The following is a 72,089-nucleotide window of genomic DNA, read 5'->3' as shown; positions in this document are numbered from 1 at the left end:
TAGACGTGGTGTATCTAGATAAAGGAAGGCCCGTAGACGTGGTGTATCTGGATAAACGAAGGCCCGTAGACGTAGTGTATCTGGATAAAGGAAGGTCCGTAGACGTGGTGTATCTGGATAAAGGAAGGTCCCTAGACGTGGTGTATCTGGATAAAGGAAGGTCCCTAGACGTGGTGTATCTGGATAAAGGAAGGTCCCTAGACGTGGTGTATCTGGATAAAGGAAGGTCCGTAGATGTGGTGTATCTGGATAAAGGAAGGTCCGTAGACGTGGTGTATCTGGATAAAGGAAGGTCTGTAGACATGGTGTATCTGGATAAAGGAAGGTCTGTAGATATGGTGTATCTGGATAAAGGAAGGCCCCTAGACGTGGTGTATCTGGATAAAGGAAGGCCCCTAGTCGTGTATCTGTATTTTGCAAAAGCATTTGACACAGTTCCCCATAAACATTTACTGTACTCAATTGTTCTCAATCATCAGTTTATGTTACTTCTTTGTTTATTAAACCTTTGGATTACAAACATTGCAGTATAATAGCTAGCAGAAGAAAGAAGACAAAAGATTATATCCTTTACTGCAAGGCCTTGCAGTGTTGTCGCTCCACACCGGTAACTGCATTTTTTTTCCACAGGGGGAGTTTTGAGTAATTGCACTGTATTATATTGTATGGTTAACATTGTGTGGGACAAGACATCAGTCCCGATCATGGCCAGCTTACCAGTGCCCACCTGCCCCCCAAAGGAATAAATAAGTGCCCCCCGTAAGTGCCACCCAGCAGTGCCCACAGTGCCACACATCAGTGCCCACAGTGCCACCCATCAGTGCCCACAGTGCCACCCACAATCTGCCTCAACAACGGTGCTGCACCCCAGTGCCACATATCCGTGCCCATCAGTGTCATCTACCAGTGCCCATCAGTGCCGCCCATCAGTACCCAGCAGTGCCACCTATCAGAGCCACCTATCAGTGCCATCTATCAGTGCCCCTTAGTGCCACCCATCAGTGCCACCCATCCGTGCCGTCTTATCTGTGCCCATCTTTGCCCATCAGTGCCGCCTTATCTGTGCCCATCAGTACTGCCTTATCTGTGCCTATCGGTGCCACCTTATCTGTGCCTATTAGTGCCGCCTTAACTATGCCTATCAGTGCCCACCAGTGCAGCTTATCAGTGCCCACCAGTGCAGCCTATCAGTGCGCCTCATCCGCGCACTTCAATGAAGGAGAAAAATGACATGTTTGCAAAATTTTATAACAAACTATTAAAACATGATTTTTTATTTTTTTTGCATCTTTTTTTGTTTGTTTAGCAAAAAATAAAACTCAGAGCTGTAATTAAATACCACCAAAAGAAAGCTCTATTTGTGGGAAAAAAATGATAACAATTTCATTTGTGTACAGTGTTGTATGACCGCGCAATTGTCATTCAAAGTGCATCAGCGCTGAAAGCTGAAATTGGTCTGGGCAGGAGGGGGGTTTAAGTGCCCAGTAAGCAAGTGGTTAAGAGTTTTTTTTTTTTTCATAGATATGGAGTACAGCTCCTTAACCGGTTCCCGACCAGCGTACGCTGATGTACGTCGTCAGAATGGCACGGGCAGGCATATTGGCGTACCGGTACGTCCAATCTTCAATGCCGCCCTGCCGGTTGGGACCCCCGTGAGTCCGGTCGCGGACTCGATCACCGCAGGCATACCCGCGATCGTCTCACGGGAAGGCTGAATGGAGGAAATGCAGTGTAAACAACATTTCTCCATTCTGCCTAGCAACTAGTGACGCTGATCTCTGCTCCATGTGATTGGAGCAGAGATCAGTGTTCACTAAATGAAAGCCCAACCCCCCCACAGTTAGTAACACACCCCTAGGAACACTTAACCCCTACACTGCCACCCACTGGTTAACCCCTTCACTGCCAGTGTCATTTACACAGGAATCAGTGCATTTATATAGCAGTGATTGCTGTATAAATGACAATGGTCCCAAAAATGTGCCAAAAATGTCTGATGTGTCCCCCACAATGTCGCAGTCACAATAAAAATCACTGATCGCCGCCATTACTAGTAAAAAAATAAATAATAAAAAATTATAAATAAAAATGCCATAAAACTATCCCCTATTTTGTAAACACTATAACTTTTGCGCAAACCAATCAATAATCGCTTATTGCGATTTTTTTTAACCAAAAATATGTAGAAGAATACGTATCGGCCTAAACTGAGGGAAAAAATGTTTTTTTTATACATTTTTGGGGGATATTTATTATAACAAAAAGTAAAAAATAATGCGTTTTTTTTCAAAATTGTCGCTCTATTTTTGTTTATAGCGCAAAAAATAAAAACCGCAGGGGGTGATCAAATACCACCAAAAGAAATCTCTATTTGTGGGGAAAAAAAGGACGTCAATTTTGTTTGGGAGCCACGTCGCCACGACCGCGCAATTGTTAGTTAAAGTGACGCAGCGCCGAATCGCAAAAAGTGGTCTGGTCTTTGACCAGCAAAATGGTCCGGGGCTGTAAGCGGTTAATTTATCTATGCAATGAAATTATTAAAGAGATCCCTATTAGAAAATATAACATTCAGTAGATGAAAGAAAAACAGGGAAAATAACAATGTGACGATTGTACAGGAGATCTCGGGGGACTTTCATCTAACCCGGGCGGGACTGGTATCCAAAATTCCTTGCGCAGTTAAAATGGAAATGAGTCGGAGTCTTCTTCACTCAGCACTGGAGAAAGAAAAAAAAATGATAAGGACAGAGTGAAGATGGTGACAATAAAAGGTGACAATCGGTGGCGGCTGGTGTTTTTTTTTTTTTGGGATGGGGGTGGCCAACCCCCCCCCCCCCCCGGGTGATTGGTCAGTCATCCAGCCCCTCACTTACCCAATGCAGGTGGTGAGCGGGCAGCGGTCCAATAGTTGACGGCTTCCATCGCATCTCCTCCTCCTAAACAAAAATCCTCAATTTGTAGCGCTCTTGGGGATGTCAGTCTATGCAGCCAAAACTACGCGGCGTTGAATAAGCTCGCTGTTACTTGTAGTCCCACAGGGTCAGACAGGTGACTCCGAAGGAATTGCAGTCATCAGAATGCGTGTAAACTTTTGAAGCTTATTAACCACTTCAGCCCCCGGGAAGTATTTACCCCCCCCCCTTCTTCCTGCCCAGGCCAGTTCTTGCGATTCGGCACTGCGTCGCTTTAACTGAAAATTTGCGCGTCGTCGTGCCACGTTGTACCCAAAACAAAATTGACGTCCTTTTTTTTTTTCCCCCCACAAAATAGAGCTTTCTATTGGTGGTATTTGATCACCGCTGCGTTTTTTTTATTTTTTGCGTTATAAACGAAAAGCGTCAATTTCGGAAAAAAAACACTATGTTTTACTTTTTGCTATAATAAATATCTAAATTAAAAAAAAAAAAAAAAACATTTCTTTCTCAGTTTGGGCTGATATATATTCTTCTACATTTTTTTGGTAAAAAAATTAATAAAAAAAAAAAATCGCAATATGGTTTGCGCAAAAGTTATAGTGTCTACAAACTATGGGAAAGATTTATGGCATTTTTATTATTTATTTTTTACTAGTAATGGTGGGGATCTGCGATTTTTATCGGGACTGTGATTTTGCGGCGGACAAATCGGACACTTTTGACACTTTTTTGGGACCATTGTCATTTATACAGCGATCAGTGCTAAAAATGCACTGATTAACCACTTAAGGACCGCCGCATGCCAATGTACGTCATCACAATGGCATGTACAGGCACAAGCACATACATGTACGTGCTCGCCTTCCAGCGGGTGGGGGGTCCGATCGGACCCCCTCCCGCTGGATGCGGCGGTCCGTTTCGCTTCAGGAGCGATCCGGGATGAGGGGATGGCTGTTGGTTTCTGGCCATCCCCTCTCGATCGCTCCTGGCGAATGAGAAGCTTCCTCCCACTGTGTATAGTAAACACAGGCAGGGAGGAAGTGATGTCATTCTCCTCGGGGTGGTCTTTTTGACCGGTCTACGAGGAGAAGACTAAAAGTAAGTGCACCAAACATGACACTGACATGTAGGCACACACAGGCACACAAACCCCCCCCCCCCGATCACCCCCACGATTACCCCCCGATCCCCCCCGCCCCCCCTCCCCCCCCAGTCACAGTGTCACTGATTGCAGTGATCATTTATTTACTGATCACTGCATTCAGTGTCAGTTGTAAAAGTAAAAACTGTCGGGGCAGTTAGTGTTAGGTCCAGGGTAGCCCCCTACCACCCCCCAATAAAGGTTTAACCCCCTGATTACCCTTAGAGTTAACCCTTTCACCCCCTTTTGCCAGTGTCACTAAGCGATCGTTTTTCTGATCGCTGCATTAGTGTCGTTAGTGTCGCTAGGTAGCTAGTTATTTTTTTAGGTTCACCACCAGGTTTTTATAGCGCTAGGTACCCCGATATACTACCCAATAATGGTTTTAACCCCCGGATTGCCCCTAGTTAACCCTTTCACCAGCGATCACAGTATAAGTGTCACTGGTGACGCTGGTTAGCCAGTTAGTTATTTAGGTTCCCCGTCAGGTTTTTATATAGCGCCAGGGACCCCCATATACTACCTAATAAAAATTTGAACCCCCTGATTGCCCCTAGTTAACCCTTTCACCAGTGATCACCGTATAAGTGTTACGGGTGACTCTGGTTAGTTATTTTTCTTTTTATAGCATCAGGGCACCCACCATTTATTACCCAATAAAGGTTTAACCCCCTGATCACCCGGCGGGTGATATCAATTAGGTTTTAGGGTCAGGGTCTGCGTCGCCCCAGGCAGCGCTAGGTTAGTGCCAGTACCGCTAACACCCATGCGCAAAGCATACACCTCCCGTAGTGGTATAGAATCTGAACAGATCAATATCTGATCTGATCAGATCTATACTAGTGTCCCCAGCAGTTTAGGGTTCCAAAAAAACGCATTGTTAGCAGGATCAGCCCAGATACCTGCTAGCACCTGCGTTTTGCCCCTCTGCCCAGCCCCCCCAAGTGCAGTATCGATCGATCACTGTCACTTACAAAATACTAAACACATAACTGCAGCATTCGCAGAGTCAGGCCTGATCCCTGCGATCGCTAACAGTTTTTTTTGGTAGTGTTTTATATTTAAATCCGGAAGGCAGTGCTTGGTTTTCGGGGTCCCGTACGCGGCTAGGCTCCCAAAAAGTCCCCCACATGTGGTATCCCCGTACTCAGGAGAAGCAGCAGAATTTATTTTGGGGTGTAATTTCACTTATGCCCATAGCATGTGTGAGCAATATATCATTTAGTGACAACTTTGTGCAAAAAAAAAAAATTGTAATATTCCTGCAACTTGTGGCAAAATATAAAATATTTCATGGACTCAACATGCCTCTCAGTAAATAGCTTGGGGTGTCTACTTTCCAAAATGGGGTCATTTTGGGGGGTTTGTGCTATTTTGGCATTTTATGGCCTTCGAAACTGTGATAGGTAGTGAGGAGTGAAATCAAAAATTTGCACTCTTATGCCCCGTACACACGAGAGGGATTAAGTCTGACAGACCTCCAAAGGAGTTCCGCCGGAGTTTCGACGGAGTTCCGACGGAGTTTTGGCGGACTTTTCGACCGAACGGACTTGACCACACACCATCACACCAAACTCCGACGGAGTCAAACGTGATGACGTACGACTGGATTCGACGTAGGAAGTTCATAGACAGTAGCCAATAGCTGCCCTAGCGTCGGTTTTAGTCCGTCGGAGTAGCACACACACGAGCGAATTTTTCGAAGGGGACCGGGTCCGGCGGAGTTCCGTCGGGAAAATTTGAAGCATGCTTCATTTCTAAAGTCCGTCAGACTTTAGCGAAGCTAAAGTCCGTTGCAGCCCACACACGATCGGATAGTCTGACGGACTCAGTCCGTCGGAGTTTGGATGTCGAAAAGTCCGCTCGTGTGTACGGGGCATTAGAAATCCTGAAGGCAGTAATTGGTTTTCAGGGTGCCGTACGCGGCTAGACTCCCAAAAAGTCCCACACATGTGGTATCCCCGTACTCAGGAGAAGCAGCAGAATATATTTTTTTTATGGCATGTGTGAGCAATATATCATTTAGTGACAACTTTTTGTAAACTTTTTTTTTGTGTCATTATTCAATCACTTGGGACAAAAAAAAAATATTCAATGGGCTCAACATGCCCCTCAGCAATTTTCTTGGGGTGTCTACTTTCCAAAATGGGGTCATTTGGGGGGGATTTGTACTGCCCTGCCATTTTAGCACCTCAAGAAATGAGATAGGCAGTCATAAATTAAAAGCTGTGTAAATTCCAGAAAATGTACTCTAGTTTGTAGACGCTATAACTTTTGCGCAAACCAATAAATATACGCTTATTGACATTTTTTTTACTAAAGACATGTGGCTGAATACATTTTGCCCTAAATGTATGACTAAAATTGAGTTTATTCGATTTTTCTTATAACAAAAAGTAGAAAATATATTTTTTTGTCCAAATTTTCGGTCTTTTTCCATTTATATCGCAAAAAATAAAAATCACAGAGGCAATCAAATACCATCAAAAGAAAGCTCTATTTGTGGGAAGAAAAGGACGCAAATTTCGTTTGCGGAGGCAATCCAGCCAGCTCCTGGCTACATCCTCCCCCCACCCAAAATCTTTGGTCCTCCAAAGAGATGAACTTCACACGGTCTTATTATATTACCTTTAAGTTAGATATTTGCAGAGAACAAGAAGATCAACACACAAATGTAGCAACATAAACCATACCTCAATGCCAGTAGTAATGTGCGCACATCAGGGTTCTGTTGGAACCAGTTATGTACATCTTCTATTAGTTCATAATCAGTCTGTTTTTAGGCCAGGGCTATGGCTGTGGCCCACCCAGTGGTGTCGGAGGGCAAGGCAAGATGACCCCTACCCAGTGAATAGCAGTGGGGTCTGGCACTTAATTCTGTCTTTGAACAGTGGTTATCAGTTCATCAGAACTTTTTCCTAGAATGTCATAAATTAGTCTCTTGGGAGGATTTTTGTTCCATCTCAGTTGAATAGCTGAAACGTCTTCAGATACAGAGTTCGGGTCTGGGTTCAGATTTCTAGTACTTCTAGGGCTGGTGGGATCCACCAGGGGAGCAGTAACATCTGCCTCAAGGACCAGAGGATCTGCCAGTTCAATATTAGTGGGTGTAAAAGGGTGGCCCCCATGAGGTTCCACATCTATCAATGGGATTTCAACTTCAGAAAAACAGTTTGATCATAACTGTAATGTCAGGAACAAGTGTGACCATAAATGTGTGGACTGCTACAGAGACTATCAGGCACAAGTACAATGTAAAATAATATATATTATTTTTAAATAAGGGAACAACATAAATGTAAACGCACCTCCAATATACCAAACTGTGTAAAAAAAAAAAAAAAAAAAAAGAGAACCGAACAAATAATGACACACAATGAACAACTGACCAAACCAAGTATATACAGAAAGCAGGGAATGCAGAGCGTAGTTGTATCAGAGTCAGGGTCGTACACGGGAGATCAAGCAGAGGGAGCTGGGAGCAAGACAGGACAGGGAAAGGGTAACAGGAGATGGAGAGAGCAGGTGGGAAATGATCAGGCTGCAGGGTTGGACTCAGGGTCCAGGAACAGGATACATGAAGCATGATGCAGGAACAGAGGAACGCAGGTCAATGGCACATGGAGACAGAACACCAAGGAAACAGGAGAAGCACAGACAAGACTTAAATACACTTTCTGCAATGACCATCAGGTGATGACTGATGATATGAGCTTCTGGCTGCTGAGAGACACCCGCTGGTTAAGATTCAAGAGTTACAGGGTGAGGTTAGGGATTAGGTTAAGATTAGAAATTAGGTTAAAGCCCAATTCTAGGCAAAAAAAATATGTTTCACCTTCCAGTGGGGCAGTGCCAGCACTCCAAAGTAGACATGTGCAAAAGGTTTAGTTTCGTTTTAATTCGTTAATTAATTAATTTCGTTTAGTTATATTAGTTAAATTCGTTTTCGGATTTCGTTTCGTTTTCTACTGAATTCGAAAAATCGGTCGAAAATATTTCAACCAAATTCGAAAATATTTCTACCGGATGCAAAATGATTTCAACATGATTCGAAATTATTTCAGCTGCATTGGAAACTATTTCAACCGGATTAGAAAATATTTTTCAACCCGACTTTAGGGCCATGTATCTCGGGGTCACTTGGTGCTAGAAACCCCAAATTTGGAGATGTTGTAGTGCTAGTTTTATTGTGTTTGCTATAAGTGACCCTGAGATACGTGGCCCCAAATTCGGGTCGCAAAATGTCATTCTCTGCTGCAGAAAAGTGCTTGACATTTTGCGACCCGATTTTGGGGCCCCGTAACTCGGGGTCACTTAGAGCTAGAAACCCCAAATTTGGTATGCAAACACAATAGTACTAGCACTACAACATATCCAAATTTGGGATTTCTAGCATCAAGTGACCCCGAGATACATGGCCCTAATTCGGGTCGCAAAATATTTTCGAATCCGGTTGAAACAGTTTCCAATGCAGTTGAAATAATTTCGAATCATGTTGAAATCATTTCGAATCCGGTAGAAATATTTTCGAATATGGTTGAAATATTTTCAAAATGATTTCAACATGATTCGAAATTATTTCAACTGCATTAGAAACTATTTCAACTGGATTCGAAAATATTTTGCGACCTGAATTTAGGGCCATGTATCTCGGGGTCATTTGGCGCTAGAAACCCCAAATGTTGTAGTGCTAGGTCTACTGTGTTTGCATACCTAATTTGGGGTTTCTAGCTATAAGTGGCCCCGAGATATGTGGCCCCAAAGTCAGGTCGCAAAATGTAATTCTCTGCTGCAGAAAAGTACTTGGCATATTGCCCATATTTGGGGTCACTTGGTGGCAGGTGAGGTGGCAAGTGGACAATCCACAACTTGGCCATGTGGCACTCGTGGCCGGTCACATGGCACTCGTGGCAGGTCACGTGGCACTCGTGGCAGGTCATGTGGCACTTGTGGCAGGTGTCGTGGCAAGTGGACAATACACAACTTGTGGCAGGTGATGTGGCAAGTGGACAATACAGAACTTGTGGCAGGTGACGTGGCAAGTGGACAAATACAATACATAACTTGTGGCAAGTGGACAATGACAAGTATGAAAAGTTGATGTGACAGATATATATAAGTAAGTAACTAACCATCTTCCAAAAATTTTAATTCAAATAGAAAAGATTAGAACAGAATAGAAAAAAATATAATTTAATAGACTAAAATAGAAAGAATATACAACCATCTTCTGAAATTTGCATTTGAATAGAATAAATTAGAATTTCGAATAGTATGAATTAAAATTTTTAAATTAATTAATTTTAAATTTGGATAGAAAAGATTATAATAAAATATAAAATAGACTAGAAAAACGATAGAACAGAACAGAATAGAATATATTATACTTTATTCTGTTCTGTTCTATTGTTTTTTCTAGTCTATTCTTTTATATTCTATTAAAATCTTTTCTATTAAAATCAAAATCATTATATACTAAATTCGAATTTCGGAAGATGGTTATATATATATATATATATATATATATATATATATATATATATATATATTTCTTTCCGACATTCGAATTTCGTATAGAATGAATTTGAATTTAAATAAGAAAGATTAGAATAGAAATAGAGAATAGATTTTTAACAATAGAACAGAATAGCATATAGATACTATCTATTTCATTTTACATTTTTTTGCAGATAACCATTTGTTTTAATAAGATCTCCTGCAGACTATTAGCATCTATTTCATTTTTTGCAGATCTCCTGTAGACTATTAGTATCTATTTCGTTTTTCCAACAGATCTCCTGCAGACCATTAGCATCTATTTCATTTTTTTTTCAGATCTGCAGACTATTAGTATCTATTTTGTTTTCTCACCAGATCTCCTGTAGACTATTAGCATCTATTTCTTTTTTTAGCAGATCTCCTGTAGACTATTAACAACCATTTCACTTCTTTTTTTTTGCAGATCTCCTGCAGACTGTTAGAATCAATTTAATTTTTCTTTTTTGCAGATTACTATTTATTTCCATCAGATGTCCTGCAGTATATTAACATCTATTTAATTTTTTGCAGATCTCCTGCAGACTATTAGCATCAATTTCATTTTTATTTTTTTGCATTAGAACAGCCATTTCCTTTAGTTCAGCAGATCTCCTGCAGACTATTAGCAACTATTTCATTTTTTTGCAGATTACTATTTATTTCCATCAGATCTCCTGCAAACTATTAGCATTTATATAATTTTTTTGCAGATCTCCTGCAGACTACTAGTATCTATTTAATTTTCTCATGAGATCTGCAGACTATAAGCATCTATTTATTTTTTGCTGGTCTCCTGCCGACTATTAGCAGCCATTTCCCTGTGTATAGAGATATAAGTGATGATGTCTTTCTTGTGTTCTCTTCCTCATACCGTTCCTCCATTCATAAATTAAATAGATGCTAATAGTCTACAGGAGATCTGCTGAAATAAAGGAAATGGCTGCTCTAATGCAAAATAAGAAAAGGAAAATGAAATAGATGTTAATAGTCTGCAGGAGATCTGCAAAAAAAAATGAAATAGATGTTAATATACTGCAGGAGATCTGATGGAAATAAATAGTAATCTGCAAAAAAAAAATGAAATTGATTCTAACAGTCTGCAGGAGATCTGCAAAAAAAAGTGAAATGGCTGTTAATAGTCTACAGGAAATCTGCTAAAAAAAGAAATAGATGCTAATAGTCTGCAGGAGATCTGGTGAGAAAACAAAATAGATACCAATAGTCTGCAGGAGATCTGCAAAAAATGAAATAGATGCTAATAGTCTAATAGTAACAAATAGTAATCTGCAAAAGAAATAGATAGTATCTATATTCTATTCTGTTCTATTGTTTTTTCTAGCCTATTCTCTATTTCTTTTCAAATCTTTTCTATTCAAATTCAAATTCATTCTATACGAAATTTGAATGTCGGAAAGAAATATATATATATATATATATATATATTATAAAACCACCACCTTCCGAAATTCGAATTTAGTATATAATGATTTCAATATTAATAGAAAAGTTTTTAATAGAAAATAAAAGAATAGACTAGAAAAACAATAGAACAGAACAGAATAAAATATAATATATTATATTCTGTTCTGTTCTATCGTTTTTCTAGTCTATTTTCTATTTTATTATAATCTTTTCAATCCAAATTTAAAATTAATTAATTAAAAAATTTGAATTCATACTATTCGAAATTCTAATTTATTCTATTTGAAATTTGAATTTCAGAAGATGGTTGTATATTCTTTCTATTTTATTCTATTAAATTATATTTTTGTTCTAATCTTTTCTATTTGAATTAGAAATTTTGGAAGATGGTTAGTGTTACTTATATATATCTGTCACATCAACTTCTCATACTTGCAGTGTACAGTGCAAAAAAACACACACATCTTATTCCATTTATATTTATCACATCAATGAAGTTGTCAGCATGCCTGATTGAAGAAGTCACGGATGTCAACCGCAAGGCAAGTACATATGCTGTATGTCATTGTCCACTTGCCACGTCACCTGCCACAAGTTGTGTATTGTCCACTTGCCACGTCACCTGCCACAAGTTGTGTATTGTCCACTTGCCACGTCACCTGCCACAAGTTGTGTATTGTCCACTTGCCATGACACCTGCCACGAGTGCCACTTGACCAAGTTGTGGATTGTCCACTTGCCACGTCACCTGCCACAAGTTGTGGGGTTCCTAGCACCAAGTGACCCCGAGATATGGACAATATGTCAAGTACTTTTCTGCAGAAGAGATTGAGCTTTTGCAACCCAACTTTGGGGCCACGTATCTCGGGGCCACTTGTAGCTAGGAACCCCAAATTTGGTATGCAAACAGAGTAGAACTAGCACTACAAAATCAACCACCAACTGGGGTTATTTCAACCAAATTCGAAAATATTTCTACCGGATTCGAAATTATTTCAACCGCATTTGAAACTATTTCAACCGCATTTGAAACTATTTCAACCGGATTCGAAAATATTTTGCGACCCGACTTTAGGGCCATGTATCTCGGGGTCACTTGGTGCTAGAAACCCCAAATTTGGAGATGTTGTAGTGCTAGTTCTACTGTGTTTTCATTTGGTGTTTCTAGCTATAAGTGACCCCGAGATACGTGGCCCCAAAATCGGGTCACAAAATGTCATTCTCTGCTGCAGAAAAATGCTTGACATTTTGTGACCCGACTTTGGGGCCCCGTAACTCGGGGTCACTTGGAGCTAGAAACCCCAAATTTGGAGAGGTGGAGAGGTTGGAGAGGTTGTAGTGATAGTTCTACTGTGTTTGCATACCAAACTAGGGGCCACTTGCTAGCTGCAAGTGGCCCCCGAGATACGTGGCCCCAAATTCGGGTCGCAAAATGTAATTTTTCGAATTTGATTCGAATTTCGTTTGAATTCGTTAGCATTGTAATTCAGTAATTCGGATGCATCCCAATGTCCGAATAATGAAAATTCGTCCGAATTTCGATTCGGAACTAAATGAAATGCACATGTCTACTCCAAAGCTTGTTTTGTCCAGGGGAGAGGACAGAGGAGAAAGCTTTATACTCACCGAGCCTCCGCTCCACTGGCATACGGCGCTCCCCCACAATCCAATGGTGGATCATTTTAGATGTCCTTGCATCCAGAGCAAGTCTATAGGCTTGATGAGTTCAGGAACAGTCCACCTCTCAGGACCACTAGATTTGCGCGGGGAGGATCGGAGGACTGAGTAAGTATTTCTCTGTTCTCCTCTTCCCTAGACAAAAATGAACACTCAACTCTTGCAACCCCACTGCAAGGGAAAACCTTTTTTTTTTTTGCAGTGATGGCCTTTCAAATAAGGGATTAAGGTTAGGGTCAGTGTTAAGGATTAAGCTGAAGTTGGGCTAGGTTTACATATGTGGCAGCCCTTCCTGTCACTTTAAAAAATGGACTGCATTAATTGGGCATGTGTACATCTCCATCTGACTGCCTTTGCAGCGCAAGGATAGTGGTAAAAACCCAGCTTAATTGCCTCGTTTGCTATCCCCAATCACGAATGTAAATGAGCCCTTAAGCTGAGGGTTAGGCTTAGGTTTAAGGGTTAAGTCAGTCATAGAGGACTTGGCATACTTAGTACAGAAATGAGGGAAAGCATACCTACATATTGGAATAATTTTGATGGTTCAGCCTCACACAACACCTAACAAAGATGGCACCTCATCCCTGAAAATTTGAAACATATATCAAAGGACAGGAAGGGAAATTAGGGATTTTCGCGGTGCTGATTAACAAAGTACAATTAATTAAAGTACAAAATTAGTAGTACAAAAATTTATTAAGTTTGAAGTTAAAATCAGTAGCAATATATGCTTAAAAGATTCAGAGTAATGCAATACAGTGGTTGTTCTCGTCAAGCACACATAGTGCCGACATGTTTCGCATTGGATTGCTTCTTCAGGGGATGTGTGAATGTTTGAACAAGATCTAGACCAAAAATACAAAAATAATAATAGAATATATCCCAAAATTCATAAGTGCAGAAAAAGGGAAAAAAATAAAATAAATAAGAAAACAACACAGACACACATCAAACCCACCTTCAACCACTACGTTGACGGTAAAGTAGGGGAATTGTCCACCTCGGGGGTTAACTGCAGCAGTGCTGAATCGCAGGGGGCTAAAAAGCCAACCCAAGGAAACTGATAACAAAAAGGTATGTAGTAAAAAACGAAATTTGAAATTTTGGGATAATTTAAAGTTCTTTAATACATGACTTAATTTTAAGGTTGCTAAAATAAAACAGCCTTTTAGGGGTGAAAAACCCTCTAAAGTATAGAAATTGAGAAAGGTAGTACACAGATGTATTTTAATTTCAAATGTATTACTTACATAGGTTGGATAGTTGTAAGAAATGGGGACGCTCGTATTTTGAAAAAAATCTTTTGGAGCACTCAGGGAGACACACCTGCACAGAAGTACCAGCTGGGTGGCCAATCAAAGAAAAAACAAAACGAAGATTAGAAAGGTTAGAATAGATAAGAAAGTATATCTCAGAAGGGTGGTGTGTACATCACAAACTGAGTGTTATAAAAACACAAACACTCAAGCATATAGACATACACTAAGAATTACACATTAGCATCCCAAAGCATAGAATTCCAAGCCAGGGAGTCAATGCAGACATACAAAAAGAAACATGGACAGTAGCCCAGGTCTAAAGGGTTGAAAAACAAGCAGAAAGAAAAGTGAACGTTTGCAAATGAAAAAAACGATCGATTAAAGTAAATATAAGAAGATATAACAGTAAGCTTACCAAGAAGTACAAAGTCTGGAGGATCAAGCGTCACCCTTGGCTGCGACCCGCAAAGGAATGACGGTATTACGAAGGCTTTTTATATGCCCCGCCATCAAGCCGGCGTCTGACGTAGTCGGCCTGATGCGGACAAAAGGAGCGCTATTGCGCATGCTCACCAATGGGACGAGACTGAGTAAGCCTACAAGTCCCATAATGCCTCAAGCATGTGGGCGGAAGAAAGAGGGGAACGATCGATGCCTTCGTAAAGGGCGACGGCATAGACGAACATGGCCACCAATCCGACCGCCCAGTCAGGCGTAGAGGCAAAAACGATGGAAAAAGAGGGTCGGCAAAGGATGGCAAAAAATGGCCAATCCTTCCGACAGATGTAAGGGGAGCGTCGCAGCGCTAAAGAGGGGCAGTGGCACACAAGGCGCCTATGCCCCCGGGCGTCCGTGCGAACAGCACTGATGGGGAAACCGAGGAGGTGGACCATTCGGGTGGGGAATCATAGAGTGGGAGGGCAAAGAATTATTTCTCTAAAAGCTGCACATAATAATATCATAAACATAATAATATCATAAACATATAAACATATACATGATGTATTCTTATACTCATTATTAACAAACAAATCAATACAGACAAATTTCAAATAAAACAATGGAAGAAAAAAAAAAAAAAGGGGGGGGGAAGAGGGAGGGGGAAATGGGAACCCAACCAGGTTCCCTCTCAGAGGGGCGGTCAGCAGGACTGAAGGGCCAGAAAAAAAAAATTTATATCACAAAAAGGGTTTAAAGCTTAAGTTTTCATTAAAGCCAGGTGAAGTTGTAGCCCTTAAATTAAAAATCCATTCAGCTTCATGTTGAAGTAAGATATTATCCACACTGCCCCCTCTCACATCAAGGGGGATGTGTTCAAGTGCGGAAAAGGTGATAAATTTGGGATTGAAAGCATGGAAGAGGCCAACGTGCCGACTGATGGCCGTCTCCATTTTCTTTTTAATAATGGGTTTGATGTGGTCCTTGATTCGAATACAAAATTGTCGCTTTGTTTTACCTACATAAAATCCGCCACAAAGGCAACGGGCAAGATATATAACGCCCTGTGTTTGGCATGTGACTCGATGTTTAACCACTTGCTTACTGGGCACTTAAACACCCTTCCTGCCCAGACCAATTTTCAGCTTTCGGTGCTCTCACACTTTGAATGACAATTACTCAGTCATGCAACACTGTACCCAAATGAATTTTGTGTCCTTTTTTTCCCACAAATAGAGCTTTCTTTTGGTGGTATTTGATCACCTCTGGGGTTTTTATTTTTTGCGCTATAAATGAAAAAAGACCGAAAATTTTGAAAAAAAACGCATATTTCTTTGTTTCTGTGACAGAATTATGCAAATTATTAATTTTTCTTCATAAATTTTGGCCACAATTTATACTGCTACATATCTTTGGTAAAAATAACCCAAATTAGTGGATATTATTTGGTCTTTGTGAAAGTTAGAGAATCTACAAGCTGTGGTGCGAATCGCACAAAATTGATCACATCTGATGTACTGGTGGACTATCTCGCTTCTTGTGACCCGAACAAGTCAGGAAAGTACAAATACCCCCCAAATGACCCCTTTTTGGAAAGTAGACATTCCAAGGTATTTAGTAAGAGGCATGGTGAGCTTTTTGATGTTGTCATTTTTTTCCCACAATTCTTTGCAAAATTAAGATTTTTCATTTTTTTTATTTTTCTCCACAAAATTGTCATTGTAATAGGTTATTTCTCTCACGTGGCATGTGTATACCACAAATGACACCCCCCAAAAAATTCTGCTACTCCTCCTGAGTATTACAATACCACATGTGTGGGACTTTTTCACAGCCTGGCCACATGGAGAGGCCCAACATGCAGGGAGCGCCATCACGTGTTCTAGAAGCATAAATTACACATCTAACTTGTTGACTATTTATTACACTTTTGAAATACCAGGACAATGACACGTGACACTGATGACAGATGGCACTGATACGTGGCAATGATGACACTTATACGTGGCACTGATGACACGTGGCACTGATGACAGATGGCACTAATATGTGGCACTGATGACAGGTGACACTAATATGTGGCACTGATGACACGTGGCACTGATGACACGTGGCACTAACACGTGGCACTGATGACACGTGGCACTAACACGTGGCACTGATGACACGTGGCACTAATACGTGGCACTAATACGTGCCACCGGTGACAGATGGCACTAATACGTGGCACCAATGACGCGTGACACTGATGACAGATGGCACTGATAAGTGGCATTGATGACACGTGACACTGACAACAGATGGCACGTGACACTGACAGGTGGCACTGATGACAAATGGCACTGATACGTGGCACTGATGACAGATGGCACTAATATGTGGCACTGATGACAGATGGCACTATGTGGCACTAATAACACGTGGCACTGATGACAGATGCCACTTATACGTGGCACTGATGACAGATGGCACTGGGGACAAATGGCACTGACAACAGGTGGCACTGGTGACAGATAGCACTGCGGGCAGGTGGCACTGGGGTGGGGTGGATTGCACTGGGGCGGATGGCACTGGGGCAGGATGGCACTGGGGCGGATGACACTGGGGCAGGATGGCACTGGGGCGGATGGCACTGGGGCAGGATGGCACTGGGGCGGATGGCACTGGGGCAGGATGGCACTGGGGGGGGCATGGCACTGGGGGGGCATGGCACTGGGGGGGGGGTGGCACTGGGGGAGGATGGCTCTGGGGGAGGATGGCACTTTTTTTTTAACTTTTTTTTAAACTTTTTTTTACACTTTTTTTTTTTTTTTCTTTTGTACACTGACGGCTGCTGCAGCCGTTCTTCTCTCCCCTCTCACACGCTGTCTGTGTGAGGAGGGAGAGCGGCGCTGAGAGATGATCTCATATGTTTACATATGAGATCATCTCCCATTGGACACGCCGATCACGCTGTAAACGGCCGCTGTGATTGGCCGTTTACAGCGATCTGTGTTTGCCTGTCCCCGGGGGACACGGCAAACACAGAACTTCCGCGATGCGCGCCCGCGGCGGCGCGCATTGCGGAAGTAAACACCAGGCCGTCCAGGGACGGCCAGGCGTAGGAAGCCGCCCGCCCTAAGGCCGTCATTCGGCTATAGGGCGGGCGGGAAGTGGTTAATGGAGTGCCATTTGCCATTTGGCAGTTTAAGTTTGGTATGTGAGTTAACATAACAACAAACGTCACAATGGCCACATGGAAAAGTGCCATTAATTACTTTTCTAGTATCCAACTTTGGTTGTTCAAAGTGACTATGATCTAGTTTATCTTTGAGAGAGGGAACTCTTTTAAAGGTAACTTCGGGAAATTTTTTTATATATTTCTTGGTAGTAGGGTCAGCTAGAAGGAGTGGCCAAAACTTGTGTAGAATTTCCTTAAACTTACGATGCTGATTGGAATAGCGAGTAATAATTCTAACTGAATCATTTGTACTGGAGCGTCGGGTAGAGAAAATAAGTGAAGTTCTGGTTTTAGGTTTTACACGGTTATAGGCTCGTTTCAAGCATTTATGGCTGTATCCTCTTTTTCTCAATCTTTGGTAAAGGTCATCAGCTGCTATATGAAAATCTGAGTTTTTGCTACAATTTCGCCTTTAAACGCAAATATTGGCTATAAGGAATACTATTAATCAAAGAAATTGGGTGAAAGCTAGTAGCGTGTAAAACCGTGTTACCAGCAGATGGTTTCCTAAATAAGAAAGAGTTGAGTCTACCTTCACTGTCCAAAGAAATGGTTATGTCTAAAAAGTTAACTATTGACTGACTATGTTGCATGGTAAATTTCAAATTAAAATTATTAATAGAAATCAATTGAAAAAAAGTTTTTAATTCTGTTTCCGTGCCTGACCAGAAAAAAAGAACATCGTCGATATAACGAAACCATGAAACAATTTTATCCAAAAACGGTGACAAATCTTCTCTAGAGAAAGTTTCCTTTTCCCACCCCCCCAGGTACAGCTTTGCATACGATGGGGCACATTTGGTCCCCATCGCAACCCCCTATACCTGGAGGTAGTGGGTGGAGTCAAAAACAAAGACATTATGCTTAAGAATATATTCAAGAAGGTCCACAACAAAAGAGCTGTATTGTAAGAAAGAGGATCCTCTTTCAGAAAGAAACCTACGTACAACTTCAACTCCCTTGTCATGGGGAATTGTGTTGTAGAGGCTTTTTTTCCCTTTTTCTGCACTTATGAATTTTGTGATATATTCTATTATTATTTTTGTATTTTTGGTCTAGATCTTGTTCAAACATTCACACATCCCCTGAAGAAGCAATCCAATGCGAAACATGTCGGGACTATGTGTGCTTGACGAGAACAACCACTGTATTGCATTACTCTGAATCTTTTAAGTAGTGATGGCCGAACGGTTCGCCCGGCGGTCGTTTCGCGGCGAATTTCCGACATTCGCGGTCCGCACGTTCGAACGCCTTTTTCCGTCGTTCGCCGCGGCGGACTTACGTGTTTAATGTATACAAGAACTTTAACCTTTGGTGACACGTTTATCATGTGATACAGGACAGCCAATTGAGACATGACAGCACATGGACACTTGTACATTCCCCCTAACCTATAAATACACCCGATCCGGTGGCCATTTTACATTCTTTCTTCTGTTAAGATAGGGACAGGTTCCTGTGTGGAGTAGGGAGAGATAAACCACTAGCTATTTGGTACACAAAAGTTCTTTTCAGGACTGGTATAGGTGTTAGGTGTTGATAGGTTTGCTGTGCTGCTGATTCTTGCAGCAGCCTGAGTGTCTTTTGTTAGTTTAGAGAAAGGGAAAGGACGGTGTATGCTACAGGGACAGCCAGATTAGTCTTTCATCATCATCATCATCATCATCATCATTAGCTGTTACTATCAAGGTCCACAAAAGAGCTGTTCCAGTAACCACTAATCGTTCTCTTTTTTTGCCAATTTGTATAGGGACAGGAAGGAAGCAGTGTTGTCAGGCAGTGAGGGTAATTTTAAAGACTTGCTGTTATTATTAGTTCCACAAAGGTTCTTTTCAGGACTGGTATCAGTGGTACAGTAATAGGCTTGTACATGTATAATATTCTTTCTTCCAAATATAGAAAGGATATTATACTTGACTGCTGCCCTTCTGCTGCAGTCTGCTAAACATTCACAACTCACTTGTTCCACAAAAGTTCTTATAAGGACTGGTAACTTGGTATAGGGTGCTACGGTACATAGGCTTGAGTGCGGTACAGTCTGCTGTTCTGTAAGGACCGCTATCGGTCCACAATAGATAGGGTTGACGTGCACCACTGCTGACCGCTGCCCTATACTGCAGCAGTCCTTCAGCGGTATAGGGACTGACGTACAGTCTGCTAATCACTAACACACAACCTGCTTGTTCCACAAAAGTTCTTATAAGGACTGGTAACTTGGTATAGGGTGCTACGGTACATAGGCTTGAGTGCGGTACAGTCTGCTGTTCTGTAAGGACCGCTATCGGTCCACAATAGATAGGGTTGACGTGCACCACTGCTGACCGCTGCCCTATACTGCAGCAGTCCTTCAGCGGTATAGGGACTGACGTACAGTCTGCTAAACACTAATACACAACCTGCTTGGTCCACAAAAGTTCTTATAAGGACTGGTAACTTGGTATAGGGTGCTACGGTACATAGGCTTGAGTGCGGTACAGTCTGCTGTTCTGTAAGGACCGCTATCGGTCCACAATAGATAGGGTTGACGTGCACCACTGCTGACCGCTGCCCTATACTGCAGCAGTCCTTCAGCGGTATAGGGACTGACGTACAGTCTGCTAAACACTAATACACAACCTGCTTGGTCCACAAAAGTTCTTATAAGGACTGGTAACTTGGTATAGGGTGCTACGGTACATAGGCTTGAGTGCGGTACAGTCTGCTGTTCTGTAAGGACCGCTATAGGTCCACAATAGATAGGGTTGACGTGCACCACTGCTGACCGCTCACCTATACTGCAGCAGTCCTTCAGCGGTATAGGGACTGACGTACAGTCTGCTAATCACTAACACACAACCTGCTTGTTCCACAAAAGTTCTTATAAGGACTGGTAACTTGGTATAGGGTGCTACGGTACATAGGCTTGAGTGCGGTACAGTCTGCTGTTCTGTAAGGACCGCTATCGGTCCACAATAGATAGGGTTGACGTGCACCACTGCTGACCGCTCACCTATACTGCAGCAGTCCTTCAGCGGTATAGGGACTGACGTACAGTCTGCTAAACACTAATACACAACCTGCTTGGTCCACAAAAGTTCTTATAAGGACTGGTAACTTGGTATAGGGTGCTACGGTACATAGGCTTGAGTGCGGTACAGTCTGCTGTTCTGTAAGGACCGCTATAGGTCCACAATAGATAGGGTTGACGTGCACCACTGCTGACCGCTCACCTATACTGCAGCAGTCCTTCAGCGGTATAGGGACTGACGTACAGTCTGCTAATCACTAACACACAACCTGCTTGTTCCACAAAAGTTCTTATAAGGACTGGTAACTTGGTATAGGGTGCTACGGTACATAGGCTTGAGTGCGGTACAGTCTGCTGTTCTGTAAGGACCGCTATCGGTCCACAATAGATAGGGTTGACGTGCACCACTGCTGACCGCTGCCCTATACTGCAGCAGTCCTTCAGCGGTATAGGGACTGACGTACAGTCTGCTAAACACTAATACACAACCTGCTTGGTCCACAAAAGTTCTTATAAGGACTGGTAACTTGGTATAGGGTGCTACGGTACATAGGCTTGAGTGCGATACAGTCTGCTGTTCTGTAAGGACCGCTATCGGTCCACAATAGATAGGGTTGACGTGCACCACTGCTGACCGCTCACCTATACTGCAGCAGTCCTTCAGCGGTATAGGGACTGACGTACAGTCTGCTAATCACTAACACACAACCTGCTTGTTCCACAAAAGTTCTTATAAGGACTGGTAACTTGGTATAGGGTGCTACGGTACATAGGCTTGAGTGCGGTACAGTCTGCTGTTCTGTAAGGACCGCTATCGGTCCACAATAGATAGGGTTGACGTGCACCACTGCTGACCGCTGCCCTATACTGCAGCAGTCCTTCAGCGGTATAGGGACTGACGTACAGTCTGCTAAACACTAATACACAACCTGCTTGGTCCACAAAAGTTCTTATAAGGACTGGTAACTTGGTATAGGGTGCTACGGTACATAGGCTTGAGTGCGATACAGTCTGCTGTTCTGTAAGGACCGCTATCGGTCCACAATAGATAGGGTTGACGTGCACCACTGCTGACCGCTCACCTATACTGCAGCAGTCCTTCAGCGGTATAGGGACTGACGTACAGTCTGCTAAACACTAATACACAACCTGCTTGGTCCACAAAAGTTCTTATAAGGACTGGTAACTTGGTATAGGGTGCTACGGTACATAGGCTTGAGTGCGGTACAGTCTGCTGTTCTGTAAGGACCGCTATAGGTCCACAATAGATAGGGTTGACGTGCACCACTGCTGACCGCTCACCTATACTGCAGCAGTCCTTCAGCGGTATAGGGACTAAGAGTTTTGTCACAGGGTCATTTAAAAAATGACATGCAGAGGAAGAGGCAGGCCCTTCCGCAGGGGTGGTAGGGGTAGGGCAGGAGCAACAGGCTTGAGCCAAAGTGGGAAGTTGCAGAAGGTGCGTTCAATTACTTTAAAGGATGCACCAGACTTGGTTGAGTGGCTCGCTCAGCCTTACTCTTCTGCACCCTCCTCATCCTCTCGATCTGCACCCTCTTCTTCACTCTCTGCTATGTGCACCCCCAAAGACACTACCACCAACAACACGACCACCACCACCACCACCACATACCTTCCGCTTGAGTCACTGGAATTATTTTCCGATCCATATCAAGAGGACATTTCTGATGCGCAGCCACTCTTGGTATTGGATCAGGAAGAGGAGGTAGCAACAAGCGCTACTCAGCAGTCTGACGCCAGTACCCAGATCAGCCCAAGGAGGAGGTTGGTCCCCGGTGTTGCTGCCTACTCCGAGATCTCTACTTATAGCGGTGGGGAAGGTGACGTTGATGATGACGTGTCTAGTGATGTCACGTGGGTGCCCACAAGAGAGGAAGAGGAGGGGAGTTCAGAGGGAGATATGGACCAGCAGATAGGGAGGAGAAGCAGCAATGACTTACATTGCACAGCAGGGACAAAGCAGACTGCAAATGTATCAGGAGCGAGTCATCGACCATGTACGGTCACATCTGGCGCTCCCAGGACACCGGCACATGGCTCCGCAGTGTGGGCTTTTTTTAACGTGTCCGCTGCTGACAATAGCGTTGCCATCTGCAATCTTTGCAGTCAACGCGTTAGTCGCGGTAAGCCCAATACTCACCTAGGGACGACCGCCTTAAGAAGGCACATGAGCAGCCATCACCGAGCCCAGTGGGAGCAACGGAACACACAAAGCCACACTGCAGGCTCTCACCGTCCAGCCTCGTCTTCTACTTCTCCTTCTCCTCTCTCCTCACAATTGTCCTCCACTCCACCTTCCATCACGCCAAGCTCACATTTTTCTGCAAAAAGGCAGGCTTCCGTGGGCCTAATGTTTGAGCGTAAAAAAATGATGATGCCGGATAACCCTCTTGCCCAACGGTTGGCGGCTGGCTTGTCAGAACTCATAGCCCGCCAACTACTGCCATATAAACTGGTGGACTCGGAGGCCTTTCGCAAATTTGTGGCCATTGGAACACCACAATGGAAGGTCCCAGGAAGGAAGTATTTCTCAGAGAAGGGCATCCCAGAGCTATATGGCCATGTTCAGCGGCAAGTGAATGTATCTCTGGCACACAGTGTCGGTGCCAAGATACATCTGACCACAGACACGTGGTCTAGCAAACACGGGCAGGGAAGGTATATCAGTTTTACTGCCCACTGGGTGAACCTTCTGACGGCCGTCAAGCATGTAACCCGTGGCACCCGTGTAGATTTGGTTTTACCGCCACGGATTGCATGCAGGCCTGACTCTTCTTCTCCTCCTCCTACTCCATCCTCCTCCCTCTCCTCCTCAGCTGCCTCCTCCTTTTCCGCTGCTAGCGTCTCTTCCACTGCACCGCCCAAGCTCCCCAGAACCTATTCCACATGCCAGGTGAGACGTTGCCATGCCGTGCTGCGTCTGTTGTGCCTGGAAGCAAAGAGCCACACTGGCCCGGCACTCCTTTCAGCTTTGCGTTCACAGGCAGATGAGTGGCTAACACCGCTCAATTTGACAGTTGGTAAAGTGGTGTGTGACAACGGTGCCAATCTGCTTAGCGCATTGAAACAGGGCAAAATCACGCACGTGCCGTGCATGGCACACGTCTTAAACTTGGTCGTGCAGCGATTCCTTGTCAAATACCCTGGGGTCCAGGACATCTTGCGGCAGGCAAGGAAAATCTCGGCCCATTTCAGAAGATCTTACACGGCCATGGCTCGCCTTGCTGACATTCAGCGGCGACACCATCTGCCGGTCAGACGTCTTATTTGCGATTGCCCGACGCGATGGAACTCAACCTTCTATATGCTTGATAGGCTGCTCCAGCAGAAACGTGCAGTTAACGTCTACCTGTATGAACTCTGCGAAAGAAACGGTTCTGGGGAGCTGGGTTTTTTTTCACCGCGCCAGTGGCTGCTCATGCGCGACACATGCAGACTTCTGCGGCCATTTGAGGAGATCACCAAACTGGTCAGTCGCAGCCATGGCGCCATCAGTGACATGGTACCTTATGCCTTCTTTCTGGAGCGTGCATTGCGTCGTGTCATTGATCAGGCTGTGGAGGAGCAGGAGCGGGAAGATGAGGAAGTCGCAATGCTGGATGAATTCCCAGGGGGGGCTACTCTATCTGAGACAAGTCAACAACAGGAGTCTGATGAGGAGTCAGAGGAGGATGGTGCCGGGGCGGATGAGCAGGAGCAAGAAGAGCATGCTTTAAACCTTTCTGGGATCCCTGTTGTGCGAGGATGGGGAGAGGAGAATGAAGAGGACGACATTATCCTGGATGATGAGCAGGAGCCAGGCCACCACACCGCTTCCACTTTAGTGCAAATGGGGGCCTTCATGCTCCAGTGTTTTAATAGGGACCCCCGTATAAAAAGCATGAGGGTCAAGGACCAGTACTGGGTGGCAACGTACTTAGACCCCCGGTACAAACACAAAATGGCGGAAATGTTACCGCCGTCGCAGAGGGCTGTCAGAATGCAGCACTTCCAGGCCTTGCTTCGAGAAATGCTGCATTCTGCTTTTGCGTGCGCTGGCAGAGGAGCAATTCCCACTCCCAGAGAAGGATTTGCGGGTACCAATCCAACAGCGCCTGCAAGAAGAGGCCGGTTTGAAGATGTGTTGGTGACTTCGGATATGAGGTCATTCTTTCAGCCGACCCATCGACAGGTGTCATCCGGATCCAGCATCAGGGAACGCCTAGACCGTCAGGTGTCCGACTACATTGGGTTAACGGCCGATGTGGACGCTCTGAGGAGTGATGAACCCCTAGACTACTGGGTGGGCAGGCTTGACCTCTGGCCAGAGCTTGCCCAATTTGCAATCGAACTGTTGGCTTGCCCCTCATCCAGTGTCCTGTCCGAAAGGACGTTCAGCGCAGCAGGGGGGATTGTGACCGATAAGCGTACTCGCCTAGCTCACCACAGTGTTAACTACCTCACATTTCTAAAAATGAATGAGGCATGGATCTCGGAGGAATTCAACACATGTGACCAGTAGACCATGTATATGTCTATAAACTATTTTTTTAATCAAGCACACAGACCTTCTTAATTCATTTGGCTCACTTCCTTGACCCAAAAAAGCACACCGTACTATATGCCCCTACCCTCCTCTTTGAAGAGGTTGAGCGGTGTCATATTTCTACTGGGGCTGCTTATGATATCCCTGTGCTGTGCTGACTTCCTCCTGGGGGTTCTTATTATGAAGGGATCACACTATCCCTGTGCTGTGCTGACTTCCTCCTGGGGGTTCTTATTATGAGGGGATCACACCATCCCTGTGCTGTGCTGACTTCCTCCTGGGGCTGCTTACGGTGCTGCTGTCAGCGCTGTATGTCACGGTGCTGCTGTCAGCGCTGTATGTCACGGTGCTGCTGTCAGCGCTGTATGTCACGGTGCTGCTGTCAGCGCTGTATGTCACGGTGCTGCTGTCAGCGCTGTATGTCACGGTGCTGCTGTCAGCGCTGTATGTCACGGTGCTGCTGTCAGCGCTGTATGTCACGGTGCTGCTGTCAGCGCTGTATGTCACGGTGCTGCTGTCAGTGCTCTGTATTACGGTGCTGCTGTCAGATGCCTCTATCACGGTGCATGTGTCATTCCGGTATGTCACGCTGCTGGTGATCATCTCCTGCACCCTCTTCTTTGCCTACCCTGGTCCCTGACCTTCCCTCTCCTCCATTGCCTTCATTAACTCCATAGTCCTGAATTGTTAGAACAATTTCCCAAATAAAATAAAAATGCTTGTAGTTATCGATCCCAAATTCACCTCATACATGTATTATGTCATTGTCCAGATGGTGGGACTACGTTTTACCCCCTAATAATTACCACGTGGCCGCAAATTCGACATGAAGGTTTGCAAAGTTCGCCTCCCATTGAAGTCAATGGGGCCCGCGGCGAACGGTCGGTTTCGCGAACGTTTGGGTCCGTTCGCATTTCGCGTTCGCGAAACGTCCCGTCGGAAGTTCGTCCATCACTACTTTTAAGCATATATTGCTACTGATTTTAACTTCAAACTTAATAAATTTTTGTACTACTAATTTTGTACTTTAATTAATTGTACTTTGTTAATCAGCACCGCGAAAATCCCTAATTTCCCTTCCTGTCCTTTGATTTATGTTTCATACCTACATATAATTCCAATCTAAAGCAAAGCTGAGGGTCAAGCATTAAAGGAAGAAGTCAACCAGGAGCAGAGATCAGATCCTTTGTAAACTGACCAAGATCAGAAAAATATGATCAACAAATAGTGACAAACCTGGTCCTGTGGTTGTGTTCCCAGAAGGCAGTGGTGGCTCACTTTGAGAAGGCTGGCCCTTGGTACGCTTCTTCTTCACTTGGCCTGCCAATGAGAGAGATGGATATATCATTCCCTGCTCTTAGTTGAAGGCCCAAGTCCCAAGAGGCTGGCTCCTCACCAACTCAGGCTAAGTACTACCCCTCCCAGAATTCTGTTCACTCCTTCCAGCCACTTGGAACCTGTAGTTCACAACAAGCTTCTCCCTGTGCTAACTTGGCTTTCTGGACTAAATGTCCCAAAATCTTTTGTTTTTCTGTGGAATCCTGCTCTGCACTCAGAGTATGACAAGGTAGAGAATAAGTGAAAAATTAGAGGAAAACAGTCTCCCTGCAGTCAAAGCTGCAGCATGTCTTCTCCCCTGATAGCGCAGGCAATCCAGCCAGCTCCTGGCTACATCCTCCCCCCACCAAAAATCTTTGGTCCTCCAAAGAGATGAACTTCACACGGTCTTATTATATTACCTTTTAAGTTAGATATTTACAGAGAACAAGAAGATCAACACACAAATGTAGCAACATTAACCATAAGTTAATGCCAGTGGTAATGTGCACACACCGGGGTTCTGTTTGAACCAGTTATATACATCTTCTGTTAGTTTATAATGGGGCTGATTTTAGGCCAGGGCTATGGCTGTGGCCCACCCAGTGGTGTTGGAGGGCAAGGCAAGATCACCCCTACCCAATGAATAGATCAGATCCTTTGTAAACTGACCAAGATCAGAAAAATATGATCAACAAATAGAGGCAAACCTGGTCCGGTGGTTGTGTCCCCAGAAGGCAGTGGTGGCTCACTTTGAGAAGACTGGCCCTTGGTACGCTTCTTCTTCACTGGGCCTGCCAATGAGAGAGATGGATATATCATTCTGATTTTATCTTAATCTTTTATGTTAATTTCTAGCTAAAATGTTCCATTTACAAAATGTAGCATCATCCCTGTAAGGGCCGCTTGAGAATAGTTGACCCCGAAGATTGTCCTGACCTTGCAAGTCTCCTGACACCTTCCACACCTTGGGATCAGACATTCCTGAATGAAAATGCAATTGCATAGACACCAGACTGCACTAGATGAATTAAGTGTTGCTTTACTTATGGTTCTTAGAACAGGTAGTGCAGGAATGACATATGCAGATAATGTTACAGCCTAAATTCTAAACTCACTTGAACAGGTATGCAATATAAGAAAAATCACAGTAAAACAGCACACAGGGTGTTCTTTAAAGTGACAAGGCTGTGCCGTTCTTTGCAGCCCTCTGTGTGTCCGAGTCCCTGCTCTTAATTGAAGGCCCAAGTCCCAAGAGGCTGGCTCCTCACCAACTTGGGCTAAGTACTACCCCTCCCAGAATTCTGTTCACTCCTTCCAGCCACTTGGAATCTGTAGTTCACAACAAGCTGCTCCCTGTGCTAACTTGGCTTTCTGGACTACATGTCCCAAAATCTTTTGTTTTTCTGTAGAATCCTGCTCTGCACTCAGAGTATGACAAGGTAGAGAATAAGTGAAAAACTAGAGGAAAACAGTCTCCCTGCAGTCAAAGCTACAGCATGTCTTCTCCCCCTGATAGCACAGGCAATCCAGCCAGCTCCTGGCTACATCCTCCCCCCACACAAAATCTTTGGTCCTCCAAAGAGATGAACTTCAGACGATATTTTTATATTACCTTTAAGTTAGATATTTACAGGAAACAAGAAGATCAACACACAAATGTAGCAACATTAACCATACCTCAATGCCAGTAGTAATGTGCACACACCGGGGTTCTGTTGGAACCAGTTATATACATCTTCTGTTAGTTCATAATCAGGCTGTTTTTAGGCCAGGGCTATGGCTGTGGCCCACCCAGTGGTGTCAGAGGGCAAGACAAGATCACCCCTACCCAATGAATAGCAGTGGTCTGGCACTTAATTCTGTCTTTGAACAGTGGTTATCAGTTCATCAGAACTTTTTCCTAGAATGTCATAAATTAGTCTCTTGGGAGGATTTTTGTTCCATCCCAGTTGAATAGCTGAAACGTCTTCAGATACAGAGTTCGGGTCTAGGTTCAGATTTCTAGTACTTCTAGGGCTGGTGGGATCCACTGGGGGAGCAGTAACATCTGCCTCAAGGACCAGAGGATCTGCCATTTCAATATTAGTGGGTGTAAAAGGGTGGGTCCCATGAGGTTCCACATCTATCAATGGGATTTCAACTTCAGAGAAACAGTTTGATCATAACTGTAATGTCAGGAACAAGTGTGACCATAAATGTGTGGACTGCTACAGAGACTATCAGGCACAAGTACAATGTAAAATAATATATATTATTTTAAAATAAGGGAACAACATAAATGTAAACGCACCTCCAATATACCAAACTGTGTAAAAAAAAAAAACAGAGAACCGAACAAATAATGACACACAATGAACAACTGCCCAAACCAAGTATATACAGAAAGCAGGGAATGCAGAGCGTAGTGGTAGCAGAGTCAGGGTCATACACGGGAGATCAAGCAGAGGGAGCTGGGAGCAAGACAGGACAGGGAGAGGGTAACAGGAGATGGAGAGAGCAGGTGGGAAATGATCAGGCTGCAGGGTTGGACTCAGGGTCCAGGAACAGGATACATGAAGCATGATGCAGGAACAGAGGAACGCAGGTCAAGGGCACGTGGAGACAGAACACCAAGGAAACAGGAGAAGCACAGACAAGACTTAAATACACTTTCTGCAATGACCATCAGGTGATGACTGATGATATGAGCTTCTGGCTGCTGAGAGACACCCACTGGTTTAGATTCAAGAGTTTCAGGGTGAGGTTAGGGATTAGGTTAAGATTAGAAATTAAAGCCCAACTCTAGGCAAAAAAATATGTTTCACCTTTCAGTGGGGCAGTGCCAGCACTCCAAAGCTTGTTTTGTCCAGGGGAGAGGACAGAGGAGAAAGCTTTATACTCACCGAGCCTCCGCTCCACTGGCATACGGCGCTCCCCCACAATCCAATGGTGGATCATTTTAGATGTCCTTGCATCCAGAGCAAGTCTATAGGCTTGATGAGTTCAGGAACAGTCCATCTCGCAGGACCACTAGATTTGCGCGGGGAGGATCGGAGGACTGAGTAAGTATTTCTCTGTTCTCCTCTCCCCTAGACAAAAATGAACACTCAACCCTTGCAGCCCCAATGCAAGAGAAAACCTTTTTTTTTTTGCAGTGATGGCCTTTCAAATAAGGGATTAAGGTTAGGGTCAGTGTTAAGGATTAAGATGAAGTTGGGCTAGGTTTACACATGTGGCCACCCTTCCTGTCGCTTTAAAAAATGGACTGCATTCATTGGGCATGTGTACATCTCCATCTGACTGCCTTTGCAGCGCAAGGATAGTGGTAAAAACACGGCTTAATTGCCTCATTTGCTATCCCCAATCACGAATGTAAATGAGCCCTTAAGCTGAGGGTTAGGCTTAGGTTTAAGGGTTAAGTTAGTCATAGAGGACTTGGCATACTTAGTACAGAAACGAGGGAAAGCATACCTACATATAATTCCAATCTAAAGCAAAGCTGAGGGTCAAGCATTAAAGGAAGAAGTCAACCAGGAGCAGAGATCAGATCCTTTGTAAACTGACCAAGATCAGAAAAATATGATCAACAAATAGAGACAAACCTGGTCCGGTGGTTGTGTCCCCAGAAGGCAGTGGTGGCTCACTTTGAGAAGACTGGCCCTTGGTACACTTCTTCTTCACTGGGCCTGTCAATGAGAGAGATGGAAATATCATTCTGATTTTATCTTAATCTTTTATGTTAATTTCCAGCTAAAATGTTCCATTTACAAAATGTAGCGTCATCCCTGTGAGGGCCGCTTGAGAATAGTTGACCCCGAAGATCCTGACCTTGCAAGTCTCTTGACACCGTCCACACCCTGGGTTCAGACATTCCTGAATGAAAATGCAATTGCATAGACACCAGACTGCACTAGATGAATTAAGTGTTGCTTTACTTATGGTTCTTAGAACAGGTAGTGCAGGAATGACATATGCAGATAATGTTACAGCCTTAATTCTAAACACACTTGAACAGGTATGCAATATAAGAAAAATCACAGTAAAACAGCACACAGGGTGTTCTTCACACTGACAATGCTGTGCCGTTCTTTGCAGCCCTCTGAGTGTCCTGGGTCCCTGCTCTTAGTTGAAGGCCCAAGTCCCAAGAGGCTGGCTCCTCACCAACTCAGGCTAAGTACTACCCCTCCCAGAATTCTGTTCACTCCTTCCAGCCACTTGGAATCTGTAGTTCACAACAAGCTTCTCCCTGTGCTAACTTGGCTTTCTGGACTACATGTCCCAAAATCTTTTGTTTTTCTGTGGAATCTTGCTCTGCACTCAGAGTATGACAAGGTAGAGAATAAGTGAAAAACTAGAGGAAAACAGTCTCCCTGCAAGCTGCAGCATGTCTTCTCCCCTGATAGCACAGGCAATCCAGCCAGCTCCTGGCTACATCCTCCCCCCACCAAAAATCTTTGGTCCTCCAAAGAGATGAACTTCATACAGTCTTATTATATTACCTTTAAGTTAGATATTTACAGAGAACAAGAAGATCAGCACACAAATGTAGCAACATTAACCATACCTCAATGCCAACAGTAATGTGCACACACCGGGGTTCTGTTTGAACCAGTTATATACATCTTCTGTTAGTTTATAATCGGGCTGTTTTTAGGCCAGGGCTATGGCTGTGGCCCACCCAGTGGTGTTGGAGGGCAAGGCAAGATCACCCCTATCCAATGAATAGATCAGATCCTTTGTAAACTGACCAAGATCAGAAAAATATGATCAACAAATAGAGACAAACCTGGTCCGGTGGTTGTGTTCCCAGAAGGCAGTGGTGGCTCACTTTGAGAAGACTGGCCCTTGGTACACTTCTTCTTCACTGGGCCTGTCAATGAGAGAGATGGATATATCATTCAGATTTTATCTTAATCTTTTATGTTAATTTACAGCTAAAATGTTCCATTTACAAAATGTAGCGTCATCCCTGTGAGGGCCGCTTGAGAATAGTTGACCCCGAAGATCCTGACCTTGCAAGTCTCTTGACACCGTCCACACCCTGGGTTCAGACATTCCTAAATGAAAATGCAATTGCATAGACACCAGACTGCACTAGATGAATTAAGTGTTGCTTTACTTATGGTTTTTGGAACAGGTAGTGCAGGAATGACATATACAGATAATGTTACAGCCTAAATTCTAAACTTGAACAGGTATGCAATATAAGGAAAATCACAGTAAAACTAACAGCAACAGTATTGGTCTTTTATAGGGCCTATGACCCCAGGCAATGACGGCTGGTGCTGGAATTTTTTTTTTTTTTGGGGGGGGGGGGGGGTAAACAAACTAAAAACTTCTGAAAAAAAAAACCCATCAAATGCCACTGTGCCATCAAATGCAGTCAGTTTGCCCATCACATGTTGCCACTGTGCCTCAAATGCAGCCAGTGTGGCCATCACATGTTGCCACTGTGCCATCAGATGCAGCCACTGTGCCATCAGATGCAGCCAGTGTGCCCATCACATGTTGCCACTGTACACATCAAATGCAGCTACTGTGCCCATCAAATGCAGCCACTGTGCCCATCAAATGCAGCCACTGTGCCCAACGCTGTATCCTGGCCTAGGCCGACAAGGCCCAGGCTTAGGGTAGCACTTCTCAGGGGGGCAGCACGGAAAGAGTTCCCGCTGGCTTGCGCTGTTTACTTTTTTACATCCCTATCCCATTGCAGAGATTTCCCTTCACTTCCTGCCCCATAGCCAAACAGGAAGTACGAGGAAATCTATGCAAATGAAGGGAATCCATTGCCCCACTCCCAGGACCTCAGAACTATTGTCCCCACTCGAACATTACAGGGCGGGTCTTAAACAGAAAGGGGTGTGGCCTTGACAGGAAGGGGTGGGTCATATTTAAATTAGGGGGTGCACACGTTTAGTCAGGCCTAGGGCAGTACAAAACCTAAATACACTACTGACTGTGCCAATAAATGCTGCCACTGTGCCCATCCAATGCCGCCACTGTGACCCCCCTGCCCGCTTGGCGTGTGCCCGGCACTTACCCTGTCTCAGTGGGGCAGTGGGTGACAGCGGCGAGCGGTGTCCTCCATGTGTCTCCTCCCATCCTCTGCTCCTGATAGGCATCCAATCAGAGCGCCTGTCGTTTCAGCCAATCAGGTGATGGGTAACAGACCCCAGCACCTGATTGCCGGAGAGGTGGTTCAGTGTTAGGAAAGCAAATTTTCATTCACTGTTATAACACACCTTTGTAAACTGCGAGCAACAGGCATGGTGCTTGCAAATCACCTTTTTTGACATTTATTAGAGCCTATGGCTCTAACGAGGTGCTTCAAAAACACCCCCTCCACTGTAATTCAGGCACCTGGCACCCGAAAAGGGGCCGGGCGCCTGAATAGGGGGTGGCAGCAGCGGCCATGGATAGATTCATGCTATGCATAGAGGGGGTGGCTGGAGGGAGGGGGCGGCACATGTGTGGCCTTATGGATGGGTCGCTTCTGACCCCTGGCATAAAAGACAGAGGAATGACTTCTTTCTCTGTCAGACAGCTCCCTCCAACTCCTGGTGTCACGGGCCCAGAACCCTTGTGAACAGATACCAACACTATAATATCAGAACCAAAAGGTACACTGACAAGGCTGCACCTCTCCTCGCAGCCCTCTGAACGTCCAGGTCCCTTTGCTCTTCTGTGGAATCCCTCTCTGTACTCAGAGTATGAGAAGGTATAGTCTAAGCTAAACACTAGGGAAAACAGTCTCCCTGCAATCAAAGCTGCAGCATGTCTTCTCCCCCTGATAGCACAGGCTACATCCTCCCCCCACCTGAAATCTTTGGTCCTCCAAAGAGGTGAACTTCACACAGTCTTATTATATTACCTTTCAATTAGATACTGCATATGTCAGTAGTAATTTGCACACATCAGGGCTTTGTTGGAACCAGTTACTGTATATACACCTTCTGTTAGCTCATAATCAGTCTGTTTGCAGGCCAGTGCCATGGCTGTGGCCCACCCAGTGGTGTCAGAGGGGAAGGCAAGATCACCCCCTACCCAATCAATAACAGTGGAGTCTGGCACTGAATTCTGTCTTTGAATATTGAGTATCAGTTCAACAGAACTTTCTCCTAGAATGTCATGACTTAGACTCTTGGGAGGATTTATGTTCGGTTTCAGTTGGATAGGTGAAACGTCTTCACAGAGTTGGAGTCTATGTTCAGATGTCCAGTACTTGTAGAGCTGGTGGGATCCACTGGGGGAGCAGTAACATATGCCTCAACAACAAGAGGTCCTTCCAGTTCAGTATTTGTAACAGTATACTATAGATATAACAACCCCGGCTTCAGCCTTCCTTCTCCAAGTACACCAGCAATGACCACCATAGGTTAACTGGTTCCGGCTCATGCAGATATACTGTGGCAGAATGGCTCCCCTGGGCAAAATCCCATATGGGTACATCCTTCTGTTTAGTAGCCACCAGAGGGCGCGCGTGCGCCCGCTGCACAGCGGGGGACCCGATACGCGTGGCCGGCGGGCATGATCGTGTGCACAAGCTCCAGCATGGGGATTTGTGTTTGTAAACTACACACACACACAAATCCCTGTGCTGTGAGGGAAGAGGAGCCATATTGTTTGTTCCTACTAAGTAGGAAAAATTATATGTCTCCTCTCCTAGTCAATCCTATCCCCACACAGTTAGACCACACTGAGGGAACTCACATTTAACCCCTTGATCGCCCCTAGTGTTAACCCCCTCCCCTACCAGTGTAATTTACACAGTAATCAGTGCATTTTTTTATAGCTCTGATCGCTGTATGAATGGCAATTGGTCCCAAAAAAGTGTTAAAAGTCTCCAATCTGTCCGTTGCAATACCACTAAAAATCGCAGATCACCACCATTACTAGTAAAAAAAAAAAAAAAAAAAATGCCAAAAAAATGCCATAAATTTTTCCATAGTTTGTAGACACTATAAGTTTTGCGCAAACCCATTAATATATACGCTTATTGCATTTTTGTTTACCAAAAATATGTAGAAGAATGTATATTGACCTAAACTGATGAAGACATTTTTTTTTTTTTTTTATTTGGGGATATTTATCATAGCAAAAAGTAAAAAAAATATTTTTTTTTTCTAAATTGTTGCTCTTTTTTGTTTATAGCGCAACAAATAAAAAACGCAGAGGTGATCAAAAACCACCAAAAGAAAACTCTAATTGTGAGGAAAAAAAGTACGCATATCTTCAATAAAATATCTTTTGGGTACAGTGTCGAACAGCCGCGCAATTGTCAGTTAAAGCAACGCAGTGCCGAATTGTAAAAAGTGCTCTGGTCAGGAAGAGGTTAAAGTCTTCCGGGGGGGTGAAGTGGTAGAAATGTAGAGAGATAGACCTCATGTTGCAGTATATCAAAGTACGTTTTATTATATTAACCACTTCCCGCCCAAGGTACGTCCTGGGACGTCCTTGACTTTCCGGGGGGTATATCTGAATGATGCCTGAGGCCACAGACATCATTCAGATATTGGCGTTTTCAGCCGGCGATTCCCTGCACTATAAGAACGATCATAGCGGCTGTTCCGCCGCTTGATCGTTCTTACGGGAGGCGGGATGGGACGTCCCCCCCCCTCCTGCCGCCCTCCGGTGCGATGGAAGCGGTGAGACAGTCACAGGATCCGCCGGCCCCTGGATAATACCATAGAGATTTCCGGCGGACCAGATCGTCCCCGGAGTCTCTATGATCGTTCGGAGGCCGGGCGCGATGTTATGACGTCACACCCAGCCTCTGCATTCAAAATAACAGCGCCGATTTGGCTGGGAAGCCAGGATCGGTTTTGTTTTGTTTTTATTTTAGGCTTCCCAGCCTAGAGGTGAGATATGGGGGTCTTATTGACCCCCCCAGATCTCACTGTAAATAGGTCCGATCGTGCCATATTTCTATTACAAGGGATGTTTACATTCCTTGTAATAGGAATAAAAGAAATCAAAATTTTTTTTTTTAAGTGTCAAACTAAAAAAATAAAAGTAAAATTAACAATAATAAAAAAAAAAATTAAACCGCCCCTGTCCCCGTGAGCTCGTACGCAGAAGCGAACGCATGCGCAAGTCCCGCCCACATATGAAAACGGTGTGCAAACCACACATGTGAGGTATCGCCGCGAACGTTAGAGCGAGAGCAATAATTCTAGCACTAGACCTCCTCTGTAACCCAAAATATGTAACCAGTAAAAAAATTTAAAGCGTCGCCCGCCCACATATGAAAATGGTGTGCAAACCACACATGTGAGGTATCGCCGCGAACGTTAGAGCGAGAGCAATAATTCTAGCACTAGACCTCCTCTGTAACACAAAATATGTAACCAGTAAAAAAATGTAAAGCGTCGCCTGTGGGAATTTTTAAATACCAAAGTTTGGCGCCATTCCACGAACGCGTGCAATTTTGAAGCGTGACATGTTGGGTATCTATTTACTCGGCGTATCTTCATCTATCACATTATGCAAAAAAATTGGGCTAACTTTACTGTTTTTTTTTTTTTTTTTTAAGCATGAAACAGTTTTTTTTTCTGAAAAAAAAACGTGTGCGAAAAATTGCTGCGCAAATACCGTGCGAGATAAAAAGTTGCAACAACCGCCATTGTATTCTCTGGGGTCTTTGCTAAAAACATTCAGGACAATAATAGACTGTCTTTGGGAGGGGCTGCTGAAGGAATCCCCCCCACTCTTACTGCTTATTCACATAGGCATACATCACATAATACTTTGCTCACAAGGCAGATACAAACAATAGAACTAGTCTGCTGCTACTGAAAAATAACCTCCCCAAAAAAATTGATCAATACCACCACCGCGCCAAAACAAGCAATAACTTACAACAAAATATCAGTGAAAAACAGCTGCTACTTTCATAAAGCAACATAGAAACAAAATAAATTATACCTAAACACTGTGTACTGCAAAAAATAGTTAGGAAATAATTTAAGTAGCGCTAAATACCGTTAATGAGTGATCTGAACAACATATAACACCCCGTGATGACGTGCTATATAAATGAAGTCCATTGATAAAGTGCAAGAAAACAATAGAAGTGAATATTCATCCAATCCTTCAATCTTCCACCACACCGACGTGTCTATGATTCCTCTCCCAATGAAAACGCACTCATCAGATGATGTTGCCTCCCACTCTCGTGTTTGGCAAAGGAGCAGGTAAACCCCACCTGGGTAAGTACCACGTTTACTTCCAACCAAGCATATCCATATGTGAAAAATAAACAAAAAAGGTGCTCCACATAGCGTGATACTGTAAAACTGATTTATTAAAAAATTCCACAACCACACTACAATGTTTCCACTCACATGTTTTAAAACTTGGTGCCAGCAAAACAAAACCTCTCACAGCAAACTGTGTACAAACAACTTGTGATGGTGCACTACGGTCACGGTGGATCCGAAGTGTGCCTCGATTCTCACCCACTCCGTGATCACCGTTCCGTTGGGAAGGTCTACGAGTCCCAAGCAGTCTAACTTCCACTCCAACCAGTTGCGACCTGCTCCGACCCTTTGAGAAAGTCACGTGATATGTGACGCAACGCGTCAGGGAGGAGTCTAGGTGTCGATCGTCACTTCCGGTTCGCGGCCGAGACCGGAAGCACCAGTATTTACATCTGTATTTCGACTTTTAAATGTAAGTGTGGATATTTCTTATTAATAAAGTGATTTAACGTTACTACACATTGGCGGCCCCCTTACTCTTTTGTATATGAAACCGGAGTGGGGATAGTGGATGAACTGAGTCTAGGTCCCGGAGGTGTACTGTTAAGAGGTGGAAGATTGTTTACCAACCACCCCCTAAGCGGCATCCGGTCCATAGGGACCTTTATTAGAGGTGAGAGGCTGGGGGAAATAAGGGGTGCACGCTAAGCACTGAAGCCTGGAAGAAGGATGTAGATTGCACTTTATTTGCTCACATTGCACGGTTTAATATTAGCCGTTTGGACGGATTGCACATTATTTGAGTGGACTATTTTTGTATTTACACATTTCACTGGATATATATATTTTTTATTGATCTATTTTTGATCTCTGAAGATTTGTTTCTATTCGGCATGATCATTTTTGCTTTATACACTATTTTGCACTATTTGCATGGATTGATTGCTTGATGTTATTTAAGTATATTGATATACATTCCCTTGCACTTTAAAGCGGAGTACCACCCTAAAGTGGACCTTCCGCTCATCGGAACTCTGCCCCCCTCCGGCGCCACAATTGGCACCTTTCAGGGGGGAGGGGGGTGCAGGTACCTGTACAGTACAGGTATCTGCACCCACTTCCGGGATGGCTCTCTGCGGAAAGGGGCGTAGATTACGCCCCTTTCCGAAAGTCCCCCGCTGCCTGCTGGGAAACACACAGATCCCAGAGGCAGCGGGGACCGTCCTTATTGCACAGCGCAACTCGCGCATGCGCATTAGGGAACCGGGAAATGAAGCTGAAAGGCTCCACTTCCTGATTCCCATACCCAAGATGGCGGCGGCAGCACCCGAGAGACGATCGGGAGATCGGCTTCGGGTGCCGACATCGCGGGCGCGCTGGGCGGGTAAGTGTCACTATTTTAAAAGTCAGCAGCTGCAGTATTTGTAGCTGCTGGCTTTAAAAAAAAAAAACGCGGAGTCCCGGCGGACTCCCGCTTTAATACGGATATTTCTATGCACTTTATTGTCTGGCACTATTTGCACATTTGTATGTATTGTATTATTATGCACTGTGTTATTATTATTTTTGCATTTTAACTATTTATGGTTTTTGAGTAGACACATGTAGCGCCACATAAAACACCCCCCCCCCCCCTTTTTTACGATCTGCTCCGACCGTTTCCGAACCATTCCAATCGGTACCGTTCGATATCAATGAAATCTATGTCCGTGCGGACACCAACTCTCCCTTATATGCATTTCCTCCCCGGAAGTCATGGTTAACTCAGAAGTCACACCTGCGCACATTCCAACCAACCGATCGCTTCCGCCCAAACTTGGGAATTTTAAAACAGAAAATTAGCACATTACAAGCAAGCTTGGAATCTATGAAAGATTCCAATCAAGTAAGCAAATTCAATGTCAACATGAAGAAAAAGTTAAGAGAAAGTAGACTGGGAAACCCAAAGGAAAAAAGTAAGAAAATACATGAGGGATTCTAATGATTTCCAGAGTAATAAGGTTTATTTATGGCAAAGCCAGAATATGGAGAATGAGGATACATCAAAGGAAGCCACTGCATTGGTGTCTCAGATTGAACCACCTAAGAGTGATCATATGAGGAAAAGTGGCAACAATCAGAAGGGTGTGGGCAAGGAGGATGGTAGAGGAAGCCAGCAGAACGGTGGTCCAACCAGGGGCGGATCCAGAGTCCAGTCTCGGGAGGGGCACTGCTATAAAATATGTTTTTTTGGGGGCAATTTGTATGGGAAATGGCTGGTATTGGCTCTTCAATCATTACGGTACTATGGTTGTTATGGTGTCAGGATGATTGAAGCGCAATATTTCTATTATTACATTGTAATATAAAATTAAATGGTTCAACTCACCATAATGCAGAATCAGTGGGAGCCCTGAGGGTGTCACTAGACACGTCACTTGTCACCAAATGCGGATTGTCACTTGCCACGTCACTTGTCACCAAATGCGGATTGTCACTCGTCACCAAATGTGGATTGTCACTTGCCACATCACCTGCCACACATTGCGGATTGTCACTTGCCACGTCACCTTCCACACACTGCGGATTGCGACTTGCCACGTCACTTGTCACCAAATGCGGAATGTCACTTGCCACGTCACGTGAGAGAGACTCAGCAGAGGCAGCGGCAGCCGCAGAGCACCTGAAGTGCGACTCAGACATGTCATGTCACATCAGTCAGTGCTATTTCAGGGGGGGGGCAATTGCTCCATTGCCCCCCGGGGGGCAATTGCCCCGTTGCCCCCCTGGATCCGCCCCTGGGTCCAACCATGCGGAATGGTAGACCACAATCCAGCAGGATTGCTCAGTCTGACCCTATTCAATCAGGCAGGCTGTCTCAACTTAAAGTGGAAGTAAACCCTTCTATCATTTTCAGTCAAGGAAGCTGCCATCTTGGCCTGTAATGATTCTTCAACTGCCATAATGCTGCACATGTGATCAGTTATGACACCAGACATTGGATGGTTTGAAAGTTTGGTTGAGAGCACAACCAGTGTGAAAGTTAGCATTTCCGGCATGCCAGGAATGTAAGTGTTTTTTGAAACTGGGTTTACTCCCACTTTAATTATCAGCAACAGGGGGCTCCTTATACACAAGAAAGGGGTGGTTACCCTCACCCTTACTCACAGTGTCCATCACCTCAGTTCTTTAGGGATGGTTCTCCATATCAGTACCAATCCCCTAGACGTAATAGAAATACTACACCACGGAACAATATTCAGTATCCTGGATATAATCATCCTCAGTGGCAACATCCACCTCCTGCCAACTATTATCAGGACCCTAGAAATGAGGTACCCACCTATAACAGATATCAGATGTTGGCTGATGATCAAACATATGGGAATCACTGGGAACACCACCCTCCACCGCCACCTTTTTTTAGGACAGAGGGGCAGGGGAGGAAGGGGGAACACTCCGAGAAAAAAATCCTCAGATGCAGAAACAGAAGGAGGTGGTGAGAAGTGGTTTAGCACAACAACAGGGAACTTCCTCCCAAAAAAGAAGAAGGGGGTGGAGATCAGGTCGACGGAAACAATTTAAGAAAACGTGTGAGGGACAATTAAATAAAGGAATTTATAATCTTAGCAATACTGAATTGAATCATAAAGAGTTGAATGTACTCAATTTAGGCCTGAAATGTGCCCCTAAGCCCCTGTACACACGGTCGGAGATTTCGACAACCAAATCCGTCGGATTTTGTCCGTCGGATCTTGTCCGAAACTGTTGCATACACACGGTCGGACTAAGTTGTCGAAAAATGCGATCATTCAGAACGTGATGACGTCATTTCGTTACCATGGGACTACGTTCCGGCTAGTAGCCAATAGCTTTGATGTAGGAATTTGATCTGAGCATGCGTGGCACTTGGTCCGATCGGAATTCTCTACACATGATCGGAGTATGTCTGATCGAACCAGTTGGTCGGGAAATATTTCCAACAAGTTGGAAAATTGGGTCCGACGGATATTCCGACGGAAACATTCCGATGCATACCACACACAGTCGGATTATCCGACAACACGGTCCGATAGGACACATCCCGACGGATTCTCCGACCGTGTGTACAAGGGCTAAGAAAAGCCTTAACAGATCTGACGTGTAAATAGACACACACAAATTTGTGAGGACACTGAACATTAAAAAAAAACATTTTTTAAGTCAATCTAGAGCTAGTCTACCCAAAGTCCACTATGTATCTGAAAAGATTGACAATGGTTTGAGAAATAAGTCTATTTTCAACCCTCAGAATCCAAGTAATCATTTCATAGAGGTTTTTAAGAGTCTGGCATTAAAAGACATTGAGGAACTGGTCCCTAAGAAAGGTATTAACCCTAGATACATTGAGGAGGGAATCAAATCTCTGGAGGAGAGAAAGGACATCATTATACGCCCCGCTGATAAGGGAGAGGGTGTTGTATTGATGGATAAATCCTTCTATAGTGACCAACTCAATACATTATTAGGGGACACAGTCACTTATAGAAAACTAGAGGCAGATCCCACGGAGTCTTATAGATCTCAGTTGGATCTGTTGGTAGAATGGGGATATGGTTTAAATGCCCTAAACTCAAAAGAGAGGAGATATTTAGTCCCGAGTGTGTGTAGAATCCCGATTATATCTACACACTGCCCAAGGTACACCACAACCTATTGTCAACGGCATAGGGTCTGTGACGGCAAGGTTGGGTGAGTATCTTGACAAATTCCTCCAATCCAGTGTCAAGGCCACTAGGGCTTATTTGAAAGATACGTCTGACTTTCTGTCTTTATTGGAAGAGGTAGAGTTGAGCACTACAGTGGAGACAAATTTACTTACAGCTGATGTTTGCTCACTGTATACTATCATACAACATGAAGATGCATCTTTAGCCTTGAACTGGGCCCTCAGTAAAAGTGATGACATCCCACATGTACAGAAGCGATTTTTGGGTCATGCATTGGATTATAGGCTTGTGCAATTTGTTTCGTAACGAATCGAAATTCGGCCGAATTTTGCATCTTTCGGACATTCGGATGCATCCGAATAAAAAAATAACAAATTACAACGAATACGAAAGAAATATAACGAATGAATTCGAATGAATTCGACATGATTCGAAATTATTTCAACTGCATTCGACATTATTTCAACCACATTAAAAAATATTTTGTGACCCAAATTTAGGGCCATGTATCTCGGGGTCACTTGGTGCTAGACACTTCAAATTTGGATATGTTGTAGTGCTAGTAATATTGTGTTTGCATACCAAATTTGGGGTTTCTAACTATAAGTGACCCCGAGATATGTGGCCCCAAATTCGGGTCGCAAAATGTTATTAGTTATTAGAGCAGAGAATGACATTTTGCGACCCGATTTTGGGGCCACATATCTCGGGGTCACTTATAGCTAGAAACCCCAAGTTTGGTATGCAAACACAATAGTACTAGCACTACAACATATCCAAATTTGGAGTTTCTAGCACCAAGTGACCCCGAGATACATGGCCCTAAAGTCGGGTCACAAAATATTTTCGAATGTGGTTGAAATAATGTCGAATCATGTTGAAATCATTTCGAATTTGGTTGAAATATTTTCGAATGTGGCCGATTTTTCGAATTTGGTAGAAAACTAAACGAAATCCGAAAACGAATTTAAGGAAGTTAACGAATATAACTAAACGAAATGAATGAATTAACAAATTAAAACGAAACAAAACTAAACAAATTTTTTCCTTTTGCACATGTCTATTGGATTATTGCATGACTCACAATTACTTTTGGTGGGATGAGCATTTCTACTCAACAGCGGGTTGGTCATGGCGATGGGAGCAAAGTTTGCTCCCAGCCTAGCCAACCTGTTTATGGCTGAGTGGGAGGATACGTATGTGTTTAGTCAGGGTCGGCCACAATTGAAGTTCTACAGGAGATTCATTGATGACCTTCTGATTGTTTGGGAGGGGTCATATGATTCTGCAGTGGATTTTGTTAATACTCTGAACCTGAATATGAATAATATTAAATTGGACTACCAGATCAGTGAGAATAGTATTAATTTTTTGGATGTGGTAATTTTTAAGGGGAATAATAAGTTAAGCGCTAAGGTCTACTTCAAACCTACAGACCGCAACAGCTACCTTTCTATTAGAAGTGGACACCACCCCTCCAGGATTCAAAATATACCCAGGGGACAAATGTTGAGAGTTTGACGTAGACGGGACTAGCGAAGGAAGTCAATGTCGCCTTCTCCATTGGCGAGATTGACACCTCGCTAGCCCTTTGACCTGATATGGACTCAAAGGGGAAGCCGAAAAAACGGCGTGGGGGTCCCCCCAAAGTCCCCCCAAAGTCCATATCAGACCCTTATCCAAGCACGTAGCCCGGCCGGTCAGGAAAGGGGGTGGGGACGAGCGAGCGCCACCTCCCCCTGAGCTGTATTAGGCTGCATACCCTCAACATGGGGGGAGCTCTGCGCCCCCCCCCACCCCAAAGCACCTTGTGCCCATGTTGATGAGGACAAGGGCCTGTTCCCGACAACCCTGGCTGTTGGGTCTTATCGGAATCCGGGAGCCCCCTTTAATAAGGGGGCCCCCAGATACCGGCTCCCCACCCTATGTGAATGAGTATGGGGTACAATGTACAATGTACCCCTACCCATTCACCTGGTGAAAAAAGTGTAAATTAAAAAAACACAACATAAGGTTTTAAAATAATTTATTAGACAACTCCGGTGGTCTTCCATCTTGAGGGGTCTTCTTGCCGGACTCCTCCGATATCTTCTGCTCTTTCGCTCGCTCTTTTACTAGCGGAGGAGCCCGGCTTTCTTCTTCGTCAGCGGGGGTCTTCTTCCGACTTCGGGGTTTTGTCCCGCTCTTCGGGGGTCTTGCCCCCCTCTTCGGTTCTTCTTGCCAGGCCTCCGCTTTCTTCTTCCAGCTCTTTTACTAGCGTTGGCCCGGTCTTCTTTCGCTGTCGTTGCCGCCGCCGCCTTCTTGCCTTCTTCTCCTTCCTCAAGATAAGTCTCTACCACAGACGTTGTTGTAGAACACTTAAGAAAACTAAACTTGTAGAACACTCGTGTGATACCTGGATCTTTCAGCCAGCTTGACGATATCCACGAGACCGGATTCTCTTGGGTACTTCAGCTCCTCCAGGCTCTTACTAAGAAAGCCAACCCGTACGTGGCCTTCTTCTGAAGAGTCCTCCCCTGGATAGCGTGAAGTACACTGGGTCTCTCTCGAAGTGGAGACGACACCCAACCACCTCAGAATCCTCCTTTAGTTTCCTTGCCTAGGGCTAGCCAGCCCCGAGACTGCAAGATCGGGTGGATCCGCACCCCAGGCCATAGCTTTGAAGTGCACACCCTAATGCAATAGGCTGCACACACCTATGTATACGAGACAATATATATATATATATATATATATATATATATATATACACACAAACACACAGTTGTGCTCATAAGTTTACATACCCCGGCAGAATTTATGATTTCTTGGCCATTTTTCAGAGAATATGAATAACACAAAACCTTTTCTTTCACTCATGGTTGGTGTTTGGCTGAAGGCATTTATTATCAATCAACTGTGTTTACTCTTTTTATATCATAATGGTAACAGAAACTACCCAAACGACCCTGATCAAAAGTTTACATACCCCTAGTGAATTTGGCCTGATAACATGCACACAAGATGACACAAAGTTGTTTGAATGGCTATGAAGGCACACTGGGGAGTCGGTGGTAAAGCTAAAAATAGCGGACGATTTGCTGTCGTCTGCGCGAGGGTATTCAGCCGCTAGCGGGGCCCTTTTAACCCACGCCATCGGCCGACACAAAGAGTTAAAATCAGTAAGGCAAGGTATAGCCACGCTGCCCATTGATTTCAATGGGCAGGAGCGGTGGAGGAGCGGTATACACACCGCTCCTTCACTTTTTCAAAGATGCTGCTAGCACTTTTTTTTTAGCATCGTGCCAGCGCACCGCTCCAGTGTGAAAGCCCTCGGGCTTTCACACTGGAGTTTGAGAAGTGGGTCTTTCAGGGCGCTTTGCAGGCGCTATTTTTAGCGCTGTAGCGCCTGCAAATTGCCCCAGTGTGAAAGGGGTCTAAAGGTAACCCTCCTCACCTGTGATCTGTTTGCTTGTAATTAGTGTGTGTGTATAAAAGGTCAATGAGTTTCTGGACTCCTGACAGACCCTTGCATCTTTCATCCAGTGCCGCACTGACATTTCTGGATTCTGATTCATGGAGAAAGCAAAAGAATTGTTAAAGGATCTGCAGGAAAAGGTAGTTGAACTGTATAAAACAGGACAAGGGATAGAAAGAGATATGCAAGTAATTGAGAAGGCCAATCAGCAGTGTTCAAACTCTAATCAAGAAGTAGAAAATGAGGGATTATGTTGAAACCAGACCACGGTCAGGTAGACCAACTAAAATTTCAGCCACAACTGCCAGGAAAATTGTTCAGGATGCAAATAAAAACCAGGTGAAATACAGGACTCTCAGAAAACATGTGTGATACCAATGATGGGGGGGGCACTATTCCTCTCACTGACACCAATGATGGGACACTATTCCTCTCACTGACACCAATGATGGGGCACTATTCCTCTCACTGACACCAATGATGGGGCACTATTCCTCTCACTGACACCAATGATGGGGCACTATTCCTCTCACTGACACCAATGATGGGGCACTATTCCTCTCACTGACACCAATGATGGGGCACTATTCCTCTCACTGACACCAATGATGGAACACTATTCCTCTCACTGACACCAATGATGGGACACTATTCCTCCCACTGATACCAATGATGGGGCACTATTCCTCTCACTGACACCAATGATGGAACACTATTCCTCTCACTGACACCAATGATGGGACACTATTCCTCCCACTGATACCAATGATGGGGCACTATTCCTCTCACTGACACCAATGATGGGGCACTATTCCTCTCACTGACACCAATGATGGGGCACTATTCCTCTCACTGACACCAATGATGGAACACTATTCCTCTCACTGACACCAATGATGGGACACTATTCCTCCCACTGATACCAATGATGGGGCACTATTCCTCTCACTGACACCAATGATGGGGCACTATTCCTCTCACTGACACCAATGATGGAACACTATTCCTCTCACTGACACCAATGATGGGACACTATTCCTCCCACTGATACCAATGATGGGGCACTATTCCTCTCACTGACACCAATGATGGAACACTATTCCTCTCACTGACACCAATGATGGGACACTATTCCTCCCACTGATACCAATGATGGGGCACTATTCCTCTCACTGACACCAATGATGGGGCACTATTCCTCTCACTGACACCAATGATGGGGCACTATTCCTCTCACTGACACCAATGATGGAACACTATTCCTCTCACTGACACCAATGATGGGACACTATTCCTCCCACTGATACCAATGATGGGGCACTATTCCTCTCACTGACACCAATGATGGAACACTATTCCTCTCACTGACACCAATGATGGGACACTATTCCTCTCACTGACACCAATGATGGGACACTATTCCTCCCACTGATACCAATGATGGGACACTATTCCTCTCACTGACACCAATGATGGGACACTATTCCTCTCACTGACACCAATGATGGGACACTATTCCTCCCACTGATACCAATGATGGGGCACCATTCCTCCCACTGATACCAATGATGGGGCACCATTCCTCCCACTGATACCAATGATGGGGCACCATTCCTCCCACTGATACCAATGATGGGGCACTATTCCTCCCACTGATAACAATGATTGGGGCACCATTCCTCCCACTGATACCAATGATGGGGCACTATTCCTCCCACTCACACCAATGATGTGGCCCTATTCCTCCCAATGATACCAATGATCGGACACTATTCCTCCCACTAATACCAATGATGGGGCACTGTTCCTTCCACTGACACCAATGATGGGGCACCGTTCCTCTCACTGACAGCAATGATGGGGCACCGTTCCTCCCACTGATACCAATGATGGGACAATATTCCTCCCACTCATACCAGTGATGGGGCACTATTCCTCCCACTGATAACAATGATTGGGGCACCATTCCTCCCACTGATACCAATGATGGGGCACTATTCCTCCCACTCACACCAATGATGTGGCCCTATTCCTCCCAATGATACCAATGATCGGACACTATTCCTCCCACTAATACCAATGATAGGCCACTGTTCCTTCCACTGACACCAATGATGGGGCACCGTTCCTCTCACTGACAGCAATGATGGGGCACCGTTCCTCCCACTGATACCAATGATGGGACAATATTCCTCCCACTCATACCAGTGATGGGGCACTATTCCTCCCACTGATACCAATGATGGGGCAATAATCCTCCCACTGATACCAATGATGGGGCACCATTCCTCACACTGATACCAATGATGGGGCACTATTCCTCCCACTGACAACAATGATTGGGGCACTATTCCTCCCACTGACACCAATGATGGGGCACTGTTCCTCCCACTGACACCAATGATGGGGCACTGTTCCTTCCACTGACACCAATGATGGGGCACTATTCCTTCCACTGACAACAATGATGGGGCACTATTCCTCCCACTGACACCAATGATGGGGCACTATTCCTTCCACTGACAACAATGATGGGGCACTATTCCTCCCACTGACACCAATGATGGGGCACTATTCCTCCCACTGACACCAATGATGGGGCACTATTCCTTCCACTGACAACAATGATGGGGCACTATTCCTCCCACTGACACCAATGATGGGGCACTAATCCTCCCACTGATACCAATGATGGGGCACTATTCCTTCCACTGACAACAATGATGGGGCACTATTCCTCCCACTGACACCAATGATGGGGCACTGTTCCTCCCACTGACACCAATGATGGGGCACTATTCCTCCCACTGACACCAATGATGGGGCCCTATTCCTCCCAATGATACCATAAATGAGGTGCTATTTCTCCCAATGACACTAAAGCTGGGGTTTCCTTCCTCCTCACACTGACCACCATGTCTGGGGAATTGTGTACTCCCATCGATTACAGGATATTTTCTACTTCCATTGGCTACAGTCCGACGCCCTTAAGTCTGAAGAATAGGGATGAGCTTCGTGTTCGAGTCAAACATACGTTCGACTCGAACATCGGCTGTTCGCCCGTTCGGCGAATACCGAACGTTATGGGCCATTCGCGCCAAATTCGTGTGGCGCTCACGGCCCACAATGCACTGTGCCATCACACTGCATTGCTGGCTCATGATTGGCCAAGCATGTACTGTGACCCCGCATGCTTGGCCAATCACAGCGCCGGCAGCAAAAAGAGAGCCATGATTGGCCGCAGGCAGGATGCCTGTGGCCAATCATAGCTCAGGCTGTGTAGTACACGCCCCACACTATATAAGGCCGCCAGCGCGGCGGCCTTGTGTAGTGTGTTGGCGTCTGAAGCAGTTAGTGGGTGTTCTGTGTACCTTCAACACAGTACACACCGATCGTTATCGGCTGATTTTGCGTTCTTGCTCTTCTGTAGTGGTTGTTGTCTGCGTGCCCTGACCGCAGTATACACAGCTATATCCACCTATATAGCTAGCTATCTTGCTCTTTTTAAATAGAGCTTGCAGTCAGTTGTAGGAGCTTGTGCGTGCTGTCTGCGTGCTCTGAACCCAGTATACACCGTTATATCCACCTACATAACTCTTCTCTAATTGAGCCATCTGCCATCTGCAGGAGTTAGTGGGTGTTGTGTGCCTCCAGCACAATATACACTAACCAATTTCTGGTTTTCCCATCTCCCTTCAGGCCATTACCATGTCTGGAAGGCCAGCAAGGAGAGGCAGACAGGCGCGAGCCGATAAAAGAGGGCAAGCAGGCTCTGTGTCTAGAGACAACAGTGCTGGTCGTGGACGCGGTGCATCGTCATCATCAGCACGTGGCCATGGGGCATGCTTGTCCTTCTTTTCGGCAGCTGGACATGTTGAGCCGCAACATGCCGAAGACTTGGTAGAGTGGATAACCAAGCCCTCTTCATCCTCCTCATCCTCTCTCACCCAGGCTCAGGGTACTAGCAAAGCAGCTGCCAACGCATCGTCTTCACTCCTCTCAATGTCATCATCAGTGACTCCTTCCCTAGACCCACCACGTCCTCCTGAGGAGTCTCCTGAACTCTTTGAGCACAGTGTTGGGTACATGCTCCAGGAGGATGCCCAGTGTTTTTTAGGCTCTGATGATGATACTCAGCTAGAGGAAGGCAGTAGCGTGAGCGCAGAGAGAGGGGATGCTCAAGAAGGACAGCAATCTGGCAGTCATGTTCCACAAGCTGCAGCATACTGCCAGGTTTGCTCCAGCGATGAAGAGGGAGGGGATGATGAGGGCACTGACTCCACGTGGGTGCCTGGTAGGAGAGAGGAGGAGGAGGAGGAGGAGGCATATGTCCAATGAGGCAGGATGCCCTCCGGGGGCCAGCTTAGGGGCAACACACCGACTGAATCACACCGCAGAGCTCCGCCTGTGCAGGGCGCTGCCTCTGCGCGTTATTCTAAAAGTTCTTTGGTGTGGGCCTTTTTTCAGACGAGTGCATCAGATCGCACCGCTGCTATTTGCAACATATGTCTCAAGCGTATCTCGCGTGGCCAAAACATCAGCCGCTTGGGCACCACATGCTTGACCAGACATATGTTGACCTGCCATGCAGCTCGTTGGCAAGCGTACCTCAAAGACCCACACCAAAGAACAAAGCGGACCTCTCCTTGCTCCTCATCAGCTGGGATCTCCAACCCCACTAGACCTTTAGCCCTCTCTGAAACCTGCTCTGAGAGGAATGAAGGTGTAGAATTAGGTGTGTCACAGCCAAGTGCTTCCGGGCACTCTGCTAGCAGTATACCCACGTCCGATTATAGCAGGCAAATGTCCCTGCCCCAGCTGCTGGACCACCGAAAGAAGTTCACTCCCAGCCATCCACATGCCCAGCGGTTGAATGCTAGCTTGGCTAAACTGCTAGCACTTCAACTGCTGCCTTTTCAGTTGATAGACTCGGCCCCTTTCCGTGAGTTTGTACAATGTGCGGTTCCTCAGTGGCAGGTCCCCAAACGCCACTTTTTCTCACGGAAGGCGATTCTGGCTCTCTACCGGTATGTGGAAGGCAATGTCCTTGCCTCACTGGACAGGGTGGTCAGTGGTAAGGTGCATATTACCGCTGACTCATGGTCCAGCAGGCATGGACAGGGACGTTACCTGTCTTTCACGGCCCATTGGGTCACTCTTCTGGCAGCTGGGAAGGATGCAGGACAAGGTGCAGTAGTGTTGGAGGTTTTTCCGCCACCACGCCTCCAAAATGCTACTATTGGTTGTGACACACCTCTCTCCTCCACCCCCTCCTCTTCTTCTTCCTCCATGGCCTCTTCCAGTGCTCTGTCCTCAGAACCAGCGGTGCTCCGTAGGCGTTCCAGGGGCTACGCAAGTACGCAGGCAAAACAATGCCATGCCGTGCTTGCGCTGGTTTGTTTGGGGGACAGGAGCCGCACTGGGGCAGATGTTTTGTCAGCTCTGCAGGGGCAGGCCAAGAGGTGGTTGACGCCACGCCAGCTTAAGCCAGGAATGGTGGTTTACGACAATGGCACCAACCTCCTCTCCGCCCTCCGACAGGGACAACTGACCCATGTGCCCTGTGTGGCTCACATCCTTAACCTGGTGGTGCAGCGGTTCTTGGGCAGGTACCCGGGCTTACAGGATGTCCTGAAGCAGGCCAGGAAAGTCTGTGTGCATTTCCGCCGATCATTTAATGCTGTGCTCGGCTGGCTGAGCTCCAAAAGGAGTTGAACCTGCCCAAACACCGCCTTATATGTGACATGCCCACCAGGTGGAACTCAACGTTGGCCATGCTGCAGCGGCTGCACACGCAGCAGAGGGCCATCAATGAGTACCTGTGCGACTACGGCACCAGGACAGGGTCAGGGGAGCTCAGTTTTTTCTCACCACGCCAGTGGGGCATGATCAGGGATGCATGCACTGTCCTGTCACCGTTTGAGGTGGCCACAAGGATGGTGAGCAGTGACAGTGCATGCATCAGTGACACTGTACCTCTTGTCCACCTCTTGGAGCATATGCTGTGTGGAATAATGGACAGGGCACTTGCGGCAGAACAGAGGCAGGAAGAGGAGGAATTCCTTGCCTCTCAAGGCCCCCTTTATCCAGACAGTGTTCCTGCTGTGCCACCCATCACACAGGAAGAGGATGAGAATGAGGAGGAGGATGATTGTGTCAGCATGGAGGTGGGGGCTGGCACTCAGCATCAGCAGCAGCAGCAGTCTTGTAGGGATGATTTACAGTCCCAAGAAACCCGTGGACTTGTACGTGGCTGGGAGGAGGTAGCTGCGGATCATGTTGTCCTTAGTGACCCAGAGGACTCCGGACCGAATGCCTCAGCTAACCTACGCTGCATGGCCTCCCTGATCCTTCAAAGCCTGCGGAAGGATCCTCGTATTCTTCGGATCAAGGAGAGGGACCATTACTGGCTGGCCACTCTCCTTGATCCACGGTACAAGGGTAAGGTTGCCGACCTTATCTTTCCGTCACAGAGGGAGCAGAGGATGAGATATCTCCGGGAGGCCTTGCAGAAAGGTCTGTGCAACACGTTCCCAGAGACTGGGAGGTTACAAACTCCTGGTCCTGGACAACGTGCTGCTGAGGCATCGGTCAGAAGGAGCGGTGGAGAAGGTGGCCGTCTGACCGATGCGTTCAGGCAACTGTTTAGTCCGCAGCCCCAAGGTATGATCGGTTCCAGCAACCATCGCCAGCGTCTGATTTACATGGTGCAGGAATACCTAGGGGCAAGGTCAGACTTGGACACCTTTCCCACCGAAAATCCTCTGGCTTACTGGGCCTTGAGAATGGATCACTGGCCAGGGCTTGCACAGTATGCAATTGAGCTACTGGCCTGTCCTGCATCCAGCGTTCTTTTGGAACGCACCTTCAGTGCTGCTGGTGGCTTTGTTACCGATCACAGGGTGCGCCTGTCCACCGAATCAGTTGATCGACTGACCTTCATCAAGATGAATCAGTCTTGGATCACCCACAGCTACCAAGCACCTGAAACTGATGTAACCGAATAATTTTTTTTGAAATATCACATCCCTTCAAGACTGCCTATGCTGATGCTGAGTGACTGTCCTGTTATGTTGATTGTCTATCCTCTTCCTCCTCCGCTGATATGTTAGACAGAGGCGGCTCTTTAATTAGGCAAATTAGGCGATTGCCTTAGGCCTCGCCCACAGGAAGGGCCTCGCCATCGAGCGATTGCCTAATTTGTCTCTGAGGTGTTGTGCTGCACTGTCTGCTGCTGTGTGGAGTGTCTCTCAAACGGCGGGGTGAGCGAGCGGCGGGCGCGCTGCACACAGCTGCAGACAGAGTGAGCTCCGCGGCGGTGGATGAGGGGGGTGATAAGAGTATGTCCGACTGTCTAATATGCATGGCTTAGGCTGCCTGTGTGTCCAATAGCAGCAGCGCTGTCCTCCGAGTCCTAGCCCTTCCTTCCCCTAACGGCGGCCCCATTGCATGCCGGGAATTGTAGTTCTCCCACAGAGCACAGGCACATAGACTTTAACATGGCCGTCTGGTGCCTGTGCTCTGCAGAGACTACAACTCCCAGATTGCACTGCAGGGCAGAGCTAGAACATCATGTGTTGCTTCTCCAACTGAGTCCTGCTGCCTTTACCAATTTGTCACCAACCACCAAGGCGAGGAGCAGGATCATCAGGTACAGTTTATATATAGGTTTTTCATATATATATATATATATATATATATATATATATGAAAAACCTAACAACAATGCACCCCCACCAAATCTAAGAGTCCAAAGGCCATATTAACTCTGCATTGACAAGACAGTTTTATTTTCACACATTCTAAAAATAACTTTTCATCTGCTTTACTGAGGATGCTTTACAGTGGCTGTGTTTGATGGCATGGTGGCTGCAATTGATGGCACAGTGGCTGGGTTTAATGGCACAGTGGCTGCAATTATTGAGCACAGTGGCTGCGTTTGATGGCACAGTGGCTGCATTTGATGGGCACGGTGGCTGTGTTTGATGGCACAGTGGCTGCGTTTGATGGCACAGTGGCTGAGTTTGATGGGCACAGTGGCTGCGTTTGATGGCACAGTGGCTGCGTTTGATGGGCACAGTGGCTGCGTTTGCTGGCACAGTGGCTGCATTTGATGGCGCAGTGACTGCATTTGATGGGCACAGTGGCTGAGTTTGATGGCACGGTGGCTGCAATTGATGGCACAGTGGCTGCATTTGATGGGCACAGTGGCTGAGTTTGATGACACGGTGGCTGCATTTGATGGGCACGGTGGCTGTGTTTGATGGCACAGTGGCTGCAATTGATGGGCACAGTGGCTGCGTTTGATGGCACAGTGGCGGCGTTTGATGGCACAGTGGCTGCGTTTGATGGCGCAATGACTGCATTTGATGGGTACAGTGGCTGAGTTTGATGGCACGGTGGCTGCAATTGATGGGCACAGTGGCTGAGTTTGATGGCACGGTGGCTGCAATTGATGGGCACAGTGGCTGAGTTTGATGGCACGGTGGCTGCAATTGATGGGCACGGTGGCTGCAATTGATGGGCACAGTGGCTGCATTTGATGGGCACGGTGGCTGTGTTTGATGGCACAGTGGCTGCGTTTGATGGCACAGTGGCTGCATTTGATGGCACAGTGGCTGCGTTTGATGGGCACAGTGGCTACGTTTGATGGCGCAGTGACTGCATTTGATGGGCACAGTGGCTGAGTTTGATGGCACGGTGGCTGCAATTGATGGCGCAGTGGCTGCATTTGATGGGCACGGTGGCTGCATTTGATGGGCACAGTGGCTGAGTTTGATGGCACAGTGGCTGCAATTGATGGGCACAGTGGCTGTGTTTGATGGCACGGTGGCTGCTTTTGTTGGCACGGTGGCTGCGTTTGATGTCGCAGTGGCTGCGTTTGATGGGCACAGTGGCTGCGTTTGATGGCACAGTGGCTGTGTTTGATGGCGCAGTGGCTGCAATTGATGGGCACAGTGGCTGCGTTTGAGGGCACAGTGGCTGCGTTTGAGGGCACAGTGGCTGCGTTTGAGGGCACAGTGGCTGCATTTGATGGCACAGTGGCTGCGTTTGATGGCGCAGTGGCTGCATTTGATGGGCACAGTGGCTGAGTTTGATGGCATGGTGGTTGCAATTGATGGTGCAGTGGCTGCATTTGATGGGCACAGTGGCTGAGTTTGATGGCACAGTGGCTGCAATTGATGGGCACAGTGGCTGTGTTTGATGGCACGGTGGCTGCTTTTGTTGGCACGGTGGCTGCGTTTGATGTCGCAGTGGCTGCGTTTGATGGGCACAGTGGCTGCGTTTGATGGCACAGTGGATGCGTTTGATGGCACAGTGGCTGTGTTTGATGGCGCAGTGGCTGCATTTGATGGGCACAGTGGCTGCAATTGATGAGCACAGTGGCTGCGTTTGAGGGCACAGTCGCTGCGTTTGAGGGCACAGTGGCTGCGTTTGAGGGCACAGTGGCTGCGTTTGATGGCACAGTGGTTGCGTTTGATGGCACAGTGGCTGCGTTTGATGGCGCAGTGGCTGCATTTGATGGGCACAGTGGCTGAGTTTGATGGGCACAGTGGCTGCAATTGATGGGCACAGTGGCTGCGTTTTGGCACAGTGGCTGCGTTTGAGGGCACAGTGGCTGCGTTTGATGACACAGTGGCTGTGTTTGATGACACAGTGGCTGCGATTACTGGCACGGTGGCTGCTTTTGATGGCACAGTGGCTCCTGTATCATTGTCCGCCCACAGTCTCTGACCATTTCCTGTATCATTATCTGCGCACAGTATCTGACCATCTCCTGCATCTTTGTGGCATGATTGTCTGTCAGCACCCTGTCAGTGGCTCCAACTTTTCATACCGTGTTAGCCAGGTAAGAGTTTGCTTGTTATTACCATAATAAAACCGTCTCCTGTATCATTGTCTCTGCAAGTCTCTGACCGTCTCCTGTATCCTTGTCCACACACAGTCTCTGACCGTCTCCTGTATCATTGTCCACACACAGTCTCTGACCGTCTCCTGTATCATTGTCCACACACAGTCTCTGACCGTCTCCTGTATCATTGTCCACACACAGTCTCTGACCGTCTCCTGTATCATTGTCCACACACAGTCTCTGGCCATCTCCTTATTCATTGTCCACACACAGTCTCTGACCATCTCCTGATTCATTGTCCACACACAGTCTCTGACCATCTCCTGTATAATTTTCCGCAGTCTATGACCATCTCCTGCATGATTGTCTGTCAGCACCCTGTCAGTGGCTCCAACGTTTGATACCATGTTAGCCAGGTAAGAGTTTGCTTGTCATTACCATAATAAAACCATCTCCTGTATCATTGTCCACAGTCTCTGACCCTTGCCTGTATCATTGTCTGCACAGTCTCTGACCGTCTCCTGTATAATTGTCTGCATAGACTCTGACCATCTCCTGTATCATTGTCCACACACAGTCTCTGACCATCTCCTGTATCATTGTCCACACACAGTCTCTGACCATCTCCTGTATCATTGTCCACACACAGTCTCTGACCATCTCCTGTATTATTGCCCGTACACAGTCTCTGACCATCTCTTGTATCATGGATGTGAGGTCGGTGACTGTCCTTTAGCTGGATTGGACTGTCTCTTAGCTGGGCTGTCTCTTATCTGGGACTGTCCCTTAGCTGGATTGGATGGGTCGGACTATGTCTATCAGCTGGGTTGGACTATGACTATATCCCTCAGCTGGGACTGCTCCTTAGCTGGATTGGACTTGTTGCATTAAACAGGTTATGTTTTAGAATATGTTGTAAAATTACTTTTTTTTTTGTTTTATACTTTGTTGACAAATTAATTTCACATTTATGAGACAGCACAAAGGATAATGAGTAGGCAGCTGCACAATTTGATCTATATCTGTGTGCGTGTAACATATATACCCACCCACCCTATGTTTAATGATATTTGATTAAAGAATAATTGGCTAGAGAAATTTATAGAAACGGTGAATTCATAGTTCATAGGAATTAAGTTAATATATGCATTCATACAGTTAATTTTTATCATTTTTATAATATTTTTCCCATTATGGGCGTGAGTGGGGCCTCATGTCTAAGTTTTGCCTAAGGCCTCAGAAAGTCTAGAGCCGCCTCTGATGTTAGAAGAACATTTTTGGTTCTGGGTGATGCCACCAGCCCAATTTTTCAGCCCCTGTTTAACAGGGGCGTTTAATTACAATTTTTGATGCAATGCTTTGCAGCAGGGCTCATTCCTGCAGCACAACTAGAGTATATGGGAGAGGTTGCAGTGTCGTGGCACCAGCACCAGTGCCTAAGGCCCAATTTGTCAGCCAGGGGCATGTAATTACATTTCTTGATATAATATTTCACAGGAGGGCCCGTTCCTGTGCCCACCCAGAGTAACTGTGAGGACTTATAGTGTTGTGGCACCAGCACCACAACCACCAAAGGTCAATTTTTCTACCACTGTTCAACAATGGCATGTAATTACAATTCTTGATATAATCGTTCACAGCAGGGCGCTCCAGCGCCCACCAAGAGTCACTTTGCGGGCTTACAATGTTGTGGCAACACCAACACCTTGTTCCGCCATTTCTGCAGAGCATATAGGGCAGGCCCCTACTTTCAAACATTCAACTTACAAACATCTCCTACTTGCAAACGGAAGGAGACAACAGCAAGTGAGATGAAAAAAGACGGACGACAAAACAAATTATACAGGGGTGATAACCCTTCCCTATGTTTTCCAAAAAGCTTAAAAATAGATTTTTTGACTGGAGCTACACTTTAAAAATGTACCAGTTGAAAATTACAAACAGATTCTACTTAACACAACAAACCTACACAGTCCCTGTCTTGTTAGCACAGCCTGTATACTGCTGTTCTGAGTATATAGGGCCTGGGGGCCACACGTATTTCCTTTTTTTAATATGGGTACGGGGTTCCCCTTAATATCCGTACAAGACCCAAAGGGGCTGGTAATGGGCAGGGGGGGCTACCCATGCCATTTTTCTCAATGATTTTCATCCATATTGCAGGAACCAGATATAACATTAAAACCGCAAGCAGTTTTAAATGACGTTATTTCCGTTAAATGTCATTTTGTGCAGGGACTGTTCTAAACACGGGAAACACGTGGCACTTCACAGGCATACTACAGACACCCCCCAGGCACCATATTTAAAGGAATATTTCACTTTTTTTTCACTTTAATCGTCATTAAAATCAGTGCTCCCGCCAAAACGGCCATTTTTAAAAACATTTTAGGCATTGACCCATGTACCCTGGGACAGTATCTTGCATATTAGCCGTTAAAATTAGCACTTTTAATTTCGAACGTTCGAGTCCCATAGACTTCAATGGGGTTCTAAATGGGGTTCTTCAATGGGGTTCGTACCAATTTTCGGTCCGAACCGGGGGGGGTGTTCGGCTCATCCCTACTGAAGAACAGTAAACTGGCCCTTTGTTTGGAAATTTTGTAGACACCTGTTCTAGACTAAAATTTTTTGTTGGCATACATACATTCGCCTACACCATGCCTTATATATATATATATATATATATATATATATATATATATATATAAGAGTATATGTTTGCTTAACATAAATCAAAGATTATTATGTTTGCAAGTTATTACCGTTTGGGTCTTGAGAACTTCCTTTTCGTTTTTGGCTCTTAGGCTTCATTTCTTCGATATAACTCTTTGCCTCTTTTATATCCAAACATTTATTCTCATCAAGCAAAGGCGACTTATCTGTTTTACAGGCTTTCAGGCTCTTAAAAAGTTGCATTTTCTGAATCTTCAGGCCATGGTGATGATTAGGAAGATGGAATGCAAATACCAGGTGGTTCCACACAGACTTTATATCTTTGATATAAACACATTCACCGTCAACTTTAAAATGATCACAGTCAGGTTGGGAGCATTTTTCTGGGCCAGGAGAATCTTTAGAAATCTTCACTTTGAGAGAAATTGAGGTGGATTCTGGTCTCCAATACACTGTTTTATCCCTCCGGTGGACAAAGTGAAGCCCAGAGCCAGACTCGACAGTGGGCATCACTGGGAGGTTCGTGAACAGGTGACTCTGGTCGGGGCCGTGCACTAATACATAATGCGCAATCTCCTGTTTGTACAAATCAGTACCCAGAATGCTCAGCTGGGGTTCTTTGCCTCCACAGTGTTGATCCTGATATAATTTCAGAAGATCCGATAACTGGAAGGAGAACTTGAAGTTACCATACCGTGAAGCAGATTTGTTAAATGCTGGAGAGTTGGCAAATTGTTTGCTAATTTTTTTCTCATGTGTATCAAAAATTGATCCTGGCAGCATTTCCTTTGCATCCTTGCATGCCTTTTCACGCGCTGCCGCAATATCTTTTCTTGCGATGTCTGCGCTCCAGAATGAGAAGTCTTTATATTCAGAACGAAAGTCTGATTTAATTATCTTGAAACACTCCTCCATATAAATTCCATCCATAGAGGACTTGTCGGTGACATGCTGTAGATGATGGACTGGAAACTCTTGTTGAATGTTTTCGAAACGATGGGGTTCCAAATTTGTAAGGGTTTCTGCCATTTTCTTCCCGCTTTCAAGTCCTGTGTATTTTTTGGTCAAGAGGATTTTAGCATCCTGGATGGATAAATGTATCCCTGCTGCAAAGTATACTGGACTTCCTTTTGAGCTAAAAAAGCTCTGAAGCTCCACGTTACGGAGGTCTCCTGAAGTCGATGGCACTGCCATAGTTACTACTTCACTGCCGCGAACGTCTTCTCTCTTCTGTCTTGGCGGGCGTTGGAGTTATGCGTGTCGTAAAAGATTTTATACAGCTGTACTAACCACACCTAGAGCTAGATTACAACGCAGAAACGCAACTGAAAGTGAGATTGAATATTCTATATCAGGGATCTCCAATCTCTTCTCTACAAGAGCCACGTCATATACTGTACAAATATTTGTATGCCGAAAAAAATGTGTTACATGAATCAATGAACAATAAATTATTAGTTACGTTTTGCTAGGATACTTTGGGGAATCGGCATGATATGAGTCAAAACAAAGAAGATAGAACGTCAGTAAAACAAAACAAAGTTCCTCGTTACATCAGTCTCCATGAAAGTCCCCCCCTTACACCAGGGTCCCCATCAGAGCCCCCCTTACACCAGGAACCCCATCAGAGCCCCCCTTACACCAGAGCCCCCCTTATACCAGGGTCCCCATCAGAGCCCCCCTTACACCAGGGCCCCCATCAGAGCCCCCCTTACACCAGAGCCCCCCTTATACCTGGGTACCCATCAGAGCCCCCCTTACACCAGGGCCCCCATCAGAGCCCCCTTTACACCAAGGTCCCCATCAGAGCCCCCCTTACATCAAGGTCCCCATCGGAGCCCCCCTTACACCAAGGTCCCTATCAATGCTCCCCTTACACCAGGGTCCCCATCAGAGCTACACCAGGGTCCCCATCAGAGCCCCTCTTACACCAGGGTCCCCATTCGAGCCCCCCTTAAATCAGGGTACCCATCAGAGCCCATATTACACCAGGGTCCCCATTAGAGCCCCCCTTACACCAGGGTCCCTATCAATGCTCCCCTTACAACAGGGTCCCCATCAGAGCCCCCCTTACACCAGGGCCCCCCTCAGAGCTCCCCTTACACCAGGGCCCCCATCAGAGCCCCCCTTACACAAAGGTCCCTATCAATGCTCCCCTTACACCAGGGTCCCCATCAGAGCCCCTCTTACACCAGGGTCCCCATTCGAGCCCCCCTTAAATCAGGGTCTCCATCAGAGCCCTTTTTATACCAGGGTCCTCATCAGAGCCCCTCTTACACCGGGGTCCCCATTAGAACCCCACATATCAGAGTCTGCTTTAGGCATCCCCTTACATCAGAGTGCCCATTAGATTCCAACCATAGAAAGATCCCCATCAGAGTCCCCCTTACATCAGAGACCCCCTCAGAGCCCCCCCCCCCCCCCCTTACACCAGGATACCCATATGAGCCCCTCTTACACCAGGGTCCCTGTGATAGACTTGCCCAAGGCTTTTGGAGGATGCCTACTGGTGATTATGGGCCCTGGATTTTAAGGGAACAATACTCTTTGTGAGATGTATGCCTGGGGACCCTTGGAGTAATGTTACTTTGGATTCAAATTCATGTCTCCCCAAGACACACAGACTCTGAGTTCCCTGTAGAGGGCCTAACTGCCATATTAACAAATAGTGACTGCTTCACACTGTGGGGACTCATAGCAGATGTGGATGTCATCAGCAAGTCACGTGTCCAGGGTTGTCTGCTTAAATGTGTTTATTGCAAGTAGGTCTAGTGTGCCTTCTAAGCTCTTGTACACATGGTCGGACATTCCGACGGAAAATGTCCGATCGGACCGTGTTGTCGGATAATCCGACCGTGTGTGGGCTCCATCGGACTGTTTCCCTCGGAATATTCGACCGACAAAGTTTTAGAGCTGGGCTATAAAATTTTCCGACAACATGATCCGATCGGACTTTGTGTGTAGAGAATTCCGATCGGACAAAGTGCCACGCATGCTCAGATCAAATTCCTAGACCAAAGCTATTGGCTACTAGCCTGAACGTAGTCCCCTCGTAATGAAATAACATCATCACGTTCCGAACAATTGGATTTTCCGACAACTTCGTCCGACCCGTGTGTATACAACACCAGTTTCGGACAAAATCCGTCGGACAAAATCCGACGGATTTTGTTGTCGGAATGTCCGACCGTTTGTACAAGGGCTAAGACTCTTTCACCCATTGTTATTTGTGCTAAATAACTCTATTGTGTGAAGGAGTTCTTTGTTGATATGCATGATAATGTGTGTAGCCATGCTTTGCTAAATCATCCATTGCAGTAGGTTACAAACAAGAGTTTGGCTCCCTCTAGCGTCCATTTGAGTTAATGTTAAGCCTCATACACACGATCGGACTTTGTACAAACTTTCCCGTGGACTTTTGTACAAAGGGCGTGGTCCACAAGTTTGTATTGCATACACACGGTCTGACTTTTTGACAACAAACACGAACGTAGTGACGTCACAACGTACTGACGCCACTTCAAAAGATGACGTTCAATGACTCCAGCGCCACCTTTGGTCAACTTCTGTATTGTAGTCTGATCTTTTGCATTGGTTCTGAGCATTGCCTGTTTGTACCTTGTACAAAAGTCCGATGCTTTTGCGTACACACGGTCGGACTTTGCTCCATCGGACTTTTGTTGCCAGAAAGTTTGTCCGTTCGCACAGCCAACAAAAGTCCGATGAAAACAGAAAAAGTTTGTCCGATGGAGCGTACACACAGTCGGATGTTGCTCCAAAACAGCTAATTTGCATGTTTGTTGTCAAAAAGTCCGACCGTGTGTACGGGCCTTAACTAAGACTTTTGTTTGGTTTCATTAACCCTTTCACGACTAAGCCTATTTTTGGCATTTGGTGTTTACAAGTTAAAATCCATATTTTTTGCTAGAAAATTACTTGGAACCCCCAAACATTATATATATATATGTATATATATATATATATTTTAGCAGAGACTCTAGAGAATAAAACAGCGATTGTTGCAATATTTTATGTCACACGGTATTTGTGCAGCGGTGTTTTAAAAACGCAACTTTTTGGGAAAAGGGACACTTTCATGAATTAAAAAAAAACGAAACAGTAAAATTAGCCCAGTTTTTTTGCGTAATGTGAAAGATAATGTTACGCCGAGTAAATAGATACCAAACATGTCACACTTTATAATTGCACGCACTCGTGGAATGATGACAAAGTAGGGTACCTAAAAATCTCAATAGGCGACGCTTTAATTTTTTTTTACGGTTACCAAGTTAGCGTTACAGAGGAGGTCTAGTGCTAGAATTATTGCTCACATGTGGGATTTTAACACCGTTTACATATGCGGGCGCGACTTCCGTATGCGTTTTCTTTGCTTCGCGAGCTCGCGGTGACGGCGGGCGCTTTAAAAATATTTTTAAAAAAAAATAAAAAATTTGATCACTTTTATTGCTGTCACAAGGAATGTAAACATCCCTTGTGACAGTAATAGGTGGTGACAGGTACTCTTTATGGAGAGATCGGGGGTCTAAAAGACCCCCCACCCCTCCTTTACACTTCAAAGTATTCAGATCGCCGAAAACGGCGATTCTGAATACTGTATATCTTTTTAAAACCGGCGCCATTGGCAGCCGAGTAAACGGGAAGTGACGTCATGACGTCGCTTCCGTATTTACTATGAGGAGACTGGAACGAAGCCGCTTACAGCTTCGTTCCAGTTCCTCCCCAGCAGCCGGAGGCGTCGGATCGCGAATAGGTGCTCCCGATCGAGCGGGAGCACCGGTAAGAGCGGCGGGAGGGGGGGACGTCCCCTCCCGCTCCTCCGGCATAACAGCCGAGCCGCTTTTAGCCACTTCGGTTGTTATGGCTGGAAAGCCAATCGCTCGCTGAAAAAAACGGTACCGGGATGATGCCTGCAGGTGCGGGCATCATCCCGGTATAACCCCCGGAAGCCGAGTATACACATCTGCGTACGCTCGGCGGGAAGGGGTTAAAGCACGCTCCAAAGCATTGTGGGATATTTAGTGAAGGAGGAAGTGACTCACATGTTAAAACTCAGTCAGCAAACTACGGACCCACAATGCTCACTTGCCTACCCATAATGCTCAGTCACAGAATTGCCTGCTGGGTACGGAAATAAAAGGGACAGGCGTGGCATGTTTCCGGCCTGCCTGCAGGGAAGTCTGTGTGTGGCCGACTGTGGCCTGAGCGGAATTGTTTGGCCTCTGAGGAGCTCCAGAGTACAGTCAGCTGGACCAGTATCCTGCACTACAGTCGCATCAGCCATCAGAAGGAGCAGCGGGGTGTGACGGCGCCAGTTCGGAGTAGCTTGAGACACTGGGAGAGGAGCCTGACAGGCATCTGGACCTGTGTTGGTGAGCGGGCACTTGCTCTGATAAATACAGTGCACTGTTGTTGTTTAAACTAGTTCTAGACTGTCGCTGGGAGCTGTAGTCCCACAGGAGTAGTGCAATCTGTGTACAATACAACTTCAGGGTTGTTTTCCCCTTGCACTGCAAAGCAACATTGAATCACCATCTTTATTAGAGAGGAAGCTATACAAGTGTATTCTATGGGAAGACTTTCAGTTACCAGCACACCGGTTCTATTATTAAAGCGGGAGTCCGCCGGGACTCCGCCGTTTTTTAATTTTTTTAAAGCCAGCAGCTACAAATACAGCAGCTGCTGACTTTTAAAATAGTGACACTTACCCGCCCAGCGCGCCCGCGATGTCGTCACCCGAAGCCGATCTCTCGATCGTCTCTCGGGTGCTGCCGCCGCCATCTTGGGTATGGGAATCAGGAAGTGGAGCCTTTTGGCTTCATTTCCCAGTTCCCTACTGCGCATGCGCGAGTCGCGCTGCGCAATAAGGATATTCTCCACTGTCTCTGGGATCCGTGTGTTTCCCAGCAGGCAGCGGGGGGACTTTCGGAAAGAGGCGTAGATTCTGCGGAAAGGGGCGTACCTACTGCAGAATCTACGCCGGAAGTGGGTGCAGATACCTGTACTGTACAGGTACCTGCACCCCCTTCCCCCCTGAAAGGTGCCAATTGTGGCGCCGGAGGGGGGGGGATTCCAATGAGCGGAAGGTCCATTTTAGGGTGGAGCTCCGCTTTAACTTACTACTTACTAATTTCCTCACTTGGATTTACAAACACTGCAGTATAATCTAATTGAGCTAACTGAAGAGGAAGAAGAAAAGAGACTTTGTCATTTACTATACAGCATCACAACTTCGGGTTCACAGAACTGAACAGTGTATTGCAACCTAGGGGGAGCCCTTGAATACAGACTATCAATATAGCGTATTATACTGTTTGTATGCAGAGCATTTAAAGTGGAGGGCCACCCTGAAAAAAAAAAAAATATTAAAAATTACAAAAAAATCTACAAAAAAAATGAAAAAAAAAAATTTTTTTTCTACTTACCAGAAATGCCTGTTGCTAGGCACATAATCCTAATTTTCCTCTTCCTCCTCCGCGGAGATCTTCTGGTCTTCTCTCCTCATCGCTGCGTTTTCTGGGTAATGGGTATCGCTGTGTTGTGGGAACTGTGTGTCCCAGAACACAGCGCGTCCCATTCACAAAGGGCTGCGCGACTCGCGCATGCGCAGTAGGAAACGGGCAGTGAAGCCGCAAGGCTCCACTGCCTGTTTCCCTTAGAAGGAATGGCGGCGCCGGGGCCCTCCTCTTTAATGCAGAATTGGTGTGTATGCTCAGGGGTTGGAGGGAAGTTGTTGAATATATGAGTTTGTTATATTGGGTTTTTAATCGCATTTCTTGCCCATTTGCATTCATATCTTATGGTAACTGTTTTCTCTACACTCATAAAGTTTATATGATATGTGGTCAATTACTACTTACTGTTAATGTTGAATTGTATTTTCATTTATGTTCAGTTTATATTACAGTAAATCTACTTAAATTTTCCGCAGTTTGTTGTGTGACTTACATTTCATGAATTAAAAAAAAACGAAACAGTAAAATTAGCCCAGTTTTTTTGCGTAATGTGAAAGATAATGTTACGCCGAGTAAATAGATACCAAACATGTCACACTTTATAATTGCACGCACTCGTGGAATGATGACAATGTACGGTACCTAAAAATCTCAATAGGCGACGCTTTAATTTTTTTTTACGGTTACCAGGTTAGCGTTGCAGAGGGGGTCTAGTGCTAGAATTATTGCTCACATGTGGGATTTTAACACCGTTTACATATGCGGGCGCGACTTCCGTATGCGTTTTCTTTGCTTCGCGAGCTCGCGGTGACGGCGGGCGCTTTAAAAATATTTTTTTTAAAAAATAAAAAATTTGATCACTTTTATTGCTGTCACAAGGAATGTAAACATCCCTTGTGACAGTAATAGGTGGTGACAGGTACTCTTTATGGAGAGATCGGGGGTCTAAAAGACCCCCCACCCCTCCTTTACACTTCAAAGTATTCAGATCGCCGAAAACGGCGATTCTGAATACTGTATATCTTTTTAAAACCGGCGCCATTGGCAGCCGAGTAAACGGGAAGTGACGTCATGACGTCGCTTCCGTATTTACTATGAGGAGACTGGAACGAAGCCGCTTACAGCTTCGTTCCAGTTCCTCCCCAGCAGCCGGAGGCGTCGGATCGCGAATAGGTGCTCCCGATCGAGCGGGAGCACCGGTAAGAGCGGCGGGAGGGGGGGACGTCCCCTCCCGCTCCTCCGGCATAACAGCCGAGCCGCTTTTAGCCACTTCGGTTGTTATGGCTGGAAAGCCAATCGCTCGCTGAAAAAAACGGTACCGGGATGATGCCTGCAGGTGCGGGCATCATCCCGGTATAACCCCCGGAAGCCGAGTATACACATCTGCGTACGCTCGGCGGGAAGGGGTTAAAGCACGCTCCAAAGCATTGTGGGATATTTAGTGAAGGAGGAAGTGACTCACATGTTAAAACTCAGTCAGCAAACTACGGACCCACAATGCTCACTTGCCTACCCATAATGCTCAGTCACAGAATTGCCTGCTGGGTACGGAAATAAAAGGGACAGGCGTGGCATGTTTCCGGCCTGCCTGCAGGGAAGTCTGTGTGTGGCCGACTGTGGCCTGAGCGGAATTGTTTGGCCTCTGAGGAGCTCCAGAGTACAGTCAGCTGGACCAGTATCCTGCACTACAGTCGCATCAGCCATCAGAAGGAGCAGCGGGGTGTGACGGCGCCAGTTCGGAGTAGCTTGAGACACTGGGAGAGGAGCCTGACAGGCATCTGGACCTGTGTTGGTGAGCGGGCACTTGCTCTGATAAATACAGTGCACTGTTGTTGTTTAAACTAGTTCTAGACTGTCGCTGGGAGCTGTAGTCCCACAGGAGTAGTGCAATCTGTGTACAATACAACTTCAGGGTTGTTTTCCCCTTGCACTGCAAAGCAACATTGAATCACCATCTTTATTAGAGAGGAAGCTATACAAGTGTATTCTATGGGAAGACTTTCAGTTACCAGCACACCGGTTCTATTATTAAAGCGGGAGTCCGCCGGGACTCCGCCGTTTTTTTTTTTTTTTTAAAGCCAGCAGCTACAAATACTGCAGCTGCTGACTTTTAAAATAGTGACACTTACCCACCCAGCGCACCCGCGAAGTCGGCACCCGAAGCCGGTCTCTCGATCGTCTCTCGGGTGCTGCCGCCGCCATCTTGGGTATGGGAATCAGGAAGTGGAGCCTTTTGGCTTCATTTCCCAGTTCCCTACTGCGCATGCGCGAGTCGCGCTGCGCAATAAGGATATTCTCCACTGTCTCTGGGATCCGTGTGTTTCCCAGCAGGCAGCGGGGGGACTTTCGGAAAGAGGCGTAGATTCTGCGGAAAGGGGCGTACCTACTGCAGAATCTACGCCGGAAGTGGGTGCAGATACCTGTACTGTACAGGTACCTGCACCCCCCTCCCCCCTGAAAGGTGCCAATTGTGGCGCCGGAGGGGGGGGGATTCCAATGAGCGGAAGGTCCATTTTAGGGTGGAGCTCCGCTTTAACTTACTACTTACTAATTTCCTCACTTGGATTTACAAACACTGCAGTATAATCTAATTGAGCTAACTGAAGAGGAAGAAGAAAAGAGACTTTGTCATTTACTATACAGCATCACAACTTCGGGTTCACAGAACTGAACAGTGTATTGCAACCTAGGGGGAGCCCTTGAATACAGACTATCAATATAGCGTATTATACTGTTTGTATGCAGAGCATTTAAAGTGGAGGGCCACCCTGAAAAAAAAAAAAATATTAAAAATTACAAAAAAATCTACAAAAAAAATGAAAAAAAAAATTTTTTTTTCTACTTACCAGAAATGCCTGTTGCTAGGCACATAATCCTAATTTTCCTCTTCCTCCTCCGCGGAGATCTTCTGGTCTTCTCTCCTCGTCGCGGCGTTTTCTGGGTAATGGGTCTCGCTGTGTTGTGGGAACTGTGTGTCCCAGAACACAGCGCGTCCCATTCACAAAGCGCTGCGCGAATCGCGCATGCGCAGTAGGAAACGGGCAGTGAAGCCGCAAGGCCCTTAGAAGGAATGGTGGCGCCGGGACCCGAGATCCGAGGGACAGGTCGGCCTCGGGCGGCCGACATCGCGGGCGCCCTGGACAGGTAAGTGTGCTTATTAAAAGTCAGCAGCTACAGTGTTTGCAGCTGCTGACTTTTAATTTTTTTTTTTTTTTTTTTAACGGCCCTCCTCCTTTAATGCAGAATTGGTGTGTATGCTCAGGGGTTGGAGGGAAGTTGTTGAATATATGAGTTTGTTATATTGGGTTTTTAATCGCATTTCTTGCCCATTTCCATTCATATCTTATGGTAACTGTTTTCTCTACACTCATAAAGTTTATATGATATGTGGTCAATTACTACTTGCTGTTAATGTTGAATTGTATTTTCATTTATGTTCAGTTTATATTACAGTAAATCTACTTAAATTTTCCGCAGTTTGTTGTGTGACTTACATTGATAACTGATAACAACAAACATATATATGACTGGCTCAGTTGGCATTGGCACCAGTAAACCATGCACCAGATAGGGAGACACGGGAAGAGTCTATGCAGGTCATTTCCTTTGTTCTTTAGTCAGTTTCTAGGTACTGTCAAGCTTACGACACGTTTATCAGGACCACAGGGTTGTTTCTTCTTTAGTTTCACAGTTCCGGCTTATTCAGGTAGGTACTGTGGTGTTTACCTTGAGTTCAGGTTACTCATGGTAGGGCTAGGTGGGGTGTCACCAGGTTGGGTTTTCACGGCATTACTTCACTACTGAGGTGCCTGCCATATTTGTATGCATACAGGTTGGAGACGTTGGGTTCAGGATTATCCAGTATAGTGGCAAGTCGTCTTATTCATTTCACACACGTCATACGTTGTTATTTCACCATCTTGTTATCTCACCTGACTCGTTTTCAGGTTCATAGGGCCTGACTGTACGTTTTTTTAATTACCTGCTGAAACCACAGGTGGCTCGGCTCTATCCATTTCATTTCTAGCACATTTCCATTTTCATTTTTCTCACTATGTCACAATCTACGCACGGGAGTATTGGTACATTTGTGACGGGGGGAATGGTTGGTTGGGGGGGGGCTGGGTCATCATTTCACGGGGGTTCATCACTCACTCATATTTTCAGTATCACAAACGGTCACGGTTATAGGCTTGGCGGGATGGTTTCCTAACTCGCTGTCACTTGTGTCAATTAGATCATGTCTCAGGCGGCAGACATCGAAGATTCTAAAATCATCCCTCCTTCCCAGGCTGGGGATTCCGAACATGACAGCACACCCTCCATGAGGTCTTGGACGGTCCCCAGGTTGATAGCCGAACTTCGTCGTAAAGGTGTCGCTTACCCGGCTTCAGCTCGCAAAGCCGAGCTTTTCAGACTTTTATTCCCCAGTGCTTCAGGCGCTACCCCCGAACAAGTTACCTTGCATTCTGTTGGTGCAACGCTCACGTTAATTCACTCCTCCCTTAATGTGTTGGCAACATCTTTTCAGGAGTTACGAGCCAGAGTGGAGGTCTTGGAGTGTCCTCCGAGCCCTGTGATTCTTGACACGTCAGCTCTCCCTGTGTTACCTCTGGTCATTCCATCAGCAGCAGGTACTAGCGCTAGTTCGTTATCAGTTACTCCAGCCCATTTCATCCCGGCTAATATTAAAAAAGATATTTTGGACGGTAAGGACATTAACCTAGCCTCCCTCTTGATCGTGGCCCATGACATCGTGGACAACAAGTCATACGCTTCTGGCGATGTCTTGGTGGTGGTCAAGACCAGGAACCACAGGCTCAGTCGTAAACTTTCCATCCCTGATTTCGTTCTAGCGTTCAGCATCTTCAGGGATATTGTTTGCTCGGTCAGTCCTCAGAGAAGGGAGGAGCTTGACCTTTATTTATACGCAGTGGTGGAGTTGGGGCAAAAGTATGGCGGGTCGGCTTTCTATGACTACCATCGGTCCTTTTCACCACATTGGCGTAATATATTGATTGTACTATTACCCAAATGGTTTCCCCATTGTTTTTATTGTTTGTAAATAAAAATTTAGCTTTTATTATATTATTTTGTGATCCTAATTAAGTACATATTACCCAGCACTTTAAAAGTCCCGGGGTTTTGTCAACCCCAATGTCCCTTCTTGTTCTTTTCTGCAATTTCTGGGATGTGGTGCTGTTTTTGTCCGGGTTTTCCTCTATTGCTTGTTTGACATGGGAGGGTTTCCTTGATCTGTCAAAATGTATTTAGGAATACCAGTATGGCCGCGTACACACGGGCGGACTGTTCGCCCAACTTTGTTCGTCAAACAGTACGACAAACAGTCCCCTCAAAATTTGCATGAACGGACTTGACCACACACGATGAACGAACAGTCCGCTGAAAGCGTGCGCGATGACGTGAACGGCACGTACGACGGGACGAAAACTATGACGTCCTATACACTGCAATGCAACCTTCGCCGTGTAAATCCTTTCTGAGCATGCGCGAAACTTAGTTTGTCGAACAAGCCTACACACGGGCGGACTGTCCGCTCAAACCAAATTTCAGCGGACTGTCTTACGGGAATTCCGAAAAACTTTGTTCGTCAGACTGTCCGCTGAAACTGTCCGCTGAAGCCCACACACGAGCGGACTGTCCGCTGAAACACTGTTCAGCGGACAAAGTTGGGCGAACAGTCCGCCCGTGTGTACGCGGCCTAAGTGAAAACATGTGGAACAAGCTCCTTTACTATAACCTGAGAGGTGGGTTTCTGAGAGGGATTGCTTCATGGTACTGAGTGGCACAGTCACTACCAATAAATGATGGGGCTCCCTGGCTGACTTTGGCAGTGGCTCCATTAGACCCATAGCACCCCTCTCAAAACAGACCTCAAATATACACAAAGCTGCCCGTGGACTTCAAAAACATGGTTGGGGAGCTTTCATTTGACATTTTGGGGCAAGATTGACAATGCTGTTCAACTACTTTTAGATACCGGGTCAGAAAAATTGCAGCTCTTTTGTTTTTATACCTCTAAATAACCAACACACGAGGATGTATCAGATCCAGCACCATGACCAGTGTAGTTCAGAGGTACCCAACCTGCCTCTCACTGCTATACCACTTGTACTCCACCATCCCCATTTCTTACCCTTCTAAAATGATGAGACCACACCTTCATTTTGGAGTATAAATGGCCATAGCAGCCTATTTATTATTCACACCATATAAATAACTCCAATATCAAATATATACCAAAATATCACCTCCGTAACAACTTGTTCAACTCCAGTCTGTTGGTCTTTTGACGGCACCCCGGAACTCCAACACATATTCCACCAATACACTGCGGGACCTTTTTCCACACGATAGACCTCCAGCGGATAATCAGCTCGGAGACAACCCCCTTCCCTCAGTGCAACCATTACAGTATTCCAGCTAACCTTTCGCTGGAATACACCGGAGGGGCACATACTACCGATGAGCCCCCCACCCCTTTCCATCACATATGTTTACTGCCACCGTCAAAGACCAACAAAACACCGCCAATCCACAGCTGCCATGACGACCATCTGCCATGCTCCTGAAAGAAAGAAAACACATAAACCAACAAACACAGACAACATATAGGGAGGGTGGGTGGGAAAAACGGCCTCCTCATTTCTTTCTTCACAACTTTCTGTTTCCCAGCCCAGCCCCGCCTCCTCCTTATATATTACCACTCCCCCTTGGACTTTACTCACAGTCCCCTCCCCTCTAATCTCTTCATATTAACCCATGCATTGTCTCCCCTAAACACATGGTCATGCCCGGCCCTGCACTACTTTTTCTTTTCTGTCTTTTCCGTTCCGGGCCTCACTTACATGTTTACAATGTACTCCTATTTGATCTGAGCCAAACTTGACAGGGTCCACCAGACTGGCATGGACCAGTGTTATGAGGCTTCCAGAGTCTAATAAAGTCGCCACCAGATGTTCCTCTGTTGGATTAAGACATGTAGGAAGGCGGGGCGTAGGCCCGCATGAATTTGTGGGAGGAACCTCGCCGTTATAAGACGGCCCCAGTTCCTCCCTGCACTGTTGGATATTTTCGGAGGTTGTGGGCCTGCCGTTGGGGATTAGGAGGCTGGTACTACGAACGCTCGTATGCGTCATTTCCGGTGCGACGACTGGCGGCATTTCCTGTGCCACTCATTGAGACGTACGGCGGTCTTCTTGCTATCGTGCAGGGTCAGGTAGTCGGTGGAGGCTGTTTGTAATTATGAGGGGCATTTAGTTTGTTTCGTCTTCGTGGGGTACATTTTTTTTCCGGGGGGGGGGGGGGTTGTCACATGCTGGGAGAGGATGTCATTTCAGAGTGGGATTCATTTAAATTGCATTCTGAAGGGGGTTTTCACTGCGGGCAGAGGACGCTGCCATAGTTGCTGTTCCGTGGGGGGTGGGTTGGTTGGGGGGGGAGGGGCGGGGACATGGCACTGGTCTCAGAGTTGGCTGTGCATTTTACAGGAAGCATAGTTGCCAGTTGGCAACACTGGCTGGCAACTTGCTCAATATAAGTACGTTTCTTGTTGGATATGTAAAAAAAACAAAAAAAAAACAAAGAGCAGAGTCATGTCCATGCAGGGTAAGCAGAGCTGGTATGTTAAAAACAGTCTTTTATCCTGGTTCAGTTAATCATGGATGGCGGCGGGTACCGTTCCTATGCCACAGACTTACCTTCAGGTGGCAGTTCGGATGTTGCATGGCTTGGAGCTTTCACTCATAGTTCAGCAGCGGTACGGCTGGGCAGCTTCATCTAGGTTTCACAGGATTGTCTACTGGAATGGGCACCAGGCCAGTTGGTCAGTGGGGTCAGGCTTGTCAGGTTTTCGGTATCATGTTCATCTCATGTCCCCAGGCTCTGGCACCTTACTACATTTCACAGTTGAGAGTTTGGTTTCCACTTTTCAAACTATCCTGCAATGTCGTTTTACGCTTATTTTTCCTTTTTTCCCCAGGAGCTGGTTGGAAGTGTATGTGTGTGATCAGCCAATACGAGTTGTCTTATTTTTTTTGTCAATAAGCGTAGTAAGTGCCTATACTTTCAGATCTGGGTTGATTATGTCACTTGGTAGCCACGGTCCGGTCTTTGATTCCAGGCAGGGCGCACGCACAGGGGTACGAGGCAGGGTTAGTGGCAGTTTCTGTTAGTAAGGGGGGGGGCCGTGCTTTCTTCACAGACTGATATGGGTTTGCTTCCAAGGGGTTTGTAAAAAACAAAACAAAAAAAATAAAAT

General features: G+C 45.8%; 1 protein-coding gene across 1 annotated transcript; it reads right to left on the bottom strand.

Moving 5' to 3' along the window:
* Positions 1-28,336: 28,336 nt before the first annotated feature.
* Positions 28,337-58,598, bottom strand: LOC143975978 (uncharacterized). Its single transcript, XM_077478506.1, has 4 exons — positions 57,425-58,598; positions 31,249-31,332; positions 30,065-30,148; positions 28,337-28,623 (listed from the first exon to the last, which is right to left on the bottom strand). The coding sequence occupies exons 1-4, from the start codon at positions 58,527-58,529 to the stop codon at positions 28,337-28,339; spliced, it is 1,560 nt and encodes a 519-aa protein (XP_077334632.1). The 5' UTR covers positions 58,530-58,598.
* Between the last annotated feature and the right edge of the window lie 13,491 nt (positions 58,599-72,089).

Source organism: Lithobates pipiens, unplaced genomic scaffold (assembly GCF_037356315.1).
Source record: "Lithobates pipiens isolate NorthernLeopardFrog02 unplaced genomic scaffold, aLitPip1_a1.2 Scaffold_13, whole genome shotgun sequence".
In the NCBI taxonomy this organism is placed as follows: domain Eukaryota; kingdom Metazoa; phylum Chordata; class Amphibia; order Anura; family Ranidae; genus Lithobates; species Lithobates pipiens.
This window is presented reverse-complemented; position numbering and strand designations above follow the sequence as displayed.

Coding starts and splice junctions, on each gene's coding strand:
- LOC143975978 (XM_077478506.1), bottom strand. CDS start 58,529: ATGGCAGTGCCATCGACTTCAGGAGACCTCCGTAACGTGGAGCTTCAG. Junction 30,149..31,248: donor GAACACAACCACCGGACCAG/GTTTGTCTCTAT, acceptor TCTCATTGACAG/GCCCAGTGAAGAAGAAGTGT. Junction 28,624..30,064: donor GGACACAACCACCGGACCAG/GTTTGTCTCTAT, acceptor GTTTCTCTGAAG/TTGAAATCCCATTGATAGAT.